The sequence below is a fragment of the Salmo trutta genome, unplaced genomic scaffold (assembly GCF_901001165.1).
Source record: "Salmo trutta unplaced genomic scaffold, fSalTru1.1, whole genome shotgun sequence".
Classification (NCBI taxonomy): Eukaryota; Metazoa; Chordata; class Actinopteri; order Salmoniformes; family Salmonidae; genus Salmo; species Salmo trutta.
The window spans coordinates 130,001-200,000 of record NW_021822742.1 but is presented as its reverse complement, the minus strand read 5'-3'; the positions used below and the strand labels follow the sequence as shown (position 1 = coordinate 200,000).

General features: G+C 46.0%; 3 protein-coding genes and 1 long non-coding RNA gene across 5 annotated transcripts; 3 read left to right on the top strand and 1 right to left on the bottom strand.

Moving 5' to 3' along the window:
• Window positions 1–12,179: 12,179 nt before the first annotated feature.
• LOC115184128 (ubiquitin-associated domain-containing protein 2) lies at window positions 12,180–42,152 on the top strand. Its single transcript, XM_029745116.1, has 9 exons — window positions 12,180–12,350; window positions 12,643–12,767; window positions 14,053–14,172; window positions 15,574–15,680; window positions 31,764–31,887; window positions 35,357–35,404; window positions 35,528–35,782; window positions 40,519–40,860; window positions 40,958–42,152. The coding sequence occupies exons 1-9, from the start codon at window positions 12,320–12,322 to the stop codon at window positions 41,069–41,071; spliced, it is 1,266 nt and encodes a 421-aa protein (XP_029600976.1). The 5' UTR covers window positions 12,180–12,319; the 3' UTR covers window positions 41,072–42,152.
• Window positions 17,604–29,266, bottom strand: LOC115184129 (G-protein coupled receptor 183). 2 transcript variants are annotated; one of them, XM_029745117.1, is made up of 4 exons: window positions 29,005–29,266; window positions 26,036–26,350; window positions 19,120–19,709; window positions 17,604–17,937 (listed from the first exon to the last, which is right to left on the bottom strand). In XM_029745117.1, exons 2-4 carry the CDS (start codon window positions 26,322–26,324, stop codon window positions 17,647–17,649), a joined length of 1,170 nt encoding a protein of 389 aa, XP_029600977.1. In that variant the 5' UTR covers window positions 26,325–26,350; window positions 29,005–29,266; the 3' UTR covers window positions 17,604–17,646. The 2 variants fall into 2 exon arrangements, with proteins under 2 accessions (XP_029600977.1, XP_029600978.1); XM_029745118.1 differs by lacking the exon at window positions 29,005–29,266 and having other exon boundaries at window positions 26,036–26,638.
• A 395-nt stretch (window positions 42,153–42,547) lies between the features above and the next one.
• LOC115184127 (transmembrane 9 superfamily member 2) lies at window positions 42,548–62,833 on the top strand. The gene is made up of 17 exons (XM_029745115.1): window positions 42,548–42,886; window positions 43,648–43,715; window positions 46,478–46,571; window positions 47,032–47,159; window positions 52,671–52,800; window positions 52,970–53,094; window positions 53,391–53,502; window positions 53,718–53,797; window positions 53,874–53,982; window positions 56,184–56,316; window positions 56,671–56,790; window positions 57,161–57,218; window positions 57,760–57,919; window positions 58,048–58,199; window positions 59,757–59,868; window positions 61,012–61,183; window positions 61,503–62,833. The coding sequence occupies exons 1-17, from the start codon at window positions 42,737–42,739 to the stop codon at window positions 61,568–61,570; spliced, it is 1,971 nt and encodes a 656-aa protein (XP_029600975.1). The 5' UTR covers window positions 42,548–42,736; the 3' UTR covers window positions 61,571–62,833.
• LOC115184130 (uncharacterized) lies at window positions 60,458–60,850 on the top strand. The gene is made up of 2 exons (XR_003874198.1): window positions 60,458–60,658; window positions 60,713–60,850. It is a non-coding gene; the product is annotated as an uncharacterized LOC115184130 (long non-coding RNA).
• Window positions 62,834–70,000: the final 7,167 nt, after the last annotated feature.

Genomic DNA, 70,000 nt, shown 5'->3' with positions numbered 1-70,000 from the left:
TCTCTCTCTCTCTCTCTCTCCTCTCTCATCTCTCTCTCTCTCCTCTCTCTCCTCTCTCTCCTCTCTCTCCTCTCTCTCTCCTCTCTCCTCTCTCCTGACAGTGATGTAAAACTATAGGGTTTTCTGTAACATCTGTTCTAGATTATTATCACTACAGATGAACAAGATCCATACATACAGGAAGAGATGAATAACTAACATCTATATGGCAAAGATAAACTATCTTTAAACTGGAGACATATCGTTCTATGAGTGGGAAACAGGATTTGACCTGGACTTGTTTTGATGTGCTTGCTGTAACTAAATGGAACCTTGTCTTTGTGTGAGAGACAAGAAGATCAGATTGCCTCGTTAAACAAAGCTTCTCTTTCGGGAACTAGTACTATTCTAAGTTACTGGCATGAACATAAACCTGTGATCTCAACCGCAACTCATTGGTGTGTAACTGTGGATTATGACTGAGGTCTGAGTGAAGCCAAAACTAAAGGCTTTGACTCAGAGTGGCGTCATCGGTGAGTCACACATAGTTGCTGGAGAGGCTATTGTGGAACAAACCCTGCCAAAGACATGGAAGACTGGATGGTTCATATGAGTAAATTAATAAATGTCAAAAGTAGCCTTTTACAAGAAATACATCTTTAACCTGTAAAAAGCTGGAGAGGACAGAGGCTAAACCAACTCTTTCACAACAACATGTTCACTTCAAATCGCACTGAACAACTGATTAAGGGATTAATCAGATAAATAAATCACACCCTTTATGTTATTAACTTTTTAATTTCCTGGGTCAAGAATGTGTTCAGGGTTATTCCAAATAGCACCCTATTCCCTATGTAGTGCACTACTTTTGACGATGGTCCATAGGGCTTTGGTCAAAAGTAGTGCACTACATAAGGAATAGGGTGCCATTTGAGACGCTGACTCTGTCATCTCAGTGCTAATGAGTCAAACAGCAGGTCACACAGAGAGTTACAGAGAACAGCCTATTTACATAATTAAATCATAAATATAGAGAAATAGACATGTCAAAGTGTATCTCTCCAGTGATGAGCTCCTCCTCAGGGCTACAACTGATTGATATGAGAAGGCAGTTACACTACACGCAGAAAACGACGACAGAGAAACATAGTATGTCAGCAGCTCCTGATTTAAACTGCCGCTTTGGGCCAAATGAAAATTAATTAATTTCTGTGAAGAATCAATTTCTCAGAGTAACTAACAGTGTTAAATGCAAAGAGACGGGAGAGAGAGAGATAGTGTGTGTGTGTGTGTGTGTGCCGCAACAACAACAAAAACATTACGCACACCTACACATATTTGCAGAGACTCAGTTTGTGCAACTGAAACACTTTTAAAAGATTGGAAAAGGTGTCATTATTTCAACAATGTTGCATTGTTGGGTCGCTTCAACTCCTTCTAAAGACACCAGAGATAGACGAGGGCACCATGGAAACCAACTCACCTGGCGTTAGTACAGTCATTGTACAGCGTCTCGAAGTCTCTCCTGGAGATGAGTTTACACCGGTTCACTCCCGGTTGGATAGCTCCGAGGCCCCGGAGGATGCGGACCTGTTCCACGTTACAGACCACCGGTGTGATCTGGAGCCGCTTCAGCTTGGTATAGACCGTGTGCAGTCCGCCGACCAAGTGTTTCAGAAACAGGTCGAACGCCTGCGGGAGGCAGATTAGCTCGTTGTCTTTTACAGTGAAAGAGGCGAGCTTGGCGCCTCTGACCTCAACCATTTTAACCTCGTTGTTTTGCGGAGTGTTCTCAACCGGCGACGGGGTAGAATACACCGGTTTACCGGGCAGGACGTCGACCGGTGCGCCCGGGCTACCGACAGGTACTGGTAAGAGGTCCGCGCTGAAAGGGTTCAGTCCGGTGGGCGCGATAGACGGTGAAGGGGATGAGGACGTGGTTGCTGGTGGCGGAGAGTTGGTCGCCGGTGAAGTCTGTATCGGAGGCGGTTGGAAGAGAGGAGCCGAGGGCATGAGAGCAGCCGGAGAGGCCATGATCCAAATCTGGATTTTAAAAAGAAACAAGCTGAAAGTCCCGAAAGTCAAGTGTAGTCTAAAAAAAGTGTCGCGTGAGAAACAGAAATCGAAGAGTTGAGAGCTCGTCGGTAGTTTTTATTTTGTTAAGCTGAGAAATGTCTTTGGCGATGCAGTGAGCGGGATAACGGGTCCGTGCGTCAGGATACCGATGACAGAATTGAGCTGGAGTGAGGAGCTCGGGATGATACTGTCACATCATGAAGAAGAGGAGGAGCCTCTAAATATTCTTAAAACAACATCACACGCATCTGTTGACGGTGTTCAGAACATGCGGTCCATTAGGCTAGAATAAAACTGGAATACAAACTGAATACGTTGATGAATCATTGGTATAAGCAGCACAAGCTCTGGAGATAATGCTATACCTCGCCACTGGATTTGAACTGTAGGCTATTGACTATTCAGAATGTGGAAGGTGCCCACTGCTTAGAAATAATAACCCCTCCAAAAGGGCCCTCTAAAGGGGGGAGAAGAGGGACAGACAAGAGGACCCTGACTTTAACCTCTGACCCTCCTCAAGCCCCCACATTAGGGACTGCGCCTCCACAACCCCTCAAATGCATGCGTTTGACAGTTCCCTGCTAATGCTGGGGAGACTGAGGTTTGGAGACTCTCTGCACAAAAAAAGCATACAGGCTAATTGACTCCGCTCAAAAAGATAAATAATGACACTAGCACTGACTTCGCTGATTATCGAGGAAGAAATGTGCTGACAACAGCTAGTTTCCATCCACTTGGCCACATTTTCCAACCAGAGATGTTTCCATCAAAATGACTTTTTGCGGATAGAAAACTGTGCGTGATGACGTACACTACCGTTCAAAAGTTTGGGTCACTTAGAAATGTCCTTGTTTTTCAAAGAAAAGCAAAAAATTTTGTTCATTAAAATAACTTCAAATTGATCAGAAATACAGTGTAGACACATTGTTTATGTTGTAAATGACTATTGTAGCTGGAACAGCAGATTTCTTATGGAATATCTACATGGAAGGCCAGCATCACGGAGTCCTCTCTTCACTGTTGAGAGGTCTGTTTCTCAAACTAGACACTCTAATGTACATGTCCTCTAGCTCAGTTGTGCACCGGAGCCTCTTTCAAACTAGACACTCTAATGTACATGTCCTCTAGCTCAGTTGTGCACCGGAGCCTCTTTCCATTCTGGTTAGGGCCAGTTTGCGCTGTTCTGTGAAGGGAGTAGTACACAGCGTTGTACGAGATCTTCAGTTTCTTGGCAATTTCTCGCATGGAATAGCCTTCATTTCTCAGAACAAGAATAGACTGAAGAGTTTCAGAAGAAAGTTCTTTGTTTCTGGCCATTTTGAGCCTGTAATCGAACCCACAAATGGCCAGTTTTAGTGCTTCTTTAATCAGGACAACAGTTTTCAGCTGTGCTAACATAATTGCAAAAGGGTTTTCTAATGATCAATTAGCCTTTTAAAATGATAAACATGGATTAGCTAACACAACGTGCCATTGGAACACAGGAGTGATGGTTGCTGATAATGGGCCTCTGTACGCCTATGTAGATATTCCATAAAGAATCAGCCGTTTACAGCTACAATAGTCATTTACAACATTAACAATGTCTACACTGTATTTCTGATCAACTTGATGTTATTTTAATGGGCAAAATGGACAAAAACAAGGACATTTCTAAGTGACCCCAAACTTTTGAACGGTAGTGTACGTGCAATTCAAAATGTATTTTGCTGTTAAATTCCTATATGCCGAATGCAAAATAGTTAATTGGGATTCCGTCGCCTTTTCATCCCTACTGATGGCGTTGTTACTAAAACGGTTGCGTTAGCCTATAGGCCTATAGAAAATGTTCCCACGTTGGTATTGGCGCATGCGCTCTAGCCAACAGCTACCTACATTATGACATTATTATGTTTAAGAGCGATAGTATTATTATTAAATATTATTATTTGTCAAACGGCAACCAAGCATCGATCATGGTGTCACCAGAATAAGACCCTCGATATTTATTGGAAAGGAGCATCAAGCTCATCACCTTGTACTTTCACCATCCTGTGAAGTTCATCATCATTTATTTCATCTGTAGCCTAATAAACTGCGTGCTGTCCTGAGTCGTAGTGGAGGACAACAGAACATATCATCTGTAGCCTAATAAACTGCGTGCTGTCCCGAGTCGTAGTGGGAGGACAACAGAACATATCATCTGTAGCCTAATAAACTGCGTGCTGTCCCGAGTCGTAGTGGAGGACAACAGAACATATCATCTGTAGCCTAATAAACTGCGTTCTGTCCCGAGTCGTAGTGGAGGACAACAGAACATATCATCTGTAGCCTAATAAACTGCGTGCTGTCCCGAGTCGTAGTGGAGGACAACAGAACATATCATCTGTAGCCTAATAAACTGCGTTCTGTCCCGAGTCGTAGTGGGAGGACAACAGAACATATCATCTGTAGCCTAATAAACTGCGTGCTGTCCCGAGTCGTAGTGGAGGACAACAGAACATATCATCTGTAGCCTAATAAACTGCGTGCTGTCCCGAGTCGTAGTGGAGGACAACAGAACATATCATCTGTAGCCTAATAAACTGCGTGCTGTCCCGAGTCGTACTGGGAGGACAACAGAACATATCATCGCGTGACACCAAGTTTACTTCGATATGATGGTTATTATATCAATATTTGCGCATAAAGGCGTTCGAACTGCTATTTCTCACATAATGAATTTTAGCGACACAAAAAGATCCCACCATGTCGAACGAACAAATTGTCTGTCGTCATTTATGAAATTATACCAGCATTTCATGTGTCCATCAGCCAGGTCGTGACTTTTTTCCCAGGTAATTCATTCGCATGAAATGAATGGCCGTGGTTAGTGATATGGGGTTGTCTCACTTAGTTACCTGAAGATGAATGCACAACGCTCTAACTGTAAGTCGCATCTGCCAAATTACACAAATGTAAAAAAAAACCACAAAAAAACACTAAAGAAAACACGGAATATACACATTATCTGTAAATTAAAGGCATCAAGTGAACAATGTGTATATTGGAGCTTTTCGATGCACCGTTGTTTTATCCGATATATAGCCTCGTTTCCATAGGAATGTACAGTGCTTTAACGGAACATCACGTTGATAATGATCTAAGTCACAGAGGGAGAGGAGAAAACCTCAAGAGAGCGTGTTATGAAGAGGAGGTGGAGAGAAAAGTCTCTTTATTCAGCTTAAAGGTCTTTTCACTCTTTTTTTCTGCTTCCCCATCCCTCTTTTGAATAAGCCTCTTGTGTTTTTTAATTGGCTGGAATTAATCTTAGGGATGTAGATGCCTGATTTGCATTCATTAAAAGTCAACTGAAGAAGTCAAGCTTGATTCTAATCAAATGTGCTTAATTATGCTTAGCTTTCAGCATCTCCCAGGAGAGAAGAGAGAGAACTGAACTTGACTTTTGTCTTTGGAAACTCCTGCTTTATCTCCTGCTGAGATGGCTTTTTACCAGCAAATAGACATTTTAAATGTCAGGACTCACTAAAAGACATGGGGAGGGGGAATGGCCACCTATTGGAGGAAAAAGTCTATGCCACGGGTCTGAAACCTGCGGCCCACGGGCCAGATGCGATCTAATCGCCGGTTTATAGCGGCAAATTGATTTACACACATAATATCAGAAGTGTACTTCAATGTCAAATGAGCACCATCCAGCCAGTAATAAATCTCAAATAGGGCGCCAAATTCCACCCAAAACATATTTGAAAAGCTGAAGGCCACTGTGTGAGGGCTCTCTGTCGCTGCTGAAGAATGGTGTAAGGACCATAGAAATATAATGACTAGAACTGACATTCCCATTCTATTTCTGTAATAGATAATTCTATATCTATGGTAGTGACATCCTGTGTCTGTTAGTCAGTGTGCTGTCAGTACCACTCTACCCTGCAGGGGTAGATACTCAGGACAACCACATCAGACTGATGAGGCATAAATACCACTCTATCCATTCTCATTAAGTAAATAACAACATCTTTAACGCTTCATCTCTATCAAGAGGCCTCGGGTCAGTGGGTGAGGAAGAGCAAGAGAAAGAGAGAGAGGTAATAAAGAGAGAGACAGAGACCAAGATAAAGAGAGAGAGAGGGAGTAAAGAGAGAGACAGAGATAAAGATAAAGAGAGAGAGAGCTAGTGAAGAGAGACAGAGATAAAGAGAGAGAGAGGTAGTAAAGAGAGAGACAGAGATAAAGAGAGAGAGAGAGATTTTGAAATCTGTCCCAACCACTCTCAGCCATAATCCTAACAGACAAGTCTTTCCGTCAGGAGCTGAATCAGCCATTAGGACCCAAATCAACACAGAGTTCCAGAATGCTCCCGTGTCATCGATGATAATGGAAATTGATTATGCGTATGGAAATGAGCTGTAGTCCGCGGCAACGTGACCTTCAGCGGTGCTAATTGAAACAAGTGTGGAGCCTCAGCGTCAGTTATCAGGCCTAACAGCACACCATAAATCATCATGAAGACCCCTGTCACAACACGACCCATTAGAACGGATGTGTTGTTTTTCTCTCCCTGTATCAGACCAGTCTGAACATGTCCGTTGGTTAGATCCCTAGGTTAATAGGACCAGATTAAGCTTTAGAAACGGATGGACAGTCACAGTTCAGACTCATGTAGGTGTGGAGATGGAGAGAGAGAGGGAGAGAGAGAGAGGGAGAGAGAGAGAGAGAGAGGGAGAAAGAGGGAGAGAGAGAAAGAGAGAGAGGGGGAGGGAGAGAGCGAAAGAGAGAGAGAGGGAGTGAGAGAGAGAGATTTAAAGAAAAAGAGAGCGAGGGAGTGAGAGAGAAAGAGAAAGAATGAAAGAAAGAAAGAAAGAAAGAGAGGGAATGAGGGAGTGTGAGAGAGAGAGAAGGAGAGAGAGCTGATGTGGTGATGATGGGGATTGATTTAGTTAGAGTTTGAGGTGAGGAGGTAACGAACGGTGCCAGTGGCACAGAACAGGTTGAAGGAAAAGAAGAGATTAATGAGCCAAATACACTTGATCTTGCTAGCCTCATTTTTGTGTCGAAAGTAGCATACTTGTTTTACTTAGTTGAGTTGACTCAATTTGACCTTGTGCATCCAACTGAAAAAAAACTGTGTTGAGTGAGTGAGAAAAATAGCCAACACCCTGAGGAAAAAAGGTGCTGTCTAGAAGCTAAAAGGATTCTTCAGCTGTCCCCATAGCAGAACCCTTTGAAGAACCCGTTTTGGTTTCAGGTAGAACCCTTTCCACAGCTACATGAAACCCAAAAGGGTTCTACCTGAAACCAAAAAAGGGTTCTACCTGGAACCAAAAAAGGGTTCTACCTGGAACCAAAAAAGGGTTCTACCTGGAACCAAAAAGGGTTCTCCTATAGGGACAGCCTAAGAACCCTTTTGGAACCCTTTTTTCTAAGAGTGTACATATCAAGTAAACTGACAGAGAGGCAAAGTTAGGTGTAGTTAGTAGACTGAAGATGTTCCTAGTGAAGAAGCAGCTCATTGGTCAGTGCCAGACAGCAGTCAACTGACAGAGAGGCAAAGTTAGGTGTAGTTAGTAGACTGTAGATGTTCCTAGTGAAGAAGCAGCTCATTGGTCAGTGCCAGACAGCAGTCAACTGACAGAGAGGCAAAGTTAGGTGTAGTTAGTAGACTGTAGATGTTCCTAGTGAAGAAGCAGCTCCCTGGTCAGTGCCAGACAGCAGTCAACTGACAGAGAGGCAAAGTTAGGTGTAGTTAGTAGACTGTAGATGTTCCTAGTGAAGAAGCAGCTCATTGGTCAGTGCCAGACAGCAGTCAACTGACAGAGAGGCAAAGTTAGGTGTAGTTAGTAGACTGTAGATGTTCCTAGTGAAGAAGCAGCTCCCTGGTCAGTGCCAGACAGCAGTCAACTGACAGAGAGGCAAAGTTAGGTGTAGTTAGTAGACTGTAGATGTTCCTAGTGAAGAAGCAGCTCCCTGGTCAGTGCCAGACAGCAGTCAACTGACAGAGAGGCAAAGTTAGGTGTAGTTAGTAGACTGTAGATGTTCCTAGTGAAGAAGCAGCTCCCTGGTCAGTGCCAGACAGCAGTCAACTGACAGAGAGGCAAAGTTAGGTGTAGTTAGTAGACTGTAGATGTTCCTAGTGAAGAAGCAGCTCATTGGTCAGTGCCAGACAGCAGTCAACTGACAGAGAGGCAAAGTTAGGTGTAGTTAGTAGACTGTAGATGTTCCTAGTGAAGAAGCAGCTCATTGGTCAGTGCCAGACAGCAGTCAACTGGTAATAAAGTTGTAATGAAGTATGAGGTCAACAGAATCGCCACATAAAGACATGAAGAGTCATTGAAAAAGTATAAAGTCAATCTCATTGTGGAAGATTGAATTAACATAAATTGTTGACGACTAGAGGTTATTATTGAGAATACATTTATGAACCAAACAATATGCAATAGCCACTGATTAAGAGCAGATGTTGTCCACCTGTTAAACACAAGATCCTAGTGCAATTCACTGCGTCAATGAGTCGTTCCAATAATCTAATCAAGGGGAATATAATATATATAATCATATCCATCATTACATAGTTGAACACACAAAATTCTAATTTGATAAAGGATATTTCATTATAAGTGTAAAAACACAAGGGAGTTTACCCATCGAGGCCTCTGTGAAGGTTGCTGCCTCTGTGAAGGTTGCTGCTATCACTGATCACTGGCCTCATGGATCCTTATTCAATTAACAACACTCTAATGAACGCAATTCATTAATGAATGAATGCAGGAATAATAGAGGTGCTATATGTTAAGCATCTAGGTAGATAGAGAAATAGCTCATTATAGATCAAACCTAATCATATTGGAACCTGTCCAAAAAACAACAAAGTCACTAAAAGACGTTGGGAAGTTGTTAAACATATTCTAATCGCAATTAATCCATTCTCTTCTCTAATGAGCTTTAACAATGCTCTTAATTGTTTATTATCCAATATCCTAGTTATGAATTTTAAAGGAATTAAACAAGCAGAAGAGTTTACACTGTTATTAATGGGTATTTGTATTGGCAAGGTCAACATTAAACAAAAACAGTTCCTGGAAAGAACGCTGGATGTTTAGCTTGATCTAGACGAGGCTCCTCAGATAACCACTAGACTAGACACGTGATATGGATCAACCTACTGGGTATTGAAAGTACAAAAGGCACAAACATAAACTCAGCAAAAAAAGAAACGTCCTCTCACTGTCAACTGCGTTTATTTTCAGCAAACTTAACATGTGTAAATATTTGTATGAACATAACAAGATTCAACACCTGAGACATAAACTGAACAAGTTCCACAGACATGTGATTAACAGAAATGGAATAATGTGTCCCTGAACAAAGGGGGGTCAAAATCAAAAGTAACAGTCAGTATCTGGTGTGGCCACCAGCTGCATTAAGTACTGCAGAGCATCTCCTCCTCATGGACTGGACGAGATTTGTCAGTTTTTGCTGTGAGATGTTACCCCACTCTTCCACCAAGGCACCTGCAAGTTCTCGTACATTTCTGGGGGGAATGGCCCTAGCCCTCACCCTCCAATCCAACAGGTCCCAGACGTGCTCAATGGGATTGAGATCCGGGCTCTTCGCTGGCCATGGCAGAACACTGACATTGCAGAAATCACGCACAGAACGAGCAGAATGGCTGGTGGCATTGTCATGCTGGAGGGTCATGTCAGGATGAGCCTGCAGGAAGGGTACCACATGAGGGAGGAGGATGTCTTCCCTGTTACGCACAGCGTTGAGATTGCCTGCAATGACAACAAGCTCAGTCCGATGATGCTGTGACACACCGCCCCAGACCATGACGGACCCTTCACCTCCAATCCCGCTCCAGAGTACAGGCCTCGGTGTAACGCTCATTCCTTCGACGATAAACGAAAACCCGACCATCACCTCCAGTGAGACAAAGCCGCGACTCGTCAGTGAAGAGCACTTTTTGCCAGTCCTGTCTGGTCCAGCGACAGTGGGGTTGTGCCTATAGGCGGCGTTGTTGCCGGTGATGTCTGGTGAGGACCTGCCTTACAACAGGCCTACAAGCCCTCAGTCCAGCCTCTCTCAGCCAATTGCGGACAGTCTGAGTACTGATGGAGGGATTGTGCGTTCCTGGTGTAACTCGGGCAGTTGTTGTTGCCATCCTGTACCTGTCCCGCAGGTGTGATGTTCAGATGTACCAATCCTGTGAAGGTGTTGTTACACATGGTCTGCCACTGCGAGGATGATCAGCTGTCCGTCGTGTCTCCTTGTAGCGCTGTCTTAGGCGTCTCACAGTACGGACATTGCAATTTATTGCCCTGGCCACATCTGCAGTCCTCATGCCTCCTTGCAGCATGCCTAAGGCACGTTCACACAGATGAGCAGGGACCCTGGGCACCTTTCTTTTGGTGTTTTTCAGAGTCAGTAGAAAGCCCTCTTTAGTGTCCTTTAGTGTCCACAGTTTTCATAACTGTGACCTTAATTGCCTCCCGTCTGTAAGCTGTTAGTGTCTTAACGACCGTTCCACAGGTGCATGTTCATTAATTGTTTATGGTTCATTGAACAAAGATGGGAAACCCTTTACAATGAAGATCTGTGAAGTTATTTAGATTTTTATGAATTATCTTTGAAAGACAGGGTCCTGAAAAGGGGACATTTCGTTTTTTGCTGAGTTTATGTCTTAATGCTGTAAAAACATTTTATATTATAGAAAGGTAAAGGAATAGCTGGTTAGATATTTTCACGTATGGTGACGATGTTGAAAGTCCTATAGTTTTTCTTCAAGGGGGTAGCCTAATGTACAGTACAATTCACAGCCACAGGAGTACTATAGCAACGAGTGTAAGTACATCTTTGTTGCCATGGCGAAACACTAATGAAATCTTTCCAGCAGTCATATTAAAGGCAACAGATGCATTAAGGCAGAAATAATCATTCATCTGCAGAGCAATTAGTGGGACTGTCAGAGCTAGTGCTGCCTGTTGAAAATACCCACCACAATGTCATTAATTAAAGCATTTAATGTTCCACACGATCGGTCATGTCATAAGAGTATAACCACACCAAATGCACTGAATGTCATTGATGTAAGTATACATTCAATTTACAGTGAAATGAATGACATGAAATAGCCTAAACACAGATATTCCATTCAATACCCACAAAGAGAAGAGGTGTGGATTTGCAAGGATAAGCATTTTGAGGTTGTGCTGATCTTTGACGCCCCCTGATCTCAGTAGCTGTGATTTGTAGAAGTAAGATGAATCATTTCACAGAAGAAGACAACAGGATAAGACATGTGGTGCTTACAAAGGGCCAGAGAAGAAGATGAACAGAGTATCCAGATGAAACAGGGAGATCAAACACTCTGGGGCCAGAGGACACTGAACACAAAGCCTGCTATTCAAAGCCCCTGTCTGTGCTGCCTCGCTATCTGCTGAGGGGCTCAGATGTTAGGAGGGGAAGACATAAATGCTGACACAGAAACCTCCCGCTCTGCGTCTGAGGAGGGTCTTAAGCTGTCAGAGGATGCTTAGGAGAGCGCTCGTCTGGATGAAGAAACATGATCACTTCAGCCTTCTGGAGGGAACCAGCCAATGATAGTGTGTGTGTGTAGAAGTTGTCTTGTCTGATGAGGTTTATCTCAGTATGAATGAGTAATGTGTCTACGCTGCATGTTTCTCTTCTTCACAGGAACAACTGTCACGGAGATGGCAGCGGTTTGATCTTTACGCGGATAGTGGAGAAGAAATGCTAGCTTCTGTTCAATACCCTCTGACATGTCTTTGGGGGGGGGGGGGGGGGGGGGGTACAGTGAGGTGATCAAAGAACAAGTCAACTGTCAGGAGGGTTTTTGTTGACGATGTTCATTAATAGAGGCCACTCAAAACGTCTCTTTGATCACTTGCTGCTGACGAGGACAGCATCCATCAAATGGATTAAATGAAATGAGGGCCAGTGAAGAAATACAATTACTTAAGTTATGCAATTGAGTGCATGTTTTGTTATTGTGGCAATGACCTGTATAACCAGCTATAATAACGAGAACCTTTACTGACCATTGATAGTGACATAGCGACCTCATGTGGCAATTTATATTCAGTGCATCTCGAGATTTGCGTGTCAAAAACAACAATCTCGAGCAATTTTGGACGATCTCGACCACCGTACTCGATACCCCTTCCCCTCTGTCTCCCTATGATGTTTTTCTTTCTTTGTAACTTTTAGCTACTATAGCTAAGTTTGTACCTTCACACAGACAGTCATTCTATTTTTTTCGTTTTCCATCATGTTCACGACCACCGGTTCCCGAGGGCTCGGTAAGTACCAGACTAGTTGATTCGTGTACGAGTGATTTCTCTCGGTCCTGTCTCGCAGCTTTGCGCTGTCATTCATTCTAGATGAATCTCAGTATTTGGACGATTCGAGCCTATACCATGTTTCATTGAATAAACGACGCTTAATGCTGGCTCAGGACTGTAGACAGAACCCACATTTCCAAACAGTATTTAACGTTACCAGGAACAAGTACTCTGTGCTGTAAACTCTGATAGAGTATCAAATTGATTGTGCCCTACAGGTAGGTGATTGATTGGTTGCCTCCCCCCACAGATAAGGCCCCCCTGTCTAAAGGTCTCCTCCTGGTCCTCAGTGGTCTGACTGTCGTGCTAACCCTCCTGCCGCAGTACCATCACCTGTTCACCTACAGCCTGCAGGCCATCACGCAGCAGCACCAGGTAGTGGAAGAGAGAGTGTCGTAAACCTCTCCTATCTCCTGTGTGTCATATTGCCAAAGACAGTACAGTATGAAGATAGGCAGAAACTGCTTCTCCAATAGAAATCCCTGATCACGCTTGTAGCCGACCTTTGGCTAAACTCATACCCAGAAACACGTAGTCGCGCCGAACTGCGCATGTGCAGGCCGTCAACTCAAGGCACTCCTTCGATATAAAGTTGTTTTTGATAAAAATGATTACATGTCAGTTTGTCACTTTCACGTGGTTGTAGTAATGACAGTTTCAGCTACTTAAGACATTGGCTCAAATCTCGGTTTTGCATTTAGATGTTGAGAAAATGAATAACTAAGGACACATTTTTCGATCTGGTCTGCCAAGTGTGTTTCTGTAGTGTTCCCAGAAGTGTTGTGATGTTGCACCTCTGGGTTTAGAAACTCTGTGATGTGTGTACTGTGTAATAACCCTCCTCCTCTATAAGGTGTGTTTCTGTAGTGTTCCCGGAAGTGTTGTGATGTTGCACCTCTGGGTTTAGAAACTCTGTGATGTGTGTACTGTGTAATAACCCTCCTCCTCTATAAGGTGTGTTTCTGTAGTGTTCCCAGAAGTGTTGTGATGTTGCACCTCTGGGTTTAGAAACTCTGTGATGTGTGTACTGTGTAATAACCCTCCTCCTCTATAAGGTGTGTTTCTGTAGTGTTCCCGGAAGTGTTGTGATGTTGCACCTCTGGGTTTAGAAACTCTGTGATGTGTGTACTGTGTAATAACCCTCCTCCTCTATAAGGTGTGTTTCTGTAGTGTTCCCGTAGTGTTGTGATGTTGCACCTCTGGGTTTAGAAACTCTGTGATGTGTGTACTGTGTAATAACCCTCCTCCTCTATAAGGTGTGTTTCTGTAGTGTTCCCAGAAGTGTTGTGATGTTGCACCTCTGGGTTTAGAAACTCTGTGATGTGTGTACTGTGTAATAACCCTCCTCCTCTATAAGGTGTGTTTCTGTAGTGTTCCCGGAAGTGTTGTGATGTTGCACCTCTGGGTTTAGAAACTCTGTGATGTGTGTACTGTGTAATAACCCTCCTCCTCTATAAGGTGTGTTTCTGTAGTGTTCCCAGAAGTGTTGTGATGTTGCACCTCTGGGTTTAGAAACTCTGTGATGTGTGTACTGTGTAATAACCCTCCTCCTCTATAAGGTGTGTTTCTGTAGTGTTCCCAGAAGTGTTGTGATGTTGCACCTCTGGGTTTAGAAACTCTGTGATGTGTGTACTGTGTAATAACCCTCCTCCTCTATAAGGTGTGGCGGTTAGTGTGTGGCAGACTGATCTGTCTGGACCTAAAGGACACCTTCTGCAACAGTCTGCTCATCTACAACTTCCGCATCTTGGAGAGACGCTTCGGCAGCACAAAGTTTGCTGTAAGTTCATTTCAGCCTAGTTTGTAAATCTATGTTAGACTCACTGGGCACATTCCAGCTGGTGGTTATTGCAGTCGTGCTGCACAGATGATCAGTTGTTTAATCAAATTATCATGACGATGTGGTGATGATGATTTTATGTTATGTCATTGTTTCATACTATAACATCCAGGTTCTTCCTGTAGTCTTAACTGCAACATCCTGGCACTTCCTGTAGTCCTAACTGTAACATCCTGGCACTTCCTGTAGTCTTAACTGCAACATCCTGGTTCTTCCTGTAGTCTTAACTGCAACATCCTGGCACTTCCTGTAGTCCTAACTGTAACATCCTGGCACTTCCTGTAGTCTTAACTGCAACATCCTGGTTCTTCCTGTAGTCCTAACTGCAACATCCCGGTTCTTCCTGTAGGCCTAACTGTAACATCTTGGCTCTTCCTGTAGTCCTAACTGTAACATCTTGGTTCTTTCTGTAGTCCTAACTGTAACATCCTGGCACTTTCTGTAGGCCTAACTGTAACATCTTGGTTCTTCCTGTAGTCCTAACTGTAACATCTTGGCTCTTCCTGTAGTCCTAACTGTAACATATTGGTTCTTCCTGTAGTCCAAACTGTAACATCTTGGTTCTTTCTGTAGTCCTAACTGTAACATCCTGGCACTTTCTGTAGGCCTAACTGTAACATCTTGGTTCTTCCTGTAGTCCTAACTGTAACATCCTGGCACTTCCTGTAGTCCTAACTGCAACATCCCGGTTCTTCCTGTAGTCCTAACTGTAACATCTTGGTTCTTCCTGTAGTCCTAACTGTAACATCTTGGTTCTTCCTGTAGGCCTAACTGTAACATCTTGGTTCTTCCTGTAGTCCTAACTGTAACATCTTGGTTCTTCTTGTAGTCCTAACTGCAACATCTTGGTTCTTCCTGTAGTCCTAACTGTAACATCCTGGCACTTCCTGTAGGCCTAACTGTAACATCTTGGTTCTTCTTGTAGTCCTAACTGTAACATCTTGGTTCTTTCTGTAGTCCTAACTGTAACATCCTGGCACTTCCTGTAGGCCTAACTGTAACATCTTGGTTCTTCCTGTAGTCCTAACTGTAACATCCTGGCTCTTCCTGTAGTCCTAACTGTAACATATTGGTTCTTCCTGTAGTCCTAACTGTAACATCTTGGTTCTTCCTGTAGTCCTAACTGTAACATCCTGGCACTTCCTGTAGGCCTAACTGTAACATCCTGGCACTTCCTGTAGTCCTAACTGTAATATCCTGGCTCTTCCTGTAGTCCTAACTGTAACTTATTGGTTCTTCCTGTAGTCCTAACTGTAACATCCTGGCTCTTCCTGTAGTCCTAACTGTAACATATTGGTTCTTCCTGTAGTCCTAACTGTAACATCTTGGTTCTTCCTGTAGTCCTTCCTGTTTGGGACGTGGGTGCTCACTGCACTGGTGGACTTCCTGCTGGCCGAAGCGTTTCACTACCTGTTTGACTACCAGGTGGCTGAGCTGCCTGCCGGACTGTGAGTACCTCTACCTTTACACCTGTCCTTCACAGCTGGACCTCTAACTTGGCTTCACACATGTCCTTGACACCTGAGCTCAATCCCTAAATCAATCCCTTGCTCCTATGGACTCCTTTCCTTGAAGTGTGCACTTGTTCACTGAAGGTGTAACGTTGTATTAACACCACTAGAGAGCAGTGAGATCAATGAGGGGCTCAATGTGCTGCAGCTACTTCCAAACCAGCTGCAGGCCAACTAGGAAGTACTGGTACTCCTTGACCTTTTACCTAATAGAGAGAAGTGTTGTGTCGCTCTTTTAGGGAAGTGAGTTGTCTGTGTTAAGTTTACCAGGTATGAAACTAAAGACATTAAGTTTAGGCCAGACCTTGTGAAATAGAATGGTTTTAATTCCACTTCAAACAGCAGTTAAAAAGGAAGTATTGGAAGTGAAAGCATTTAATTAGGAAAAGCATAAATATCTGTACAAAGTTCAATGTGCCGGAAATGTTGAAGATGAATCAGTAAAGGTAGGATTGTATCTCTGCATACGGCATCCTGTTGTGTAGGTGGCCCTTTTAGTTATGGAACCTTGTAAAGGCTGTTTTCTTGTGTTTATGGGACCTTCCATCTTTTTCACATTAGTTTTGAAATAGCAGAGTGAGCAAGGATGTCAAATTAAAACAAGCATTTGTTATTGCACAAGTTCAGGTAGTCTCTCTCTGTTTCAGTTCCTTTTTCTTCCGTTTGGTGTGAATATAACCCAGGACAAATAAATGTGTCTAGACTAGTGGTTCTGTGTCTCTATGGCCTAGTGGTGGTCATCTCCAGGACCAGGACAGACTAGTGGGTCTGTGTCTCTATGGCCTAGTGGTGGTCATCTCAAGGACCAGGACCAGGACAGGCTCTGGGGCTACTCAGCCGGATATGGCTCCTGTCTCAGGGGTAGTTAGTTAGATATGGCTCCTGTCTCAGGGGTAGTTGGTTGGATATGGCTCCTGTCTCAGGGGTAGTTAGTTGGATGTGGCTCCTGTCTCAGGGGTAGTTAGTTGGATATGGCTCCTGTCTCAGGGGTAGTTAGTTAGATATGGCTCCTGTCTCTGGGGTAGTTGGTTGGATATGGCTCCTGTCTCAGGGGTAGTTGGTTGGATATGGCTCCTGTCTCTGGGGTAGTTGGTTGGATATGGCTCCTGTCTCAGGGGTAGTTAGTTGGATATGGCTCCTGTCTCAGGGGTAGTTGGTTGGATATGGCTCCTGTCTCTGGGGTAGTTAGTTGGATATGGCTCCTGTCTCAGGGGTAGTTAGTTGGATATGGCTCCTGTCTCAGGGGTAGTTAGTTGGATGTGGCTCCTGTCTCAGGGGTAGTTAGTTGGATATGGCTCCTGTCTCAGGGGTAGTTGTTTGGATATGGCTCCTGTCTCTGGGGTAGTTGGTTGGATATGGCTCCTGTCTCTGGGGTAGTTGGTTGGATATGGCTCCTGTCTCTGGGGTAGTTAGTTGGATATGGCTCCTGTCTCTGGGGTAGTTAGTTGGATATGGCTCCTGTCTCTGGGGTAGTTGGTTGGATATGGCTCCTGTCTCAGGGGTAGTTGGTTGGATATGGCTCCTGTCTCAGGGGTAGTTGGTTGGATATGGCTCCTGTCTCAGGGGTAGTTGGTTGGATATGGCTCCTGTCTCTGGGGTAGTTGGCTGGATATGGCTCCTGTCTCAGGGGTAGTTAGTTGGATATGGCTCCTGTCTCAGGGGTAGTTAGTTGGATGTGGCTCCTGTCTCTGGGGTAGTTAGTTGGATATGGCTCCTGTCTCTGGGGTAGTTAGTTGGATATGGCTCCTGTCTCTGGGGTAGTTAGTTGGATATGGCTCCTGTCTCGGTCTCCGGCTCTCCTGTCTCAGTCTCCGGCTCCTGTCTCAGTCTCCGGCTCTCCTGTCTCAGTCTCCGGCTCCTGTCTCAGTCTCCGGCTCTCCTGTCTCAGTCTCCGGCTCCTGTCTCAGTCTCCGGCTCCTGTCTCAGTCTCTGGCCCAGGAATGGTATTGGTAACATCATCTAAAGCAACAGGACAAGCTGCGCGGCTACCCAGCCTGCTCCTCCCGTCCCGGGTCCCTCCCCGTTTGAAGGGGGTGTCCTCCCCGGTTCGGACCACGCTGGAGAAAGAGGCGCTGACCTGAACCCTCAACATCTTCATCACCCTCCTCTTGTAACCCTTACAGGCAAAGAAGTAGACAAAGGGGTCCAGGCAGCAGTTGAGGTTCATGAGACACACTGTGAAGTGTAGAGACATCTGAAGGGATGGGAGAGAGGGGTTAGTGGAGGAGTCGCTCACACGTGGATTGGAGATGGACATTGCACACACGCTTAAATACACAATCTCATGGTCAACACAAAAATCCAATGAGTTTAACAGATAGGCCTATGTTTGTGTGTCAGTGGAGGCTGGTAGAAGGCGCTGTCGGAGGAAGGGCTCGTTGTAATGAATGGAATTCATGGAACACATCAAAAAGATGGAAACCACGTTTGACTCGTTCCATTTATTCCATTCCAGCCATTACAATAAGCCCATCCTCCTATAGCTGCTCCCACCAGCCTCCACTGGTGTGGAGATAACTACCTGAAAGGCCTGTAGCTCGGTACAGCCTGGTGTGGAGATAACTACCTGAAAGGCCTGTAGCTCGGTACAGCCTGGTGTGGAGATAACTACCTGAAAGGCCTGTAGCTCGGTACAGTCTGGTGTGGAGATAACTACCTGAAAGGCCTGTAGCTCGGTACAGTCTGGTGTGGAGATAACTACCTGAAAGGCCTGTAGCTCGGTACAGTCTGGTGTGGAGATAACTACCTGAAAGGCCTGGAGCTCGGTACAGTCTGGTGTGGAGATAACTACCTGAAAGGCCTGGAGCTCGGTACAGCCTGGTGTGGAGATAACTACCTGAAAGGCCTGGAGCTCGGTACAGTCTGGTGTGGAGATAACTACCTGAAAGGCCTGGAGCTCGGTACAGCCTGGTGTGGAGATAACTACCTGAAAGGCCTGTAGCTCGGTACAGCCTGGTGTGGAGATAAATACCTGAAAGGCCTGGAGCTCGGTACAGCCTGGTGTGGAGATAACTACCTGAAAGGCCTGGAGCTCGGTACAGCCTGGTGTGGAGATAACTACCTGAAAGGCCTGGAGCTCGGTACAGCCTGGTGTGGAGATAACTACCTGAAAAGCCTGTAGCTCGGTACAGCCTGGTGTGGAGATAACTACCTGAAAGGCCTGGAGCTCGGTACAGCCTGGTGTGGAGATAACTACCTGAAAAGCCTGTAGCTCGGTACAGCCTGGTGTGGAGATAACTACCTGAAAGGCCTGTAGCTCGGTACAGCCTGGTGTGGAGATAACTACCCGAAAGGCCTGTAGCTCGGTACAGCCTGGTGTGGAGATAACTACCCGAAAGGCCTGTAGCTCGGTACAGTCTGGTGTGGAGATAACTACCTGAAAGGCCTGGAGCTCGGTACAGCCTGGTGTGTATCTCAGCTTTCGGATCATATACTGCAGGATGTTGATGTGATAGGGACTGAAACACACTACAAACACCAACACTACCCCTGCTATCACCCCCGTCGCCTTCTGGCTCCTCAATGACCTGTGACCTCGCCCACCGACCCCACTTCTCGTCACCAGCCGCAGCTTCCAAAGCAACACCAAGTAGCAACACAGGATGGTAGCAACGGGAACGCCGTATCCCATGACGACGGCTCCAATGAGGACGTAGGGGAGGCCCTCCACGGCCCCGTTCTCAAAGTTGGGGTACTCCATGCAGGTGGTGGTCCCGTCCGGCTCGGCCCGGGTCATGGTCACGGAGAGGAGGGGTAACGTCTGGACCAGGACTAGAACCCACACCCCTACGCAGACGTAGCGGACGGTCCGGGCCCGGCAGAACCTGGTGTAACGTAGAGGGAGAACCACGGCTACGAAGCGGTCTACGGCCAGGCAGGTCATGAAGTTGACCCCTGCGTAGGTGTTGACGTAGAACAGAAGGGCGGTGAGCCGACACAGGGTCTCCCCCAGGGGCCAGTGGAAACCTAGAGGCAGAGGCAGGGAGACTGAAAGATTACCAAGAGAGGTTAGTCCACTTCTGGAACATAACAAGAGGCCAGGGCTACAGGGATCTGTCTCTCAGGAAAAAGTGTCTGTATGGATATTATCAACCTACATTTAAAAACTTACAGTGCCTTCAGAAAGTATTCACACCGAGTGGTGGAAAAAGTACCCAATTGTCATACTTGTGTAAAAGTAAAGATACATTAATAGAAAATTACTCAAATTAAAGGCACCTAGTAAAATAGTACTTGAGTAAAAGTCTGACAGTATTTGGTTTTAAATGTACTTAAATATCAAAAGTATAAATGACTTCAAATTCCTTATATTAAGCAAACCAGATGACATCATTTTCTTGTTTTTATTTATTTACAGAAAGCCAGGAGCACACTCCAACACTCAGACACCATTTACAGATAACCAGGAGCACACTCCAACACTCAGACACCATTTACAGATAACCAGGAGGACACTCCAATATCAGACACCATTTACAGATAACCAGGAGCACACTCCAACACTCAGACACCATTTACAGATAACCAGGAGCACACTCCAATATCAGACACCATTTACAGATAACCAGGAGCACACTCCAACACTCAGACACCATTTACAGATAACCAGGAGCACACTCCAACACTCAGACACGATTTACAGATAACCAGGAGCACACTCCAACACTCAGACACCATTTACAGATAACCAGGAGCACACTCCAACAGTCAGACACCATTTACAAACAGAGCATTTGTGTTTAGTGAGTCCACCAGATCAGAGGCAGTAGGGAGGACAAGGGATGTTATCTTGATAAATGTGTGAATTGGACACATGTCATATCCTGCTAAGAATTCAAAATGTAACGAGTACTTTCAGGTGTCAGGGAAAATGTATGGAATAAAAACAACATTATTTTCTTTAGGAATCTGGTGAAGTAAAAGTAGTAAAAAAAAAAAATGAATAAGTAAAGTACAGATACAAAAAAAACAGACTTAAGTAGTACCTGAAAGTATTTTTACTTACAGCAAGTACTGTTCACACCCCTTTACTTTTCCCACATTTTATTGTGTTACAGCCTGAATGCAATATGGATTACATTTTGTGTCACTGTGGAATTTAGTTTAGACATTTTTGGAGAAATTCTTTTAAAGCTGAAATGTCTTGAGTCAATAAGTATTCAACCCCTTTGTTAAGGCAAGCCTAAATAAGTTCAGGAGTAACAATGTGCTTAACAAATCACATAATAAGTTGCATGGACTCATTCCATGTTCAATAATAGTGGTTAAGATAATTTTTGAATGACTACCCCACGTCTGTACCCCACATACAATTATTTGTAAGGTCCCTCAATCGAGTAATACATTTCAAGCACAGATTCAACCACAAAGACCGGGGAAGTTTTTTCAATGAAATTGAATATTCCTTTGAGCATGGTGAAGTTATTAATTACACTTTGCATGATGAATCGATACACCCAGTCACTACAAAGATTCAGGCATCCTTCCTAACTCAGTTGCCGGAGAGGAAGGAAACCGCTCAGGGATTTCATCATGATGCCAATGGTGACTTTGAAATAGTTACAGAGTATAATGGTTGTGATATGAGAACTAAGGATGGATCAACAACATTGTAGTTACTCCACAATACTAACGTAAATGACAGAGTGAAAAGGAAGCCTGTATTCCAAAACATGCATCCTGTTTGCAACAAGGCACTTAAGTAATACTGAAAAACAAAGTCCTGAATACAAAGTGTTAAGTTTAGGGCAAATCCAACACAACCCATCACGGAGTACCACTCTTCATATTTTCAAGCATGGTGGTGGCTGCATCATGTTATGGGTATGCTTGTCATTGACAATGACAAGGGATTTTTTTTAGGATAAAAAGAAACAGAATACAGCTATAAACACAGGCAAAATCCTAGAGGAAAACCTGGTTCAGTCTGCTTTCCAACAGACAATGGGAGACAAATTCACCTTTCAGCAGGACAATAACCTAAAACACAAGTCCAAATATACACTGGAGTTGCTTACCAAGAAGACATTGACTGTTCCTGAGTGGCATAGTTACCATTTTAACTTAAATCGGCTTGAAAATCTAGGGCAAGACTTGAAAATGGCTGTCTATCAATGGTCAGTCAATTTGACAGTTTAAATTTTTTTTTTTTTTTTTAAGAATAATGTGCAAAGCTCTTAGAGATTTACCCAGAAAGACTCACAGCTGTAATCACTGCCAAAGGTGCTTCTACAAAGTATTGACTCAGGGGTTTGAATACTTATGCAAATTAGATATTTCTAAGAGTTCATTTTCAATACATTTGCAAAAATGTCAAAACATGTTTTCACTTTCATTATGGAGTATTGTGTGTATTTTAATTCAGGCTGTAAAAACAAAATGTGGAAGAAGTCAAGGGGCATGAACACTTTCTGAAGGCACTGTATAATTTCTACATACCTACTATCTGCTTTTAGTTGTTTGTTTTAAACTACTTCAAAACTATTTTTAAACGGATGTGGCCCACGAGCCACCATTTGAGTATCACTGACCTAGGGCGCCGTAGTGGAGTATCACTGACCTAGGGCGCCGTAGTGGAGTATCACTGACCTAGGGCGTCGTAGTGGGAGTATCACTGACCTAGGGCGCCGTAGTGGAGTATCACTGACCTAGGGCGCCGTAGTGGAGTATCACTGACCTAGGGCGTAAGTAGTGGAGTATCACTGACCTAGGGCGTCGTAGTGGAGTATCACTGACCTAGGGCGTCGTAGTGGAGTATCACTGACCTAGGGCATCGTAGTGGAGTATCACTGACCTAGGGCGTCGTAGTGGAAGTATCACTGACCTAGGGCGTCGTAGTGGAGTATCACTGACCTAGGGCGTAAGTAGTGGAGTATCACTGACCTAGGGCGTAAGTGGTGTGGTATCACTGACCTAGGGCGTCGTAGTGGAGTATCACTGACCTAGGGCGTAAGTGGTGTGGTATCACTGACCTAGGGCGTCGTAGTGGAGTATCACTGACCTAGGGCGTAAGTAGTGGGGTTTCACTGACCTAGGGCGTAAGTAGTGTGGTATCACTGACCTAGGGCGTCGTAGTGGAGTATCACTGACCTAGGGCGTAAGTAGTGGAGTATCACTGACCTAGGGCGCCGTAGTGGAGTATCACTGACCTAGGGCGCCGTAGTGGAGTATCACTGACCTAGGGCGTCGTAGTGGGAGTATCACTGACCTAGGGCGCCGTAGTGGAGTATCACTGACCTAGGGCGTAAGTAGTGGAGTATCACTGACCTAGGGCGTCGTAGTGGAGTATCACTGACCTAGGGCATCGTAGTGGAGTATCACTGACCTAGGGCGTCGTAGTGGAAGTATCACTGACCTAGGGCGTCGTAGTGGAGTATCACTGACCTAGGGCGTAAGTAGTGGAGTATCACTGACCTAGGGCGTAAGTGGTGTGGTATCACTGACCTAGGGCGTCGTAGTGGAGTATCACTGACCTAGGGCGTAAGTGGTGTGGTATCACTGACCTAGGGCGTCGTAGTGGAGTATCACTGACCTAGGGCGTAAGTAGTGGAGTATCACTGACCTAGGGCGTCGTAGTGGAGTATCACTGACCTAGGGCGTCGTAGTGGAGTATCACTGACCTAGGGCGTCGTAGTGGAGTATCACTGACCTGGGGCGTCGTAGTGGAGTATCACTGACCTAGGGCGTCGTAGTGGAGTATCACTGACCTAGGGCGTCGTAGTGGAGTATCACTGACCTAGGGCGTCGTAGTGGAGTATCACTGACCTAGGGCGTCGTAGTGGAGTATCACTGACCTAGGGCGTCGTAGTGGAGTATCACTGACCTAGGGCGTCGTAGTGGAGCATCACTGACCTAGGGCGTCGTAGTGGAGTATCACTGACCTAGGGCGTAAGTGGTGGGGTATCACTGACCTAGGGCGTAAGTAGTGGGAGTACCACTGACCTAGGGCGTAAGTGGTGGGGTATCACTGACCTAGGGCGTAAGTAGTGGGAGTACCACTGACCTAGGGCGTAAGTAGTGGGAGTATCATCGACCTAGGGCGTAAGTGGTGTGGTATCACTGACCTAGGGCGTAAGTAGTGGGGTTTCACTGACCTAGGGCGTAAGTAGTGTGGTATCACTGACCTAGGGCGTCGTAGTGGGAGTATCACTGACCTAGGGCATCGTAGTGGAGTATCACTGACCTAGGGCGTAAGTGGTGTGGTATCACTGACCTAGGGCGTCGTAGTGGAGTATCACTGACCTAGGGCGTAAGTGGTGTGGTATCACTGACCTAGGGCGTCGTAGTGGAGTATCACTGACCTAGGGCGTAAGTAGTGGGGTTTCACTGACCTAGGGCGTAAGTAGTGTGGTATCACTGACCTAGGGCGTCGTAGTGGAGTATCACTGACCTAGGGCGTAAGTAGTGGAGTATCACTGACCTAGGGCGTCGTAGTGGAGTATCACTGACCTAGGGCGTCGTAGTGGAGTATCACTGACCTAGGGCGTCGTAGTGGAGTATCACTGACCTAGGGCGTCGTAGTGGAGTATCACTGACCTAGGGCGTCGTAGTGGAGTATCACTGACCTAGGGCGTCGTAGTGGAGTATCACTGACCTAGGGCGTCGTAGTGGAGTATCACTGACCTAGGGCGTCGTAGTGGAGTATCACTGACCTAGGGCGTCGTAGTGGAGTATCACTGACCTAGGGCGTCGTAGTGGAGCATCACTGACCTAGGGCGTCGTAGTGGAGTATCACTGACCTAGGGCGTAAGTGGTGGGGTATCACTGACCTAGGGCGTAAGTAGTGGGAGTACCACTGACCTAGGGCGTAAGTGGTGGGGTATCACTGACCTAGGGCGTAAGTAGTGGGAGTACCACTGACCTAGGGCGTAAGTAGTGGGAGTATCATCGACCTAGGGCGTAAGTGGTGTGGTATCACTGACCTAGGGCGTAAGTAGTGGGGTTTCACTGACCTAGGGCGTAAGTAGTGTGGTATCACTGACCTAGGGCGTCGTAGTGGAGTATCACTGACCTAGGGCGTAAGTAGTGGAGTATCACTGACCTAGGGCGTCGTAGTGGAGTATCACTGACCTAGGGCGTCGTAGTGGAGTATCACTGACCTAGGGCGTAAGTGGTGTGGTATCACTGACCTAGGGCGTAAGTAGTGTGGTATCACTGACCTAGGGCGTAAGTAGTGGGAGTATCATCGACCTAGGGCGTAAGTGGTGTGGTATCACTGACCTAGGGCGGAAGTAGTGTGGTATCACTGACCTAGGGCGGAAGTAGTGGGGTATCACTGACCTAGGGCGTCGTAGTGGAGTATCACTGACCTAGGGCGTAAGTAGTGGGGTATCACTGACCTAGGGCGTCGTAGTGGAGTATCACTGACCTAGGGCGTAAGTGGTGTGGTATCACTGACCTAGGGCGTAAGTAGTGTGGTATCACTGACCTAGGGCGGAAGTAGTGTGGTATCACTGACCTAGGGCGTAAGTGGTGTGGTATCACTGACCTAGGGCGGAAGTAGTGTGGTATCACTGACCTAGGGCGTCGTAGTGGAGTATCACTGACCTAGGGCGTCGTAGTGGAGTATCACTGACCTAGGGCGTAAGTGGTGTGGTATCACTGACCTAGGGCGTAAGTGGTGTGGTATCACTGACCTAGGGCGTAAGTAGTGGGAGTATCATCGACCTAGGGCGTAAGTGGTGTGGTATCACTGACCTAGGGCGGAAGTAGTGTGGTATCACTGACCTAGGGCGTAAGTAGTGGGGTATCACTGACCTAGGGCGTCGTAGTGGAGTATCACTGACCTAGGGCGTAAGTAGTGGGGTATCACTGACCTAGGGCGTCGTAGTGGAGTATCACTGACCTAGGGCGTAAGTGGTGTGGTATCACTGACCTAGGGCGTAAGTAGTGTGGTATCACTGACCTAGGGCGGAAGTAGTGTGGTATCACTGACCTAGGGCGTAAGTGGTGTGGTATCACTGACCTAGGGCGGAAGTAGTGTGGTATCACTGACCTAGGGCGGAAGTAGTGTGGTATCACTGACCTAGGGCGTCGTAGTGGAGTATCACTGACCTAGGGCGTCGTAGTGGGAGTATCACTGACCTAGGGCGTAAGTGGTGTGGTATCACTGACCTAGGGCGGAAGTAGTGTGGTATCACTGACCTAGGGCGTCGTAGTGGAGTATCACTGACCTAGGGCGTCGTAGTGGGAGTATCACTGACCTAGGGCGTAAGTGGTGTGGTATCACTGACCTAGGGCGGAAGTAGTGTGGTATCACTGACCTAGGGCGGAAGTAGTGTGGTATCACTGACCTAGGGCGTAGTAGGCTATCCTCAGAGGCAGGGCCAGGGTGAAGAGGACGTCGGAGGCGGCCAGGTTGGCAGAGTAGAGTGTGGTGGAGTTGATCTTGGCCAGGTTGGGTCTGATGACGTGCAGTGCCAGGGCGTTACCTAGGAGGCCGAGCATGAAGACCAGGCTGTAGTGGAGAGACATGAGGACGCGGGCGACGGGGCGGTGGTCGTACAGGTTGGTGCAGACCAGGGAGGAGGAGGTGTTGGAGTGAAGGTTCAGCGTGGAGTTCACACCCTCCAACCACGACATGATGGTTAGTAACAGGAAGTATAAATCTGAAGCACAGCAGATGAGGGTTTGGGTGAAGATGGGTATGCCTCATAAGATTGTGGACACTTGCAGTAGTTTAAAATCAACGGACAAAATAAGAGCAATGTTCCATTTGTCATGCATCATTTGCTCTATAACACTTATGAACGCATGAAATAATTGCAACCCAAAATATACCCACAATTTGTGGGGAAAATTCACTTTCCTGTGAAAAATATCTATGCTTAAACCTGTGTAAACAACATACTGTATTATACAGTGGTGGGAAAAGTACCCAATTGTCATACTTTAGTAAAAGTATAGATACCTTTTTAGTAGAAAGTTACTCAAGTAAAAGTGAAAGTCAGCCAGTAAAATTCTTCTTGAGTAAGAGTCTAAAAGTATTTGGTTGTAAATATTCTTAAGTGTCAAAAGTAAAAGTAAAAGTGAAAGTATATATCTCTTGTTTAGTGAGTCCTCCAGGCCAGAGGCAGGAGGGACGACCACGTGTGCTCTTGAAAGTGCGTGAATTTCACAATTTTCCTGTCCTGCTAAGCATTCAAAATGCAATGAGTACTTTGGGTGTCGGAAAATGTTTGGAGTAAAAAGTCCAATATTTTCTTTAGGAATGGAGTTAAGTAAAATTGTCAAAAATATAAAAATTAAAGTACAGAATCTACAAAAAACTAAAGTAGTACATTAATGTATTTTTATTTTACATCACTGGTATTATACACTCTCATATCTGTGTAAACGACATACTGTATTATACTGTACCATACCTGTGTAAACCACATACTGTATTATACTGTATCATACCTGTGTAAACCACATACTGTATTAGCCATACATACTGTATTATACTGTACCATACCTGTGTTAACCACATACTGTATGATACTGTATCATACCTGTGTAAACCACATACTGTATTAGCCATACATACTGTATGATACTGTACCATACCTGTGTTAACCACATACTGTATGATACTGTATCATACCTGTGTAAACCACATACTGTATTAGCCATACATACTGTATTATACTGTACCATACCTGTGTTAACCACATACTGTATGATACTGTATCATACCTGTGTAAACCACATACTGTATTAGCCATACATACTGTATGATACTGTACCATACCTGTGTTAACCACATACTGTATGATACTGTATCATACCTGTGTAAACCACATACTGTATTAGCCATACATACTGTATTATACTGTACCATACCTGTGTTAACCACATACTGTATGATACTGTATCATACCTGTGTAAACCACATACTGTATTAGCCATACATACTGTATGATACTGTACCATACCTGTGTAAACCACATACTGTATCATACCTATGTAAACAACATACTGTACCATACCTGTGTAAACAACATACTGTATCATACCTATGTAAACAACATACTGTACCATACCTGTGTTAACCACATACTGTATGATACTGTACCATACCTGTGTAAACCACATACTGTATTATACTGTATCATACCTGTGTAAACTACATACTGTATTAGACTGTACCATACCTGTGTAAACCACATACTGTATGATACTGTACCATACCTGTTAACCACATACTGTATGATACTGTACCATACCTGTGTAAACCACATACTGTATTAGCCATACATACTGTATTATACTGTACCATACCTGTGTTAACCACATACTGTATTAGCCTGTACCATACCTGTGTAAACCACATACTGTATTAGCCATACATACTGTATGATACTGTACCATACCTGTGTTAACCACATACTGTATGATACTGTATCATACCTGTGTAAACCACATACTGTATTAGCCATACATACTGTATTATACTGTACCATACCTGTGTTAACCACATACTGTATGATACTGTATCATACCTGTGTAAACCACATACTGTATTAGCCATACATACTGTATGATACTGTACCATACCTGTGTAAACCACATACTGTATCATACCTATGTAAACAACATACTGTATCATACCTATGTAAACAACATACTGTACCATACCTGTGTTAACCACATACTGTATGATACTGTACCATACCTGTGTAAACCACATACTGTATTATACTGTATCATACCTGTGTAAACCACATACTGTATTAGCCTGTACCATACCTGTGTAAACCACATACTGTATTAGCCATACATACTGTATTATACTGTACCATACCTGTGTTAACCACATACTGTATGATACTGTACCATACCTGTGTAAACCACATACTGTATTAGCCATACATACTGTATTATACTGTACCATACCTGTGTTAACCACATACTGTATTAGCCTGTACCATACCTGTGTAAACCACATACTGTATTAGCCATACATACTGTATGATACTGTACCATACCTGTGTAAACCACATACTGTATTAGCCATACATACTGTATTATACTGTACCATACCTGTGTTAACCACATACTGTATTAGCCATACATACTGTATGATACTGTACCATATCTGTGTAAACCACATACTGTATTATACTGTATCATACCTGTGTAAACTACATACTGTATTAGCCTGTACCATACCTGTGTAAACCACATACTGTATTAGCCATACATACTGTATGATACTGTACCATACCTGTGTAAACCACATACTGTATTAGCCATACATACTGTATGATACTGTACTCACCAGATGAAGTGCTCTTAATTCCCAGTCATCAGTGATGTTTCAGAAGAGACGTTGGTCTCCTGTGTGTGGAACAGACTCCAGAGCCATGTGTCAGGTCAGCCAGAGAATGAAACTCAACCAGTATAGATATATTTCTCTGTTGCATCAGCTACGGCCGACTATGCAGAAGTGTGCAGCTTCTGCCACAGCCTGTACCCAAACACACACTTCATTTCCTGCACTGCAAGCAACCCCTCCCTACATTTATTCTGTGTGTGTGTGTGTGCGTGCGTGCGTGCGTGCGTGTGCGCGTCTCTTTGAAATGTATAAAGATTAATTGATTTGATCAACAGGATGAATCATTTTCATCATGTGTATTCATGTTTAAGGTTATCAAGCACTCAAGATAATATCAAGGGCACAAATATGAGTGGAAACTTGTTCTTAAGGTGAACAGTGGAAATTAGAGTAAAGAGGAAGAAGGATATTGACCCAATCGTGACTAGGGCTGGGAATTACCGGGGGCCTCGTGGTGTGGTGTTACCGGGGGCCTCGTGGTGTGGTGTTACCGGGGGCCTCGTGGTGTGATGTTACCGGGGGCCTCGTGGTGTGATGTTACCGGGGGCCTCGTGGTGTGATGTTACCGGGGGCCACGTGGTGTGATGTTACCGGGGGCCTCGTGGTGTGATGTTACCGGGGGCCTCGTGGTGTGATGTTACCGGGGGCCTCGTGGTGTGACGTTACCGGGGGCCTCGTGGTGTGATGTTACCGGGGGCCTCGTGGTGTGATGTTACCGGGGGCCTCGTGGCTTGACGTTACCGGGGGCCTCGTGGTGTGACGTTACCGGGGGCCTCGTGGTGTGACGTGACCGGGGGCCTCGTGGTGTGACGTGACCGGGGGCCTCGTGGTGTGACGTGACCGGGGGCCTCGTGGTGTGATGTTATCATCATACTTAGGTGTCGATTTAAAATATGTATTGTGTTTCTTACAATTCTATATGTATTGCAATTCGTTACTGTGATTTTGAGAGAGAGAGAGAGAGAGACTCCCTATTTAAAAAGGAGAACAAGCTGTGAAGGAAACATACTGTTGTTTTGGTGCAGCTACAGCCAACTAGCAGAAAAATAACACTGTGAAATGGAACTGTATGGATTTGTTTCCTCCCATCACTACTAATGACCCTCTCATGACCTCTCTGGGCTGCTGTCATGTTCCTCATTCTGACCCTTCATGTGGAGTTCATTAAAAATGAATCTAATCTCTACTTTTAATAGGAACTGTATTCATACCCTCAGGCTCTCACTATTACTAGTAGTAGTGGTGTGTGTGTGTGTGTACTGAAATGTGTTTCCGTGTCTGCATCAAACATGGACATATCAGATATGATTCACCGTATCAGATATTGCTCATCCTGTGATGCTCATCTCCATTCTGTGTGTGTGTGACTGTGCGTGTCCTGGTGTGGGTGGGTGACTGTGCGTGTCCTGGTGGGTGTGTGGGTGACTGTGCGTGTCCTGGTGTGGGTGGGTGACTGTGCGTGTCCTGGTGTGTGTGTGGGTGACTGTGCGTGTCCTGGTGTGGGTGGGTGACTGTGCGTGTCCTGGTGTGGGTGGGTGACTGTGGGTGTCCTGGTTTGGGTGACTGTGGGTGTCCTGGTGTGGGTGACTGTGCGTGTCCTGGTGTGTGTGGGTGACTGTGGGTGTCCTGGTGTGGGTGACTGTGTGTGTCCTGGTGTGGGTGACTGTGTGTGTGTGTGGGTGACTGTGCGTGTCCTGGTGTGGGTGGGTGACTGTGGGTGTCCTGGTTTGGGTGACTGTGGGTGTCCTGGTGTGGGTGACTGTGCGTGTCCTGGTGTGTGTGGGTGTCCTGGTGTGGGTGACTGTGTGTGTCCTGGTGTGTGTGGGTGACTGTGCGTGTCCTGGTGTGTGTGTGGGTGTCCTGGTGTGGGTGACTGTGCGTGTCCTGGTGTGGGTGGGTGACTGTGCGTGTCCTGGTGTGGGTGGGTGACTGTGCGTGTCCTGGTGTGGGTGGGTGACTGTGCGTGTCCTGGTGTGTGTGGGTGACTGTGTGTGTCCTGGTGTGTGTGGGTGACTGCGTGTCCTGGTGTGGGTGGGTGACTGTGGGTGTCCTGGTGTGGGTGACTGTGCGTGTCCTGGTGTGTGTGGGTGACTGTGCGTGTCCTGGTGTGTGTGGGTGACTGTGCGTGTCCTGGTGTGTGTGGGTGACTGTAATGGCAGGGCTCTGAGGTTAGCTGCTGGTCTATCATGATTCACTCTTACTTCCTCTATTAGAAATAGAATTAGATCTGCTTAGCGTTTTGGTGTATGTGAACAGAACATTGTTTTAACCCGTGTAGCTCAGTTGGTAGAGCATGGTGTTTGCAACGCCAGGGTTGTGGGTCCGATTCCCACGGGGGACCAGTACGGAGAAAAATAAAAAAAATAATGTATGAAATGTATGCATTCACTACTGTAAGTCGCTCTGGATAAGAGCGTCTGCTAAATGACTAAAATGTCAATGTAACCATCTCCCCCTCCCCTCTCTCTCCTCTCCCCCCCTCTCATCTCTCCTCCCCCCTACCCCCTTCCCTCTCTCTCCTCTCCCCTCCCCTCTCTCCCCTCTCCCCCCCCTCCTCTCCCCCCTCCCCTCCTCTCCCCCCCTCCTCCTCCCCCCCTCTCTCCCCCCCTCTCCTCCCCCCCTCCCCCTCCCCCCCCCCTCTCCTCCCCTCCCCCCCCCCCCCCCTCTCCTCCCCTCCTCTCCCCCTCCCCTCTCTCCTCCAGACTAGGCCCAGTGTTCAGCCTGTTTGTACCTTTCTACTCCTCCATCCCCAAGGTTCCAGTCACTCAACTCCTTGGTCAGATCTCCATAACTAACAAGTCCCTGGTTTACATTGTAGGCCTGCAGGTATGTAGAGTTACATAGTGTTCAGCATGGTGGGGTCAGGGGTTAATATGTAGAGTTACATAGTGTTCAGCATGGTGGGGTCAGGGGTTAATATGTAGAGTTACATAGTGTTCAGCATGGTGGGGTCAGGGGTTAATATGTAGTTACATAGTGTTCAGCATGGTGGGGTCAGGGGTTAATATGTAGAGTTACATAGTGTTCAGCATGGTGGGGGTCAGTGGTTAATATGTAGTTACATAGTGTTCAGCATGGTGGGGTCAGGGGTTAATATGTAGTTACATAGTGTTCAGCGTGGTGGGGTCAGGGGTTAATATGTAGAGTTACATAGTGTTCAGCATGGTGGGGGTCAGGGGTTAATATGTAGAGTTACATAGTGTTCAGCATGGTGGGGTCAGGGGTTAATATGTAGAGTTACATAGTGTTCAGCATGGTGGGGTCAGGGGTTAATATGTAGTTACATAGTGTTCAGCGTGGTGGGGTCAGGGGTTAATATGTAGAGTTACATAGTGTTCAGCATGGTGGGGTCAGGGGTTAATATGTAGTTACATAGTGTTCAGCATGGTGGGGTCAGGGGTTAATATGTAGAGTTACATAGTGTTCAGCATGGTGGGGTTAATATGTAGAGTTACATAGTGTTCAGCATGGTGGGGTCAGGGGTTAATATGTAGTTACATAGTGTTCAGCATGGTGGGGTCAGGGGTTAATATGTAGAGTTACATAGTGTTCAGCATGGTGGGGTTAGGGGTTAATATGTAGAGTTACATAGTGTTCAGCATGGTGGGGGTCAGTGGTTAATATGTAGTTACATAGTGTTCAGCATGGTGGGGGTCAGTGGTTAATATGTAGTTACATAGTGTTCAGCATGGTGGGGTCAGTGGTTAATATGTAGTTACATAGTGTTCAGCATGGTGGGGGTCAGTGGTTAATATGTAGTTACATAGTGTTCAGCATGGTGGGGGTCAGTGGTTAATATGTAGTTACATAGTGTTCAGCATGGTGGGGTCAGGGGTTAATATGTAGAGTTACATAGTGTTCAGCATGGTGGGGGTCAGTGGTTAATATGTAGTTACATAGTGTTCAGCATGGTGGGGGTCAGTGGTTAATATGTAGTTACATAGTGTTCAGCATGGTGGGGTCAGGGGTTAATATGTAGTTACATAGTGTTCAGCATGGTGGGGTCAGGGGTTAATATGTAGAGTTACATAGTGTTCAGCATGGTGGGGTTAATATGTAGAGTTACATAGTGTTCAGCATGGTGGGGTCAGGGGTTAATATGTAGTTACATAGTGTTCAGCATGGTGGGGTCAGGGGTTAATATGTAGAGTTACATAGTGTTCAGCATGGTGGGGTTAGGGGTTAATATGTAGAGTTACATAGTGTTCAGCATGGTGGGGGTCAGTGGTTAATATGTAGTTACATAGTGTTCAGCATGGTGGGGGTCAGTGGTTAATATGTAGTTACATAGTGTTCAGCATGGTGGGGGTCAGTGGTTAATATGTAGTTACATAGTGTTCAGCATGGTGGGGGTCAGTGGTTAATATGTAGTTACATAGTGTTCAGCATGGTGGGGTCAGGGGTTAATATGTAGAGTTACATAGTGTTCAGCATGGTGGGGGTCAGTGGTTAATATGTAGTTACATAGTGTTCAGCATGGTGGGGGTCAGTGGTTAATATGTAGTTACATAGTGTTCAGCATGGTGGGGGTCAGTGGTTAATATGTAGTTACATAGTATTCAGCATGGTGGGGGTCAGGGGTTAATATGTAGAGTTACATAGTGTTCAGCATGGTGGGGTCAGTGGTTAATATGTAGAGTTACATAGTGTTCAGCATGGTGGGGGTCAGGGGTTAATATGTAGTTACATAGTGTTCAGCATGGTGGGGGTCAGTGGTTAATATGTAGAGTTACATAGTGTTCAGCATGGTGGGGTCAGTGGTTAATATGTAGTTACATAGTGTTCAGCATGGTGGGGGTCAGGGGTTAATATGTAGTTACATAGTGTTCAGCATGGTGGGGGTCAGTGGTTAATATGTAGTTACATAGTGTTCAGCATGGTGGGGGTCAGTGGTTAATATGTAGTTACATAGTGTTCAGCATGGTGGGGGTCAGTGGTTAATATGTAGTTACATAGTGTTCAGCATGGTGGGGGTCAGTGGTTAATATGTAGTTACATAGTGTTCAGCATGGTGGAGTCAGGGGTTAATATGTAGTTACATAGTGTTCAGCATGGTGGGGGTCAGTGGTTAATATGTAGAGTTACATAGTGTTCAGCATGGTGGGGGTCAGTGGTTAATATGTAGTTACATAGTGTTCAGCATGGTGGGGGTCAGGGGTTAATATGTAGAGTTACATAGTGTTCAGCATGGTGGGGTCAGGGGTTAATATGTAGAGTTACATAGTGTTCAGCATGGTGGGGGTCAGGGGTTAATATGTAGAGTTACATAGTGTTCAGCATGGTGGGGGTCAGTGGTTAATATGTAGTTACATAGTGTTCAGCATGGTGGGGGTCAGGGGTTAATATGTAGAGTTACATAGTGTTCAGCATGGTGGGGGTCAGTGGTTAATATGTAGTTACATAGTGTTCAGCATGGTGGGGGTCAGTGGTTAATATGTAGAGTTACATAGTGTTCAGCATGGTGGGGTCAGGGGTTAATATGTAGTTACATAGTGTTCAGCATGGTGGGGGTCAGGGGTTAATATGTAGAGTTACATAGTGTTCAGCATGGTGGGGGTCAGGGGTTAATATGTAGAGTTACATAGTGTTCAGCATGGTGGGGTCAGTGGTTAATATGTAGTTACATAGTGTTCAGCATGGTGGGGTCAGGGGTTAATATGTAGTTACATAGTGTTCAGCATGGTGGGGGTCAGGGGTTAATATGTAGTTACATAGTGTTCAGCATGGTGGGGGTCAGTGGTTAATATGTAGTTACATAGTGTTCAGCATGGTGGGGGTCAGTGGTTAATATGTAGTTACATAGTGTTCAGCGTGGTGGGGGTCAGTGGTTAATATGTAGAGTTACATAGTGTTCAGCATGGTGGGGGTCAGTGGTTTATATGTAGAGTTACATAGTGTTCAGCGTGGTGGGGGTCAGTGGTTAATATGTAGTTACATAGTGTTCAGCATGGTGGGGTCAGTGGTTAATATGTAGTTACATAGTGTTCAGCATGGTGGGGGTCAGTGGTTAATATGTAGTTACATAGTGTTCAGCATGGTGGGGGTCAGGGGTTAATATGTAGAGTTACATAGTGTTCAGCATGGTGGGGGTCAGTGGTTAATATGTAGAGTTACATAGTGTTCAGCATGGTGGGGGTCAGTGGTTAATATGTAGAGTTACATAGTGTTCAGCATGATGGGGTCAGTGGTTAATATGTAGAGTTACATAGTGTTCAGCATGGTGGGGGTCAGTGGTTAATATGGTTAATTCAGCATGGTGGGGGTCAGGGGTTAATATGTCTCTGTGTTGTTTCAGCTCCTGACCTCCAGTCCGTTCATGTGGCTCGTTGCTCTCAGTGGACTGGTGAGTTCACACCACACTGACCCTGTTGCATAGCAACCAGTATTACCCAACCGCAGTGGCTTCTTCAGAAGTTCTAAATCCACACGCAACCCCACAGTCTGAACCACAGCGTGTTTCCCTCAGCTCTCTGGGAAGCTGTACCACGGAAATGCTCTGAGGGTGCAGCGGCTTCTCTTCGTACCCCGGTGGCTGTCCCGTGTAGGGGCCTTGGTCCTGGAGCCCCTGTTCTCCGGGCCTCTGCCCCCCAGTGAAACCCCCCTGGGGATGGGGGCTACGCTGGACATCCAGAGACAGCAGAGGATGGATCTCCATGATCAACAGATGCTGCTGGCCCAGTTCCAGCAGGCCACGAGGAATCACAGACCACCACAGCCACAGGTATGGACAGACATACACACACCACACACACACACAGTACTACACACACACACACACACAGTACTACACACCACACACACAGTACTACACACACACACAGTACTACACACACCACACACACAGTACTACACACACACAGTACTACACACACACCACACACACAGTACTACACACCACACACACAGTACTACACACACACAGTACTACACACACACACACACACACACACACACACACACACACACACACAGTACTACACACACCACACACACACAGTACTCCACACACACACACACACAGTACTCCACACACACACACACACACACACAGTACTACACACACACACACAGTACTACACACACACACACACACAGTACTACACACACACACACAGTACTACACACACCACACACACACACACAGTACCACACACAGTACTACACACACACAGACAGAGTAATGGACATTCCATTTGACATGACCCTCCTTCTGATCAGTTTTGGCCAATCTGAAGCATGCATGTCTTTGCAGAATATTTAATGCAATCTTCTCATTGGTAGAATGAATGTCCTTCACATGAGTAGGCTACTTGAGTTTATAGTCCTGCTGCCTTTCTAACACACAGCTCCCGGTGGTCACTGTCTTTTGAACTGATGTGCAGGCAGGGCTCTTCTAAAGTGTACATGACCGTTATTCTGTATAGAAACAATCATGTTTATATTGGCCATTTTTGCTTTGATCACATCCGAAGCCATATTTTGCCATTTGCCTTTTTTAAATAATTGGTAATACTATGTAATGCTTTTTATTTAATATCAGGAGTACAGCAATAATTCTGGCATTGTTGGAGAGCTCAGATTCTCCCCATTTCAATTGATTCAATGCTATTTAGCCCCTACGGCTGTTATGAGGGAGAGAACCAGAGCTGTAAATTGTTTAAAGGTGACTGGCAAAGGTTTCCACAAAAAACTGTAACACTTAATAATAATGTTATTTTAGGCTTCATTAAATAAGCCTGAACACCCCAAAACAATCAGACTACATTTAGCTGTCATTTCTAAATGTTGGTGAAGATGTATTTTTCTGGCCATAGAATGCAAGAATGCTATTATTTGAGGGCCTAATGAAAAGGCCAGTGGCATACTGCAAGGAACACAAGCTACAGACATGGCTTGTGTGAGTCATTGTCTCTGTTTCAGAAATGAAGCTGACATGATGCGATTAGACACTTGTATATCTGGAGAAATAAACAAGGAGGTCAATAATGATGACTCATATGCAGATAATGAGATAGTTAGCTAGCTATAGCCACGTAGTGCATTTCTGATCATTGTGATGAGTCTTTAAATCAAATCACATTTTATTGGTCACACACATATATAGCAGATGATATTGTGGGTGTAGTGAAATGCTTGTGTTTCTAGTTCCAACAGTGCAGTAATATCTAACAATTCACAACAATACACACACATCTAAAAGTAAAAGAATGGAATGAAGAAATATATAGATATTAGAGCAATGTCGGAGTGGCGTTGACTAAAGTAGAATACAGTAGGTACAGTGGGCTCCAATTACTGGTTACCCCTGACTGGCAATGCACAAACAATACTTATATAGAAACTATATCATTATAGAGAGAAACTCAATACCAACATGTGAGAAATACTGGACTTTATTCATGTTTCAATGGAACCAACCAAAATCATACAATTATTTAATACAAAATACATTTCACCAAAATCAAGGTTTCATAATTATTGGCACTCCTCATTTAGTACTTAGTGCAACCACCTCTGGCAAGGATAACAGCATGGAGTCTCTTCCTGTAATGTTTCACAAGGTTAAGGAACACATTTGGAGGGATTTTGGACCATTCCTCTATGCAGATCCTTTCAAGATCCTTCACATTCTTGAGTTTGTGCTTTGCCCTCTTCCACTCAGCCCACAGGTTTTTGATTGGATTGAGGTCCGGCGACTGAGACGGCCATGGCAGAACATTGATTTTGTTGTCACAGAACCATTTCTGAGTGGATCTTGAGGTATGTTTTTGGGTCTTTGTCTTGTTGGATAGTCCACCTATGACCAAGTCCCAGCCTTCTGGCAGAGGCAACCAGATTGTCAGATACTTGGTGGAATTCATTATGCCATCAATCTTAACCAGTTTCCCTGGACCTCTGGAATTAAAACAGGCCCAAAACATCACTGACCCACCACCATATTTCACCGTGCCTCTCCTTGTATGCATCTCTGTTTCGACGCCAATGCTGTATCTGACCAAAACGTTCAATTTTGGCCTCATCTGACCAGAGTACCCTCTTCCAGTCATAATTTGAGTTACGTTTGGCAAACTCCAAGCGTCTGTGTCTTGGGGTCAGAAAGGGCTTTCTTCTGGCAACCCTTCCAAAGAGCCTGTGGTTGTGGAGGTGGCGTCTGATGGTGCTTTTTGAAACCTGGTGACCTCAAGACAACACCAAGGCCTGCATTTCTTTGACAGTGATTCTTGGGGATTTTGTTGCTTCTCACCATCCTGGGGGGTAAAATGCATTTGTGTCCTCTCCCCGTGAGGTTTAACTGTTCCATATCTTTGGATGTTTTAATGTTTTATCACTGAGCCCTGACAGTGCTCAGTGATATATGAAGGTCTACGACCATCTGTCTCTTTTCAACTGCCAGTTATTTAGTTTCCTTCATGGTGCTGGATGACAGCGGGATATTTCATGCGTGTTACCTCATTTTTATATCCTAGTGAAACAGGAAGTGGTGTAATGGCTCAATATAGTTCTTTAAGACTTAGGTACACTTAAATAAGTGGAATTTAATTCCTGGTTGAATTTTGGTAGATGTTACAATCTTTACGGGTGCCATTAATTGTGGAACCTTGATTTGGAGGGCATTGATTTTTATTAAAATCAAATGATTTTGGTGGGTTCCATTGAAACATTAATAAAGTCCAGTATTTCTCACATGACTGGTATGAGTTTCTTTATAATTTTATTGGTTATATTTTTGTAAGTATTGGTTGTGCATTGCCAGTCAGGAGTACCAGTAATTTTGGAGCCCACTGTACATATGAGATGAGGTAAAGCAGTATGTAAACATTATTAAAGTGGTCAGTGATTCCAAGTCTATGTATATAGGGCAGCAGCCTCTAAGGAGCAGGGTTCAGTCACCGGGTGGAAGCCAGCTAGTGATGCTGTTTAACAGTCTGATGGCCTTGAGATAGATGTGTTTCTCTCGGTCCCAGCTTTGATGCACCTGTACTGACCTCTCCTTCTGGATGATAGTGGGGTGAACAGGCAGTGGCTCGGGTGGTTGATGTCCCTTATGATCTGTAACATCAGGTGCTGTAGGTAGAGGCAGGTAGTTTGACACTGGTGATGCGTTGGGCAGACCGCATCACACTCGAGAGCCCTGGGGTTGTGGGCGGTGCAGTTGCCGTACTAGGCGGTGATACAGCCCGACAGGATGCTCTCAATTGTGAATCTGTAAAAGTTTGTGAGGGTTTTAGGGGCCAAGCCAAATTTCTTCAGCATTCCAAAAGAGCATGTTGACAGGTAGCCATGCCTCTTTTACTGTTAGATCAAGGTACAAAATCTACCCTGACCAAAATATTATTGCAGATCACTTTGATGTATTTAGCTTTTCTATAAAAAAAGGTTTGGAAAAACAGGGAGACCTTCTGCCTGTCACCTTTAACCTGTAACCAAGGCTTTGTATTTGTAGCCTATGGTTAATGATGGCTTTGGTTACTGCCACAATAGCCATGTTGCCAGCTAAGTTATTTGTTGGTGCATGCACTCTTCAAGGTGTCGAGAGCGTTCCACAGGGACGCTGGACCATATTGACTCCAATGCTTTCCACAGTTCTCAAGTTGGCTGGATGTCTTTTGGGTGGTTTCTTGATACACACAGGAAACTGTTGAGTGTGAAAAACCCAGTAGCGTTGCAGTTCTTGGCACAAACCGGTGTGCCTGGCAACTACTACCATACCCATTCAAAGGAACTTAAATATTTTGTCTTGCACATTCACCCTCTGAATGGCACACACACAATCCATGTCTCAATTGTTTCAAGGCTTTAAAATCCTTCTTTAACCTGTCTCCTCCCCTTCATCTACACTGATTGAAGTGGATTTAACAAGTGACATCAATAAGGGATCATGGCTTTCAGCTGGATTCATCTGGTCAGTCTGTCATGGAAAGAGCAGGTGTTCTTAATGTTTTGTATACTCAGTGTATACTAGTAAGCCTATTTGGACAAGACTGAATATGCACATGATGGAAGTTAGAGGTAGCCTAAATATGAATGATTTCATGGAAAATGCATTGATTAAAATTACTGAATAAAACTAGAAAAAATTGTCCAGAGTTTTAGTCGACTGACAATAACTGAAACTAAGAAGGACAAAATCACTAAAATGTGACTGACTAAAAGCTATTTTAGTCAAAATACTAAATTTAAAATGGCTGCCAAAATGAACACAGTCTCCAACTTCAGTGCGTTCAAGACAACTGGGAACTCTGGGGGGAAAAAACTAATGCTGACTGGGAAAAATCACTTTAAACGGTCATCTCAGAATTACAAGTTGGAAACTCGGGCATCATCCTAGAGCTCCAACTTCTCTGACTTGAAGATCACTGACGTCGGGATTTTTTCAAGTCTGTGATCTTTTTTTCTTTTCCCAGAGTTCCCAGTTGTCTTGAACGCACCATGATTGTCCCTCTCTGTCCTTCCCAGAATGGCCTAATGAACTGGAACAGATTTTTCCCATCGCTGAGACACAGAGGACAGAACCTTCCCCCAGAGCCACAACCACACCCCTCTCCACCGCCGCAGCCACACCCCTCTTCACCGCCGCAGCCACACCCCTCTTCACCGCCGCAGCCACACCCCTCTTCACCGCCGCAGCCGCACCCCTCTTCACCGCCGCAGCCGCACCCCTCTTCACCGCTGCAGCCACACCCCTCGCCACCGCTGCAGCCACACCCCTCTTCACCGCTGCAGCTCCACCCCACAGCTCCACCGCTGCTGGAGCCCACAGCTCCTCCCTTGATCAACACTCCTGTAGCTGAAGAACAGGTGAGCACTGTGCGTGAGTGCGGACACGGAATTGCCTTTCTTTACCAGTTTCGTGTTAGCATTTCTGATGTTTGTGTGTTTATTTCTGTTTCCCTAGGTTGCCAGATTGATGGAGATGGGCTTCTCCAGAATAGATGCTCAGGATGCCCTCAGAGCATCCAACAACGACATCAACGTGGCAACCAACTTTCTGCTGCAGCATTTAGGGTAGGGAGGAGTTTGAAAGATGTAGAACCTGAGAGAGAAAAACAACAGAGGGAACAGAATGAAGTCTGGGTCTGATCCAGTGAGCAGGGTGGGGTTGGGGTTGAGGCCATGGGCCTGGGGTTTGAGGCCAGGGTGACTGGACTGCTCTGGAACTCCAGAGGACTACACAGAGAATAACTCAACACAGACTACACAATTACTAGGAGGAAAGGAGAGAGGAGGACAGTAATGCTGCTGCTGTCCACCGTGCTTCCTGAAGGGTGAAGAGGGCTGTCCACTGTGCTTCCTGAAGGGTGAAGAGGGCTGCTTCCTGGTAGTGGGTGCTCAGCCCTGTTCTAGATAGTTTGGATACTCTGTCCTGTCACCTTGCTGCCGAGGGACAGAAGATGGAGGATCAGAAGGCTGCTATTCTCAGGGCTTGTTGCATCTAGTGTCTTCTCTATACTCTAGCATTACCATGGTTCATTACGGCTTCCTCCACCTCACACACACCTTCGTCCAGAAAACATACACACTCGCCAGTCCCTCAAGGTTTTCTTTTGTCATTTGTCCATGGACAATGATTACAGGAGTTTGTTTGATGACTTCTGCAAACACTCAGAATGAATCTAACATCTTAAAGGGGTTTGAAATGAGGAGAATATACTAAATTATGGAAGCTGTCAATCTTGTATACTCAATGAAAACCGTCTGCATATGTAATACTTAGTGTATGGCTTGTATAGCTGCTCAGTGGCTACATTCTGGTTAACTACACTATGGAATAAAATCATGGTGTCAAGGTATTATGAAAATTACTGTAACTAGTTTTTCACAATCATTGAGGATTTAACACTTATTTATATAATTATTTACTTTGTTTTGTTTTATGTGACTGACTGTATAAACTGAGGGGTGCTTGTTGTTTGGTTAACCTATGCCTGTGTGTGGTGTTATTATGCTACAGATTACAAATGATTAACAATTTAACAAACTGCTTCCAACCACTGAAATATATGCAATGTGCTGTGCTGTGGTAACAGTGCTGTCCATACAGCGTTACAACAGTATAATGGCCTAATGAATAAACCTACCTCTCACCTTCAGATGCTTTTCTGATTTTCTGCTTTACTTCACAGCATTACTCCTATAACATGTTATTGTGCTTTGGGAGGACTGCACTGACAAACATGGAGAATACTAGTTCTTGTTTTGAGAGAAAGATTAGTTTTACACTGCCATCTCCAGGTTGTTGTTGGAATAGGCACTTCCTGCCAGAGCCTAAATTGTAAGGTGCTCTGAATTTAGCTGTTTGATTCTCAGCAGAATTAGAAATCATGACAATAAACCCGTTTTTATTCTAAATTTAGTCGGACAATGTCTTATATTTAACACAAAGTGCTATTCTTTCAACAACAGCCAAGCCAACTTGACCTCCAGAGTCCCATAATCCTCCACTGAAGAAAACATCCATGTCGACGCAGATGACGTGTCTGCTCGCTGCAGGAAAACTATCTAGGTTAGGTAGCTACGGAGGCAGACATACCAGCTAGTTAACGTTAGCTAGTTAACGTTAGCTACCTTATGTCAACTGTCCTATCTGGTGAATTCAAATGCCAGCTAACCTGTCACCCCCTGTGTAGACAGATATTAACGTTTAGCTAACCAGGTTCGTCGAGAGAAGAGGAAAATGTGCTCCCTGCACAGAGCGAGAGGCTCTGTTTTGGTCATCTTCCTTCTGCTACACAGCGCTACAAGTTTCTATCTTCCGGGTCTGGCCCCTGTTAGTTTTTGTGAACCAGGACAAGCTGGGAAAGAGAATGAAGTACCGGACTGTAAGGTAGTTGGATCTAAAAATGCGCAGGGCCTTGTGATAAGCTAGTAGCGCCGATGGTTTCATGCTATCATCCTTCTAATTATCAGCTGGCAAGTAAAGCTAACTACCGGTTAACTTGCTAACTAGCTGCTAAAGTTAGCATTCTGAAACTCCTTGGAAGGGATCAGAACAGCTTGCTGTCTTAGCTATCCAGCTTCAATGGTAACGTTTAGTAGAATCTAAATGTGGCTAGCTAGCTAGTTAGAACCAGTGTTGTTGGCCAACTAATCACAGCAGCTGTCTGTATTGCATATTGGTCGCTAGAAAGCTAGCTAGCTAATTAGCACCCTCTACGAGCTAGTTGGGCTACTACTTGTGAGACAACTGCTTAACTTGTGTTGTATTGAGCTAATTAGTTCATCCATACTTTTGATCAGAAGTGATCAGAAGTTACTTGTCATTAAATTGTATAATTATGTCCCAAATTCAGCATTATCCTAATCTAAAAGAGAGCTGTCAACTGCATGACAGTTGTTATTTGAAGAAGACATGCCCTACAGGGCCTGAATAAGAACTGATAAGAATCAATTTAACTGCGGAACAGGACATAAAGAAATCCTGTAAAGTTATGTAGCCCTCCTCCCTCCCATTTCAGATCTCTAGTCATTAGCCTAATTGTGCCTTTGAGGAAAAAAACAGCTGCAAGGTGCGCTGTATTCTAGATGTTGCCGATTTTTGTCATCTACCATTTTGAGAAAATAACCATGCTTTTGATTGTTTTTCAGTCTACCATCGAGGTATTTGTGAACAGACTGGATTCTGTGGAGTCTGTCTTGCCCTATGAATACACTGCGTAAGTACATCAGGAACAACAACGTCTTATTGGTCTAATACATTTCTCAGTCTCGCTGCAGAAGGCTGTGGGTTTGGTGCTTTTGGACAGTGTTCTTATTGTGTAGATGCAGACTTAGTGTACGGGGAAGATATAGGTTGCGTTCTAAATGGCTCCCTATACAGTGCACTACTTTTGACCAACGACCTATAGGCCCTGGTCAAAAGTAGTGCACCGTGTAAGGAAGAGAGTGACATTTGTGATACAGACATGTGTTAGGAGCATGGTGAAGTCGGACTAGGCGCAATTATACTGTCTGATAAACTAGAGCATCTCTCTGTCACACACGATCCTCTCCTACTCTTTCTCCCCTGTCTCTTTCTCCTGTCTCTTTCTCCTGTCTCTTTCTCCCCTCTCTTTCTCCTGTCTCTTTCTCCTGTCTGTCACACACGATCCTCTCCTACTCTTTCTCCCCTCTCTCTTTCTCCTGTCTCTTTCTCCCCTCTCTCTTTCTCCTGTCTCTTTCTCCTGTCTGTCACACACGATCCTCTCCTACTCTTTCTCCCCTCTCTCTTTCTCCTCTCTCTTTCTCCTGTCTCTTTCTCCTGTCTCTTTCTCCTGTCTCTTTCTCCCCTCTCTTTCTCCTGTCTCTTTCTCCCCTCTCTTTCTCCTGTCTCTTTCTCCTGTCTGTCACACACGATCCTCTCCTACTCTTTCTCCCCTCTCTCTTTCTCCTCTCTCTTTCTCCTGTCTCTTTCTCCTGTCTCTTTCTCCCGCTCTGTCACTTTATAGCAGCACCAGCCATATCCAGCTGTGACTGGAAAGCAATGGTCTAGGAATTCTGAGGCCCATAGACCATATTAATAATACTCTATTGCAGTGCTTGACTTGGACAGGAACTCACCAGAGCTGAGTACCGGCACCTCAACTTTATTTTACTGCTTGAATTCCTGCACATCTTATAGAATATTAGCTCAAAAGTATGGTGGAGCTCCTGCACCTAAATACAAACATTACTGGCACCTATATCAGTCCAAGTCAAGCACTGTTCTATTACACTAGTTCTGCTTCAACAAAATGGCTGCCTAATGTTTAAGATGAGCTGAATCATGTTTTAGAGAGAATTAGTCAATAGAAGATATAGATATTGGCTTACGTCATAGAAACAGGCCACTTAAAACCAGTTTCAGTCCTTACTCTGGATCTGAAAACTCCAATGGCATTAAATCAAAGATGAGATACATTGATAACAACAGCTACTTAGGGTTGTTATGTGAGGTCTGAATGACTTTATTTATTATTAACCTGAGTTAAATGTGATCCTAGAGGCCTCAACATGCTCAGCCACAGGAGCTGTTCTGTCACACCGTTAGAGAACTGCTAGGTAACGAGCACTAATGTGCCTTTTCCACTGAGGGGTTGTGGAGAGGAACAGGGGACTGGAACTGAAGTGACGTCTCTGTGTTAAGTGTGCGTGAGAAATGTGACCTTCTTTATGTTAGCTTGCTGTGTGACGGAGAGGTTGTTGTTGAAATAGAATTCTGGGTATATAGAGAAAGTACCAGCAGCAGATGGTTTAAAAAGGAAGACGATATGCTACAGTTTGAACTGAAGTAGAAATCATATGTTGTGTTAATGTTTCTGTCTTGTTGTTGCGGGAACTCTCAGGGCATGTTCATCTTGTTATGGGCTGGCTTGGTGTTGTGGGAACTCTCAGGGCATGTTCATCTTGTTATGGGCTGGCTTGGTGTTGTGGGAACTCTCAGGGCATGTTCATCTTGTTATGGGCTGGCTTGGTGTTGTGGGAACTCTCAGGGCATGTTCATCTTGTTATGGGCTGGCTTGGTGTTGTGGGAACTCTCAGGGCATGTTCATCTTGTTATGGGCTGGCTTGGTGTTGTGGGAACTCTCAGGGCGTGTTCATCTTGTTATGGGCTGGCTTGGTGTTGTGGGAACTCTCAGGGCGTGTTCATCTTGTTATGGGCTGGCTTGGTGTTGTGGGAACTCTCAGGGCGTGTTCATCTTGTTATGGGCTGGCTTGGTGTTGTGGGAACTCTCAGGGCGTGTTCATCTTGTTATGGGCTGGCTTGGTGTTGTGGGAACTCTCAGGGCATGTTCATCTTGTTATGGGCTGGCTTGGTGTTGTGGGAACTCTCAGGGCATGTTCATCTTGTTATGGGCTGGCTTGGTGTTGTGGGAACTCTCAGGGCATGTTCATCTTGTTATGGGCTGGCTTGGTGTTGTGGGAACTCTCAGGGCATGTTCATCTTGTTATGGGCTGGCTTGGTGTTGTGGGAACTCTCAGGGCATGTTCATCTTGTTATGGGCTGGCTTGGTGTTGTGGGAACTCTCAGGGCATGTTCATCTTGTTATGGGCTGGCTTGGTGTTGTGGGAACTCTCAGGGCATGTTCATCTTGTTATGGGCTGGCTTGGTGTTGTGGGAACTCTCAGGGCATGTTCATCTTGTTATGGGCTGGCTTGGTGTTGTGGGAACTCTCAGGGCATGTTCATCTTGTTATGGGCTGGCTTGGTGTTGGGGGAACTCTCAGGGCATGTTCATCTTGTTATGGGCTGGCTTGGTGTTGGGGGAACTCTCAGGGCATGTTCATCTTGTTATGGGCTGGCTTGGTGTTGGGGGAACTCTCAGGGCATGTTCATCTTGTTATGGGCTGGCTTGGTGTTGGGGGAACTCTCAGGGCATGTTCATCTTGTTATGGGCTGGCTTGGTGTTGCTGAAACAGAACATTTGTCAAATCTCTTTTCCTCTCCTTGTTTTCTTCAGGTTTGATTTCTGCGCTATCGACTCTGAGAAGCGCCCGTCTGAGAATTTGGGTCAGGTTTTGTTTGGCGAAAGAATTGAGCCCTCTCCCTACAAGGTGGGTGATGTACACACACTTTAATATCCTGTTGGTATTACATTTCTAATCTCATTACAATGTTCTGCACCTTCGTACCTCACCCTGAATGAACGACTCCCCCTTCACTCTGGTGTGTACTACCTGTACCTACATGCTAAATCAGGGATGGGCAACTCTGCTGGGGGTGGGGGTCACAAGTCATCTGAACTCATCATGAGGGGGCCGCAGTTGTTCGCGTGTCTGCGTAGCCACATCAATACCAACCCCACGTAACAAGTTTAGATAGCTTAGCGCAAAACAAATTTAGCAATCTGAAATATGTTAGTTGGCATGGGCTAATTGGCTGACCATCACTGACTGACATAACGAGAGAAAAACTGCTGATTCACAACAAAATGATAAATGTCACTCTGTGTATTCTACTATTCTAACTCTCAGCAGGAAGTTGAGTAAATCATTGTATGTCTGTGTGTTGAAGTTTGAGTTCAAGAAGAAGGTGGATTGTAAGCCGGTGTGTACTAAATCCTACAACACCAACAAGCCAGAGGACAAAGCCCACCTGGACTTTCTGAAGAAAGGCATGCTGCTCAACTACCAGCACCACTGGTAAGATATTCATACTGCTAACCACCAGCACTGCTGGTTAGATATTCATACTGCTAACTACCAGCACCGCTGGTTAGACATTCATACTGCTAACTACCAGCACCGCTGGTAAGATATTCATACTGCTAACTACCAGCACCGCTGGTTAGACATTCATACCGGTAACTACCAGCACCGCTGGTTAGACATTCATACCGCTAACTACCAGCACCGCTGGTTAGACATTCATACCGCTAACTACCAGCACCGCTGGTAAGATATTCATACTGCTAACTACCAGCACCGCTGGTTAGACATTCATACCGGTAACTACCAGCACCGCTGGTTAGACATTCATACCGCTAACTACCAGCACCGCTGGTTAGACATTCATACCGCTAACTACCAGCACCGCTGGTAAGATATTCATACTGCTAACTACCAGCACCGCTGGTAAGATATTCATACTGCTAACTACCAGCACCGCTGGTAAGATATTCATACTGCTAACTACCAGCACCGCTGGTAAGATATTCATACTGCTAACTACCAGCACCGCTGGTAAGATATTCATACTGCTAACTACCAGCACCGCTGGTAAGATATTCATACCGCTAACTACCAGCACCGCTGGTTAGACATTCATACCGCTAACTACCAGCACCGCTGGTTAGACATTCATACTGCTAACTACCAGCACCGCTGGTAAGATATTCATACTGCTAACTACCAGCACCGCTGGTAAGATATTCATACTGCTAACTACCAGCACCGCTGGTAAGATATTCATACCGCTAACTACCAGCACCGCTGGTAAGATATTCATACCGCTAACTACCAGCACCGCTGGTAAGATATTCATACCGCTAACTACCAGCACCGCTGGTTAGACATTCATACCGCTAACTACCAGCACCGCTGGTTAGACATTCATACCGCTAACTACCAGCACCGCTGGTTAGACAGTCATACCGCTAACTACCAGCACTGCTGGTTAGGCATTCATACCGCTAACTACCAGCACCGCTGGTTAGGCATTCATACCGCTAACTACCAGCACCGCTGGTTAGGCATTCATACCGCTAACTACCAGCACCGCTGGTTAGGCATTCATAACGCTAACTACCAGCACCGCTGGTTAGGCATTCATAACGCTAACTACCAGCACCGCTGGTTAGGCATTCATAACGCTAACTACCAGCACCGCTGGTTAGGCATTCACACCGCTAACTACCAGCACCGCTGGTTAGGCATTCACACCGCTAACTACCAGCACCGCTGGTTAGGCATTCACACCGCTAACTACCAGCACCGCTGGTTAGGCATTCACACCGCTAACTACCAGCACCGCTGGTTAGGCATTCACACCGCTAACTACCAGCACCGCTGGTAAGATATTCACACCGCTAACTACCAGCACCGCTGGTAAGATATTCACACCGCTAACTACCAGCACCGCTGGTTAGGCATTCATAACGCTAACTACCAGCACCGCTGGTTAGGCATTCACACCGCTAACTACCAGCACCGCTGGTTAGGCATTCACACCGCTAACTACCAGCACCGCTGGTTAGGCATTCACACCGCTAACTACCAGCACCGCTGGTTAGGCATTCACACCGCTAACTACCAGCACCGCTGGTTAGGCATTCACACCGCTAACTACCAGCACCGCTGGTTAGGCATTCACACCGCTAACTACCAGCACCGCTGGTTAGGCATTCACACCGCTAACTACCAGCACCGCTGGTAAGATATTCACACCGCTAACTACCAGCACCGCTGGTAAGATATTCACACCGCTAACTACCAGCACCGCTGGTAAGATATTCACACCGCTAACAACCAGCACCGCTGGTAAGATATTCACACCGCTAACTATCAGCATCGCTGGTAAGATATTCACACTGCTAACTACCAGCACCGCTGGTAAGATATTCACACCGCTAACTACCAGCACCGCTGGTAAGATATTCACACCGCTAACTATCAGCATCGCTGGTAAGATATTCACACTGCTAACTACCAGCACCGCTGGTTAGACATTCACACTGCTAACTACCAGCACCGCTGGTTAGACATTCATACTGCTAACTACCAGCACTGCTGGTAAGACATTCATACTGCTAACTACCAGCACCGCTGGTTAGAGATCCATTCTCTGTTTTGTGCAATAGACACATATCTAATTCTTCTGAATTGAGATGTGAACACACATTTCCCATACAGGAAGTCTAGAGTTCACAAGCTGGGATTCAAGCCAGACTTCAGACACCTGCACGGACTCATGTGGCCACTAGGTGGAGAGCTTGGCTTGTATTGTCCTCTGACCCCATAGAGAACTGCCCCAATCCCAAATAGATCCCTGAACATTAGGCAGTTGTGGAGATCTGAGAGGATGTGATTGGTGTTGACCAGGGGTAGGCGACTAGATTAAACCTCAGACTGATTGTTGTCGGAGCGGATGGGAGGGTGGGCCAGAAAATAACATTTTTATACCATGGTTACATTGACACGATTTAAATATATTTAAAAAAACAAATATTAACTTTCCACTCCTGTTGCCGAGCCCTGCTATCAGCAATATGATTAAACTTCCACCTAGCCTATCAGAGGACAAGCTGGAGTTATTACCATATAGCGTACACCTGTCATCCAATCAGATCTCCACAAGTGTCTAGCGGTTTAGGGATCGATTTGGGATTGGACCACTGTCTCAACCACACACTGTCCGTAACCCTGTGTCTACCTCCTGTAGGATAGTGGACAACATGCTGTAACCCTGTGTCTACCGCCTCTCCTGTAGGATAGTGGACAACATGCTGTAACCCTGTGTCTACCTCCTGTAGGATAGTGGACAACATGCTGTAACCCTGTGTCTACCTCCTGTAGGATAGTGGACAACATGCTGTAACCCTGTGTCAACCGCCTCTCCTGTAGGATAGGGGACAACATGCTGTAACCCTGTGTCTACCGCCTCTCCTGTAGGATAGTGGACAACATGCTGTAACCCTGTGTCTACCTCCTTTAGGATAGTGGACAACATGCTGTAACCCTGTGTCTGCCTCCTGTAGGATAGTGGACAACATGCTGTAACCCTGTGTCTGCCTCCTGTAAGATAGTGGACAACATGCTGTAACCCTGTGTCTACCTCCTGTAGGATAGTGGACAACATGCTGTAACCCTGTGTCTACCTCCTGTAGGATAGTGGACCACATGCCGTAACCCTGTGTCTACCTCCTGTAGGATAGTGGACAACATGCTGTAACCCTGTGTCTACCTCCTGTAGGATAGTGGACAACATGCTGTAACCCTGTGTCTACCTCCTGTAGGATAGTGGACCACATGCTGTAACCCTGTGTCTACCTACTGTAGGATAGTGGACAACATGCTGTAACCCTGTGTCTACCTCCTGTAGGATAGTGGACAACATGCTGTAACCCTGTGTCTACCTCCTGTAGGATAGTGGACCACATGCTGTAACCCTGCGTCTACCTCCTGTCGGATAGTGGACCACATGCTGTAACCCTGTGTCTACCTCCTGTAGGATAGTGGACCACATGCTGTAACCCTGTGTCTACCTCCTGTAGGATAGTGGACAACATGCTGTAACCCTGTGTCTGCCTCCTGTAAGATAGTGGACAACATGCTGTAACCCTGTGTCTACCTCCTGTAGGATAGTGGACAACATGCTGTAACCCTGTGTCTACCTCCTGTAGGATAGTGGACCACATGCCGTAACCCTGTGTCTACCTCCTGTAGGATAGTGGACAACATGCTGTAACCCTGTGTCTACCTCCTGTAGGATAGTGGACAACATGCTGTAACCCTGTGTCTACCTCCTGTAGGATAGTGGACCACATGCTGTAACCCTGTGTCTACCTACTGTAGGATAGTGGACAACATGCTGTAACCCTGTGTCTACCTCCTGTAGGATAGTGGACAACATGCTGTAACCCTGTGTCTACCTCCTGTAGGATAGTGGACAACATGCTGTAACCCTGCGTCTACCTCCTGTAGGATAGTGGACCACATGCTGTAACCCTGTGTCTACCTCCTGTAGGATAGTGGACAACATGCTGTAACCCTGTGTCTACCTCCTGTAGGATAGTGGACAACATGCTGTAACCCTGTGTCTACCTCCTGTAGGATAGTGGACAACATGCTGTAACCCTGTGTCTACCTCCTGTAGGATAGTGGACAACATGCTGTAACCCTGTGTCTACCTCCTGTAGGATAGTGGACAACATGCCGGTGACCTGGTGTCTACCTCCTGTAGGATAGTGGACAACATGCCGGTGACCTGGTGTCTACCTCCTGTAGGATAGTGGACAACATGCTGTAACCCTGTGTCTACCTCCTGTAGGATAGTGGACAACATGCTGTAACCCTGTGTCTACCTCCTGTAGGATAGTGGACAACATGCTGTAACCCTGTGTCTACCTACTGTAGGATAGTGGACCACATGCTGTAACCCTGTGTCTACCTCCTGTAGGATAGTGGACAACATGCTGTAACCCTGTGTCTACCTCCTGTAGGATAGTGGACCACATGCTGTAACCCTGTGTCTACCTCCTGTAGGATAGTGGACAACATGCTGTAACCCTGTGTCTACCTCCTGTAGGATAGTGGACCACATGCTGTAACCCTGTGTCTACCTCCTGTAGGATAGTGGACAACATGCTGTAACCCTGTGTCTACCTCCTGTAGGATAGTGGACAACATGCCGGTGACCTGGTGTCTACCTACTGTAGGATAGTGGACCACATGCTGTAACCCTGTGTCTACCTCCTGTAGGATAGTGGACAACATGCCGGTGACCTGGTGTCTACCTCCTGTAGGATAGTGGACAACATGCCGGTGACCTGGTGTCTACCTCCTGTAGGATAGTGGACAACATGCCGGTGACCTGGTGTCTACCTCCTGTAGGATAGTGGACCACATGCTGTAACCCTGTGTCTACCTCCTGTAGGATAGTGGACAACATGCCGGTGACCTGGTGTCTACCTCCTGTAGGATAGTGGACAACATGCTGTAACCCTGTGTCTACCTCCTGTAGGATAGTGGACAACATGCTGTAACCCTGTGTCTACCTCCTGTAGGATAGTGGACAACATGCCGGTGACCTGGTGTCTACCTCCTGTAGGATAGTGGACAACATGCTGTAACCCTGTGTCTACCTCCTGTAGGATAGTGGACAACATGCTGTAACCCTGTGTCTACCTCCTGTAGGATAGTGGACCACATGCCGTAACCCTGTGTCTACCTCCTGTAGGATAGTGGACAACATGCTGTAACCCTGTGTCTACCTCCTGTAGGATAGTGGACAACATGCTGTAACCCTGTGTCTACCTCCTGTAGGATAGTGGACAACATGCCGGTGACCTGGTGTCTACCTCCTGTAGGATAGTGGACAACATGCTGTAACCCTGTGTCTACCTCCTGTAGGATAGTGGACAACATGCTGTAACCCTGTGTCTACCTCCTGTAGGATAGTGGACAACATGCTGTAACCCTGTCTACCTCCTGTAGGATAGTGGACAACATGCCGGTGACCTGGTGTTATGATGTTGAGGATGGACAGAAGTTCTGTAACCCAGGGTTTCCCATCGGCTGCTACGTCACTGAGGCAGGACGACCCAAAGACGCTTGTGTTGTCAACGTGAGTCAATTCATATCCTGTGTGTGGAGGTTAGGCCTCTGAGTCGGGCCAATTTTAGTCAGACGTTTTGCTAGATAGACATAACACATAAGACTTGTAATAAGACATTATAAAGGCTTACACGTGCTTATAACACTTTATAAAGCGCATAACTGTTTCCTCGTTCCAGTCTGACTTTAAGGACAAAGACACATTCTATGTCTTCAACCATGTTGACATCACCATTCACTATCATGTGGTGGAGAACGAGGCAGCTGGGGCCAGACTGGTCGCTGCCAAGATGGAGCCCAAGAGGTACTGAGGGGACAATCCTCACTGGCACTTAGTCATTCATTGATGTGAAGTTAGAATTCACCCCTTAGGGTTATCTAGACGTTAACAATTCATTCTTTATTTCTCTCGTCTCCATCAAATGTTCATTCTTAGATAGTGTGTGTTTCTACTCATAGTAATGATGTCTCTCTTTAATTCACATCAAGTATTTATTTATTTTGACCTATTCTCTCCTCCTTCCCACCTCTCTTTTCTTCCTCTCTTCTCTCCCTCCTCTCTTCTTCCTCTCCCTCCTCTCTTCCTCCTCTCCTCCGAAGCTATAAACACACCAAAGTGGAGGCCCCTGACTGTACAGGAGGGCCCATGTACCTGAACAACAAGTTCAGTGGAGAGCTGAAGATCGGCTATACCTACTCTGTCCAGTTTGTGGTATGTTTCTAAACCCCATGACCATTTGAAATGGTAATGCCTCTGTCTGTGTGACTGACTAGGTTCAGTCTCTGGTTTCCTACGTGCTGTAACGCCGGCTAGCCCACTGAGCTAAAGCCTAGACATAAGCTTGAGGAGCTAATGCGAGTCGTCAGGTCTGAGGAGAGGTTAGTCGTGTTCAGTGGGTGTAATTTAAAGGCTGGTGTTGTATCTAGGAGGACAAGCACATCAGATGGGCATCACGTTGGGACTACATTCTGGAGTCCATGCCTCACACCAACATTCAGTGGTTCAGGTGAGTCTCTCTCTCTCACACACACACACACACACACACACCTTCTATCTGTAACTGTGTGTGACTTGTCCCCCAGCATCATGAACTCTCTGGTGATCGTTCTCTTCCTGTCTGGTATGGTGGCTATGATCATGCTGAGGACTCTACATAAAGACATTGCCAGATACAACCAGATGGACTCTGTGGTGAGTCTGGTAAATCCTCCACAATAATCCAGCTGATTGGTTTCCCTTCAGGTCCCACGGTCCCAGTCCGCCATGTTGGTTTCCCTTCAGGTCCCACGGTCCCAGTCCGCCATGTTGGTTTCCCTTCAGGTCCCACGGTCCCAGTCCACCATGTTGGTTTCCCTTTAGGTCCCACGGTCCCAGTCCACCATGTTGGTTTCCCTTCAGGTCCCACGGTCCCAGTCCACCATGTTGGTTTCCCTTTAGGTCCCACGGTCCCAGTCCACCATGTTGGTTTCCCTTTAGGTCCCACGGTCCCAGTCCGCCATGTTGGTTTCCCTTTAGGTCCCACGGTCCCAGTCCGCCATGTTGGTTTCCCTTCAGGTCCCACGGTCCCAGTCCGCCATGTTGGTTTCCCTTCAGGTCCCACGGTCCCAGTCCACCATGTTGGTTTCCCTTTAGGTCCCACGGTCCCAGTCCACCATGTTGGTTTCCCTTCAGGTCCCACGGTCCCAGTCCACCATGTTGGTTTCCCTTTAGGTCCCACGGTCCCAGTCCGCCATGTTGGTTTCCCTTCAGGTCCCACGGTCCCAGTCCGCCATGTTGGTTTCCCTTCAGGTCCCACGGTCCCAGTCCGCCATGTTGGTTTCCCTTCAGGTCCCAGTCCACCATGTTGGTTTCCCTTCAGGTCCCACGGTCCCAGGTCCCACTGGTCCGGTACAGACACACACACACACACACACACACACACACACACACACACACACACAGACATGTCCCTAATGAGGAGTGACAGGACAGTGGTCTGGTCTACTGGTCCGGTACAGACACACAGACATGTCCCTGATGAGGAGTGACAGGACAGTGGTCTGGTCTACTGGTCCGGTACAGACACACAGACATGTCCCTGATGAGGAGTGACAGGACAGTGGTCTGGTCTACTGGTCCGGTACAGACACACAGACATGTCCCTGATGAGTGACAGGACAGTGGTCTGGTCTACTGGTCCGGTACAGACACACAGACATGTCCCTGATGAGTGACAGGACAGTGGTCTGGTCTACTGGTCCGGTACAGACACACAGACATGTCCCTGATGAGTGACAGGACAGTGGTCTGGTCTACTGGTCCGGTACAGACACACAGACATGTCCCTGATGAGTGACAGGACAGTGGTCTGGTCTACTGGTCCGGTACAGACACACACACACACACACAGACCCCCAACAACTAGCTCCAAGCTCTGATTGGCTCCAGCCAGCTGGTGGAGGCTTTAGTTATGACCTCGGGGTGTGTGTGTCCTTGTGTACTCTCCATCTACCGTCTCTCCATCTCCCATCTCTCCATCTACCATCTCCTCTCCCATCTCTCCTCTCCCATCTCTCCATCTACAATCTCCTCTCTCCATCTCTCCATCTACCGTCTCTCCATCTCCCGTCTCTCCATCTCCCGTCTCTCCATCTCCCGTCTCTCCATCTCCCGTCTCTCCATCTCCCGTCTCTCCATCTCCCGTCTCTCCATCTCCCGTCTCTCCATCTCCCGTCTCTCCATCTCCGTCTCTCCATCTCCCGTCTCTCCATCTCCCGTCTCTCCATCTCCCGTCTCTCCATCTCCCATCTCTCCATCTCCAGGAAAACTGACAGCAGATGTTCTCTAGGAAGGCTTGTGGGGGTCAATAGGGGTGACATGTCTCTATATTACCCCCCCACCAGCACCCCTCACACCCCGACCCCCTCCCCTACATGTATTGTTGTCTCTGTCTGTCTCCGAGATCAGTCATTATTTCAGCAGCTTTGTCCCTTCAGCCCCTCCCCTAGCGATCAGACTCCCTTCAGCCCCTCCCCCGAGCGATCAGACTCCCTTCAGCCCCTCCCCCGAGCGATCAGACTCCCTTCAGCCCCTCCCCCGAGCGATCAGACTGACAGGTAGCGTCACCGCGGCGACCAGCCTGCTCGTGTTCCAGCCCTCTGAAGTCTATCACCGCTAATTGACAGGAGGGACCCCACTCCCTCATCTTCACCCTCTTATTTCCTGCTGGGTTACCCCCTCACACCCTCCCCTGTCCTCTCCTCATTTGGCCGGAACATTCTTGCTGTTTTGTGATGGTCTTTTTATAGTGAGAGATGTGGTGATAAAGATGTTGTTTTTACATACGATAAATACACTTGAAAGTGAAACTAAGTGAAGGTCTTTCCCTCCTCCCTCTCTGCTGGTCATGTCAGGAAGATGCCCAGGAGGAATTTGGCTGGAAGCTGGTCCATGGAGATGTCTTCCGGCCTCCCAGGAAAGGCATGCTCCTCTCTGTCTTCCTGGGATCAGGAACTCAGATATTCATCATGATTTTTGTCACTCTCTGTGAGTTCTACAGTCTACAACTCTGTGTTTCTGTCCACCTGTTGTTGACTTGTAGAAATGCAAAACAAACCTACACTTGTCCAGACCCTTTATTTGTCATTAGCCTAAAACAAATGAGCAAGGTAGAATATGGTAGAGAGGAAGTAGTTAGTTACTTCTCTCTGAGAGTAGGACTAGTGTTTCACTTATTTCATGTATTCACTGACAGTTATTTCATTTATTAACTGACAATAATCTTAGTTATTTAATCATTCAGTAGCAGAAAAGGACCAAGACAATAATAACACAGTTCAGTCAAAACCAATGGTGTGTTTTTATTTAGTAATCCATATACATTGTGTTCCCCTTGTCCAGTCTTTGCCTGCCTGGGCTTCCTGTCCCCGGCTAACCGCGGTGCCCTGATGACGTGTGCCGTGGTGCTCTGGGTCCTGCTGGGAACACCAGCCGGCTACGTGGCTGCCCGCTTCTACAAGTGTAAGTGAACATTTGGGTTTGAGGGGGAAAGGGTCACGACCTCAACTTGACCCTGAACAGTCGACCAGTCACGACCCAACTGTGCTGGAGGGTAGCTCGTTAGGCCCAATCAGTGTCAGCTGGGGGGGTGATAGTGGTCTGTGTTAATTACTGGTTCAGTGTTCTGTAGAGGCCTGTAGCAGTAGGGGTCCCCACCCTCCCTAGCAACACATGCTCTATGGCCTGAATCCTGCCTCCCTGCTGAAGTCTATATGCCTCAACACCTTGGAAGTAAAGAAAGAAGTTTGAATTTCCAAGAAACATCTGTTTGTCTTCCAAGAGTTGCTGACTGTTTCTCTTCCGTCTGCTCTCTCTCTCTGTGATGTCACAGCCTTTGGTGGGGAGAAATGGAAGACTAATGTCCTGCTGACTTGCTTCCTGTGTCCTGGGTGAGTCTGACTTTACATTGGTTGAGGAGATGCACGTTAGTTTGTGGTTACGGTCAGGGTTGATAGCTGACGTCTGTTGGTCTGTGTTCAGGGTTGATAGCTGACGTCTGTCTCTCTGTGTTCAGGGTTGATAGCTGACGTCTGTCTCTCTGTGTTCAGGGTTGATAGCTGACGTCTGTCTCTCTGTGTTCAGGGTTGATAGCTGACGTCTGTCGGTCTGTGTTCAGGGTTGATAGCTGACGTCTGTCTCTCTGTGTTCAGGGTTGATAGCTGACGTCTGTCTCTCTGTGTTCAGGGTTGATAGCTGACGTCTGTCGGTCTGTGTTCAGGGTTGATAGCTGACGTCTGTCTCTCTGTGTTCAGGGTTGATAGCTGACGTCTGTCGGTCTGTGTTCAGGGTTGATAGCTGACGTCTGTCGGTCTGTCTCTCTGTGTTCAGGGTTGATAGCTGACGTCTGTCTCTCTGTGTTCAGGGTTGATAGCTGACGTCTGTCTCTCTGTGTTCAGGGTTGATAGCTGACTTCTGTCTCTCTGTGTTCAGGGTTGTGTTTGCTGATTTCTTTGTGATGAATCTGATCCTGTGGGGAGAGGGCTCCTCTGCAGCCATGCCTTTTGGCACCCTGGTGGCCATCTTGGCTCTGTGGTTCTGCATCTCTGTCCCCCTCACCTTCATAGGGGCCTACTTCGGCTTCAAGAAGACCGTGAGTACAAACACACGTCAGTATGTGAATACATTCAAACATACATTCTGTCATACACACACACAAGTCTGTGTGCATATCATGCCTTTCATACTCCTCCCCTCTGTCGTGTGATTGGTGCATTTCAGGGGATTGAGCACCCTGTGCGGACCAATCAGATCCCTCGTCAGATCCCGGAGCAGTCGTTCTACACCAGATCTCTCCCAGGGATCGTCATGGGGGGGATCCTCCCGTTCGGCTGTATCTTCATCCAGCTCTTCTTCATCCTCAACAGCATCTGGTGCGTCTCTCAGCTCAGCTACCCTGCGGATGCTGCTGCTCTGTTTTGGGACTGCGACACTAGCAGCTTGTCATGAAGGCAGAACTGGTCAATGAGGTTAAAGGTGAACGGGGTTGAGTGAGTAACTGACTATGGCTCTGTAGGTTGACTAGTGGTTGGAGTGAAGCAGAGGACAGCATGTTTTAAAGGGTTATCTTTATGATGTATGGTTGTCTCACCAGATGGTAGAGCAGTGGGTTATCTTTATGATGTGTGGTTGTTTCACCAGATGGTAGAGCAGTGGGTTATCTTTATGATGTGTGGTTGTTTCACCAGATGGTAGAGCAGTGGGTTATCTTTATGATGTGTGGTTGTGCCTCACCAGATGGTAGAGCAGTGGGTTATCTTTATGATGTATGGTTGTTTCACCAGATGGTAGAGCAGTGGGTTATCTTTATGATGTATGGTTGTCTCACCAGATGGTAGAGCAGTGGGTTATCTTTATGATGTGTGGTTGTGTCTCACCAGATGGTAGAGCAGTGGGTCATCTTTATGATGTATGGTTGTGTCTCACCAGATGGTAGAGCAGTGGGTTATCTTTATGATGTATGGTTGTCTCACCAGATGGTAGAGCAGTGGGTTATCTTTATGATGTATGGTTGTGTCTCACCAGATGGTAGAGCAGTGGGTCATCTTTATGATGTATGGTTGTTTCACCAGATGGTAGAGCAGTGGGTTATCTTCATGATGTATGGTTGTTTCACCAGATGGTAGAGCAGTGGGTTATCTTTATGATGTATGGTTGTGTCACCAGATGGTAGAGCAGTGGGTTATCTTTATGATGTATGGTTGTCTCACCAGATGGTAGAGCAGTGGGTTATCTTTATGATGTATGGTTGTCTGACCAGATGGTAGAGCAGTGGGTTATCTTTATGATGTATGGTTGTGTCTCACCAGATGGTAGAGCAGTGGGTTATCTTTATGATGTATGGTTGTCTCACCAGATGGTAGAGCAGTGGGTTATCTTTATGATGTATGGTTGTGTCTCACCAGATGGTAGAGCAGTGGGTTATCTTTATGATGTATGGTTGTCTCACCAGATGGTAGAGCAGTGGGTTATCTTTATGATGTATGGTTGTCTCACCAGATGGTAGAGCAGTGGGTTATCTTTATGATGTATGGTTGTCTCACCAGATGGTAGAGCAGTGGGTTATCTTCATGATGTATGGTTGTCTCACCAGATGGTAGAGCAGTGGGTTATCTTTATGATGTATGGTTGTCTCACCAGATGGTAGAGCAGTGGGTTATCTTTATGATGTATGGTTGTCTCACCAGATGGTAGAGCAGTGGGTTATCTTTATGATGTATGGTTGTCTCACCAGATGGTAGAGCAGTGGGTTATCTTCATGATGTATGGTTGTCTCACCAGATGGTAGAGCAGTGGGTTATCTTTATGATGTATGGTTGTGTCTCACCAGATGGTAGAGCAGTGGGTTATCTTTATGATGTATGGTTGTGTCTCACCAGATGGTAGAGCAGTGGGTTATCTTTATGATGTATGGTTGTGTCTCACACCAGGTCTCACCAGATGTACTACATGTTTGGTTTCCTGTTTCTGGTGTTCATCATCCTGGTAATCACCTGCTCTGAGGCCACCATCCTACTCTGCTACTTCCACCTCTGTGCTGAGGTAAGACACCACACACACACCATCATATTCTGCTACTTCCACCTCTGTGCTGAGGTAAGACACCACACACACCATCATATTCTGCTACTTCCTCCTCTGTGCTGAGGTAAGACACCACACACACCATCATATTCTGCTACTTCCTCCTCTGTGCTGAGGTAAGACACCACACACACACCATCATATTCTGCTACTTCCTCCTCTGTGCTGAGGTAAGACACCACACACACCATCATATTCTGCTACTTCCTCCTCTGTGCTGAGGTAAGACACCACACACACACCATCATATTCTGCTACTTCCTCCTCTGTGCTGAGGTAAGACACCACACACACACCATCATATTCTGCTACTTCCTCCTCTGTGCTGAGGTAAGACACCACACACACCATCATATTCTGCTACTTCCTCCTCTGTGCTGAGGTAAGACACCACACACACCATCATATTCTGCTACTTCCACCTCTGTGCTGAGGTAAGACACCACACACACCATCATATTCTGCTACTTCCTCCTCTGTGCTGAGGTAAGACACCACACACACCATCATATTCTGCTACTTCCACCTCTGTGCTGAGGTAAGACACCACACACACCATCATATTCTGCTACTTCCTCCTCTGTGCTGAGGTAAGACACCACACACACCACCATATTCTGCTACTTCCTCCTCTGTGCTGAGGTAAGACACCACACACACACCATCATATTCTGCTACTTCCTCCTCTGTGCTGAGGTAAGACACCACACACACCATCATATTCTGCTACTTCCTCCTCTGTGCTGAGGTAAGACACCACACACACACCATCATATTCTGCTACTTCCTCCTCTGTGCTGAGTTAATGACGAGGATGAAGGGACTGTTTCTCAAATCCTCTTTCCTTGATTCCTAGCAGCTTCTCTTTAAAAGAGAAGGTCCCAAACAAGGGACCTGGAACCTCCTTATCCAATACGGTTGAGAAGGAGAGGAGACAGGATGAAAGGAAAACAGGAAGTTTAATTAAGGGAGCACTACGTTCATTCTCTCCATTAGGACTACCACTGGCAGTGGTGTTCCTTCCTGACCAGTGGTCTTGTCTTAGTTATCTCTGTGTTTATAACATCTTTACTAACTGTTCTCTCTGTCTCTCTCCATCAGGACTACCACTGGCAGTGGCGTTCCTTCCTGACCAGTGGTTTCACGGCCGTCTACTTCCTGGTCTATGCCATCCACTACTTCTTCTCCAAGCTCCAGATCACAGGATTGGCTAGCACCATCCTCTACTTTGGTTACACCATGATCATGGCTCTCATCTTCTTCTTATTCACAGGTAGGTAGCTGGGGGGGCGGGGCGTCATACTGTAGCTGGCATGAAGAGGATGGACCAGGTCAAAGGGCAGAGGTTATCCTCGTTAGTCCAGTTCCTCCCACCCTGCCTGTTATGCTGCCTTTCTTGGGTTTAGGTTGAGGTGCAGCTCTACTTGTTCACACACACACACACAGTCGGATGGTTTGTGTGTGTGGTGTCTGTTGTCGTATCAGAGTTTCCTAGACAGCAGGATGTGGGATTGACAAATCGCCCTGGGAAAGTGTGATTTTCATGTTTTCTCTCTTTCTATCAATTAAATTTCTGTCTCTCTCTCCATCAGGAACGATTGGATTCTTTGCCTGTTTCTGGTTCGTCACCAAGATCTATAGCGTAGTGAAGGTGGACTGAGTAGTAAACCAAACCAATGGATTTTCCTGTTTATTCTCCCACGCCCCCTCCACCCTCAACCTCCCCCCTCACCCTCCCTGGGCTGGAGGGACACTATTGTTACATTACACCCTGACTGCGTACGGTGACCAGGGCCCACTGGTCTAAGTAGGGAATAGGGTGCCGTTTGGAACACAACCCTTATCTACTGTGTGGAAGACGCTTTTTTGTCAGAGCAGCAAGACACCAGAGTCTTCCGCACCCAATGCTTGTGTGTGTGTGTGTGTGTGTGTGTGTGTGTGTGTGTGTGTGTGTACACATCTATACATAATATGTAGTCTGGAGTGCAGGAAATGAATGACCTGTTGGGAGGTCCAGATCTGACTGCACATCAATGAAACATCTGTTATTTACCTCTGACAAATGCAATGGAAATAGGAAACCTACATGGTAGTGACTATTTCAATATCCTCTGCTATTTCAATCACCCCCCCGTTACAGTTAGGTTCTGTCCACGTTGGCACACTAAGGTGGTTTTACGGTGTCATTCAAACTCTAATAGTGTTGGACAATATGATTGTAAATAACTTTTTTTTTCTAATGCTGATGAATGATTTGGGGTCGTAATAAGCTTAAAATGTGAGATGGAATTCCTCCTCTAACCCATGTTATGGGCTGGTAGTGTAGTTGGATGAGTCCCAAATGGCACTCTAGTCTGCACTACAAAAGTAGTCTGCACTATGTAGGGAGTAGGGTGCAATTTGGGATTAAAGAATTTTCTCTGGGGTTTGTTTGTTTTATTTTGTATTATAAATGCTTGAGTATTAACCAACTGGTCTGTTATTTAACTTTATATTCCAATTACATTTTTTCTGTCTTTCATTTATTTTATTTTTGCCTCAAAGACACGTGCCTCATTAGTAGATCATTTTATTTGCAAAAACCAACACTTTGGGATTTTGTGAAAGGCATCATCGACTTCTATGTCCCAAATGGCACCCTACTCCCTATGTAGTGCACTACCCTTGATCAGCGGCTCGGGTCTGAAGTAGTGCACTACATAGGGAATATTGTGCCATTTGGGACATCATCCATCAGTTATGTGGGGATCTGATACTTATATCCTTTCAGTGTAAATATACTCTCTTCATAATTGATACTAGTTTCATTAGTCTGACCGAGCATCTGGGTTCCTTCTCTCCTTCACTGGTTTGAAATGATGTAATTATGATCTGAAAAATAAGAAATGGTAGAAAATGTCAAATAAAACATTTTCCTGTTGGAGTGTTGTTTTTTTCCTGTGTCTTAATAGCAGAGTCAGTGTTAAAGTATTGAACAACACAGTCAGGTGAGGTCGATACACTGACCCGGGGCTGAGGAGACCTCCTGCTGTGGTGCCCACTAAGCTCAGGATGACCTAAAGGTCACATAAAGGCAAGACCTTCTGTTCAATTCGCTGACATTTGTGAGATGGGATCGACGGGGAAGTTCCCCCATAGAGCCAGAGCACCTCATTGCCGACGGAGGCTTGGTCTAAAATGGTCACAGTAGTTAGGCTGGTTATAATGAACGCAGCGGTCAGGCTGGTTACAATGATCACAGCGGTCAGGCTGGTTACAATGATCACAGCGGTCAGGCTGGTTATGATGATCGCAGCGGTCAGGCTGGTTATAATGATCGCAGCGGTCAGGCTGGTTATAATGAACGCAGCGGTCAGGCTGGTTATAATGATCGCAGCGGTCAGGCTGGTTATAATGACCGCAGCGGTCAGGCTGGTTATAATGACCACAGCGGTCAGGCTGGTTATAATGACCACAGCGGTCAGGCTGGTTATAATGATCACAGCGGTCAGGCTGGTTATGATGATCACAGCGGTCAGGCTGGTTATAATGATCACAGCGGTCAGGCTGGTTATAATGATCACAGCGGTCAGGCTGGTTATAATGATCACAGCGGTCAGGCTGGTTATAATGATCGCAGCGGTCAGGCTGGTTATAATGATCGCAGCGGTCAGGCTGGTTATAATGATCACAGCGGTCAGGCTGGTTATAATGAACGCAGCGGTCAGGCTGGTTATAATGATCACAGCGGTCAGGCTGGTTATAATGATCACAGCGGTCAGGCTGGTTATAATGATCACAGCGGTCAGGCTGGTTATAATGATCACAGTAGTTAGGCTGGTTATAATTGCAGTAGTTAGGCTGGTTATAATGAACGCAGCGGTCAGGCTGGTTATAATGATCGCAGTAGTTAGGCTGGTTATAATGATCGCAGTAGTTAGGCTGGTTATAATCGCAGTAGTTAGGCTGGTTATAATGATCGCAGTAGTTAGGCTGGTTATAATCGCAGTAGTTAGGCTGGTTATAATGATCGCAGTAGTTAGGCTGGTTATAATCGCAGTAGTCAGGCTGGTTATAATGATCGCAGTAGTTAGGCTGGTTATAATCGCAGTAGTTAGGCTGGTTACAATGATCACAGTGGTCAGGCTGGTTACAATGATCACAGCGGTCAGGCTGGTTATGATGATCACAGCGGTCAGACTGGTTATGATGATCACAGCGGTCAGGCTGGTTATAATGAACGCAGCGGTCAGGCTGGTTATAATGATCACAGCGGTCAGGCTGGTTATGATGATCACAGCGGTCAGGCTGGTTATAATGATCACAGCGGTCAGGCTGGTTATAATGATCACAGCGGTCAGGCTGGTTATAATGATCACAGCGGTCAGGCTGGTTATGATGATCACAGCGGTCAGACTGGTTATGATGATCACAGCGGTCAGGCTGGTTATAATGAACGCAGCGGTCAGGCTGGTTATAATGATCACAGCGGTCAGGCTGGTTATGATGATCACAGCGGTCAGGCTGGTTATAATGATCACAGCGGTCAGGCTGGTTATAATGATCACAGGGGTCAGGCTGGTTATAATGAACGCAGCGGTCAGGCTGGTTATAATGATCACAGCGGTCAGGCTGGTTATAATGAACGCAGCGGTCAGGCTGGTTATAATGAACGCAGCAGTCAGGCTGGTTATAATGATCGCAGCGGTCAGGCTGGTTATAATGATCACAGCGGTCAGGCTGGTTATAATGATCGCAGCGGTCAGGCTGGTTATAATGAACGCAGCGGTCAGGCTGGTTATAATGAACGCAGCGGTCAGGCTGGTTATAATGAACGCAGGGGTCAGGCTGGTTATAATGATCACAGCGGTCAGGCTGGTTATAATGATCACAGCGGTCAGGCTGGTTATAATGATCGCAGCGGTCAGGCTGGTTATAATAATCACAGCGGTCAGGCTGGTTATAATGATCACAGCGGTCAGGCTGGTTATAATGATCGCAGCGGTCAGGCTGGTTATAATGATCACAGCGGTCAGGCTGGTTATAATGATCACAGCGGTCAGGCTGGTTATAATGATCACAGCGGTCAGGCTGGTTATAATGATCACAGCGGTCAGGCTGGTTATAATGATCTCAGCGGTCAGGCTGGTTATAATGAACGCAGCGGTCAGGCTGGTTATAATGATCACAGCGGTCAGGCTGGTTATAATGAACGCAGCGGTCAGGCTGGTTATAATGAACGCAGCGGTCAGGCTGGTTATAATGATCGCAGCGGTCAGGCTGGTTATAATGATCACAGCGGTCAGGCTGGTTATACTGATCGCAGCGGTCAGGCTGGTTATAATGAACGCAGCGGTCAGGCTGGTTATAATGAACGCAGGGGTCAGGCTGGTTATAATGATCACAGCGGTCAGGCTGGTTATAATGATCACAGCGGTCAGGCTGGTTATAATGATCGCAGCGGTCAGGCTGGTTATAATAATCACAGCGGTCAGGCTGGTTATAATGATCGCAGCGGTCAGGCTGGTTATAATGATCACAGCGGTCAGGCTGGTTATAATGATCACAGCGGTCAGGCTGGTTATAATGATCACAGCGGTCAGGCTGGTTAGGTGTGCTTTAGGTAGTTTTTTAGGGAGGGGGGTTAGGAGTACAAAGATGTTTGGGAGGTAGACACCCACACTGCTTCAGTTTCTATCTCACAGACAGACACCCACACTGCTTCAGTTTCTATCTCACAGACAGACACCCACACTGCTTCAGTTTCTACAGTGCATTCGGAAAGTATTCAGACCCCTTGACTTTTTTCAATTTTTTTTACTTTACAGCTTTATTCTAAAATTGATTAAATCATTTTTTTCCTTCGTCAATCTACACACAATACCCCATAATGACAAAGCGAAAACTGATTTTTTGAAATGTTTGCAAATGTATTAAAAATAAAAAAACGGAAATATCACATTTCCATAAGTATTCAGACCCTTTACTCAGTACTTTATTGAAGCACCTTTGGCAGTGATTACAGTCTTCTTGGGTATGATGCTACAAGCTTGGCACACCTGTATTTGGGGAGTTTCTCCCATTCTTCTCTGCAGATCCTCTCAAGCTCTGTCGGGTTGGATGGGGAGCATCGCAGCACAGCTATTTTCAGGTCTCTCCAGAGATGTTCGATCGGGTTCAAGTCCAGTCTCTGGCTGGGCCACTCAAGGACATTCAGAGACTTGTCCCGAAGCCACTCCTGTGTTGTTTTGGCTGTGTGCTTAGGAGGTATCCCATTGATCTTGAAACATTATATAGAACAACTTCCTTTGAATGTGCAGGAAATCCCTGCAGGTCATCCCCACCTACCCTCAGTCTACAAGGTCAAACAGAATTGTAGTATCAGTGAAAACTGACTGAAGATCAGTTTGGTTACATAACACACACACTGCCAAAGAGAGTTCCCTTATGGCCGATTCCCCTATAGGTTATCATAAACATGTCACAGTGTGTATTCACATGCTCCACGGTGTTTCTACACACACAGCTAATGAAAGGGGTGGACAGCCTTTAGTCTGTTTCACTCATCCATCCAAAGGCTTTAAGGATGCAGGTCTCTTCAAAGCCTCCGCCATGTTAACCCCTCCTCCTCTCCTGTCACCCATTGTCCCTGCAGAGACACTGGCTGACCGATGTCATTGTGATGGCACTCTGTTCCGGGTTCTCTTTAGAATGGTGGATTGTCCAGAACATTCTGGTTGTAAGAGTCACATATGGAGGATCAGCTGGGGCTCTCAGCAGTGAATCAGCTTCTGATTCAGCACCTCTCAATGTTATTGAGTTCCAGAGCTTTATAAGAGAGAGAGGAAGGAGGGAGAATCTAGGGTTTTACCGAATGGGATTTGAAGCCTTGTCTGTGTAACTAGGGCTGTATAGAACAGAGGGGCTTGAGTCACTGTTCTCTGAGTGAAGTGGAAAGGAAGTAACAGGTTGTAATTGTCCACTTGGTTGGTTCACCTCTTTCGACTGAGACAGAGGTGACTCATACTGCTGTAAGTTACAACACGAACACAAAAACACATTGCATTTCCATGGGGAAAAAACACATTGCATTTCCATGGGGAAAAAACACATTGCATTTCCATGGGGAAAAAACACATTGCATTTCCATGGGGGAAAAAACACATTGCATTTCCATGGGGAAAAAACACATTGCATTTCCATGGGGGAAAAAACACATTGCATTTCCATGGGGAAAAAACACATTGCATTTCCATGGGGAAAAAACACATTGCATTTCCATGGGGAAAAAACACATTGCATTTCCATGGGGGAAAAAACACATTGCATTTCCATGGGGAAAAAACACATTGCATTTCCATGGGGGAAAAAACACATTGCATTTCCATGGGGAAAAAACACATTGCATTTCCGTGGGGGAAAAAACACATTGCATTTCCATGGGGGAAAAAACACATTGCATTTCCATGGGGGAAAAACACATTGCATTTCCATGGGGGAAGAAACACATTGCATTTCCATGGGGAAAAAACACATTGCATTTCCATGGGGGAAAAACACATTGCATTTCCATGGGGGAAGAAACACATTGCATTTCCATGGGGGAAAAACACATTGCATTTTCATGGGAAAAAACACATTGCATTTCCATGGGAAAAAACAGCTTTGCCTCATAGAATGTCGGATATATGAAGACTTGGTTGGTTTTCCTCTTTATATGGAAACATGGAGGTGACTCATTCTGCTGTGAGCTTAGGTTCCACAACACACACACACACACACACACACACACACACACACACACACACACACACACACACACACACACACACACACACACACACACACACACACACACACATACACATTGTATTTCACTGACGGGAAAACACCTTTGATGACGATGATGTATGAAGAGGACGATGGTGATGATGATGAAGCTTTATTTGAACAACAGTCACCATTCATTGTTTTACGGGTCGTTTTTAACGAGGGTGGACAGACGGCAGCCATCTTCCCACAGAAGCTCCTGTCATGGCTGACTGACTGATGATTTCTAAAGAATGAAAAGGTCCTGGTGAGATGGTATTTTGAGAGAGTGAGAGACAGAGCGAGAGAGAGACTTCCTTTCCACTTCACTCAGAGAACACTGACTCAAGCCCCTCTGTTCTATACACAGCCCTTATCAGTTACTTATAGTTTCATTTTCCATCTTCACATTTCTATATCTATTACATTTCTACTATATTGTTATTTTTGTATTTCATTTTGTATTATTATTTACCACCATTTTATATTATTATTTGTTATTGTTTATCATTTTATTACAATGTATATTGTACACATTGTTGCTTTGGCAATATTGACAAATTTTTCATGCCAATAAAGCAGTTTGAATTTGAAATTTGAGAGCGAGAGAGAGAGAGACAGACAGAGACAGAGAGAGAGACAGACACAGAGAGAGAGAGACAGACAGAGACAGACAGAGAGAGAGAGAGAGACAGAGGGAGAGAGAGAGAGAGAGAGAGAGAGACAGACAGACAGACAGACAGACAGACAGACAGACAGACAGACAGACAGACAGACAGACAGACAGACAGACAGACAGACAGACAGACAGACAGAGAGAGAGACAGACACAGAGAGAGACAGAGGGAGAGAGAGAGCATTCATCTCTTTGTGTGTGACTGTCTCATCTTTGATGACTCCTGGAGCTCCAGGCCATTCCCTTCTTTTGTCCCCCTCCTCCTTTCTCCTGCTCTGTGTTTTATTCCAGGTCCTTTCTCCTGCTCTGTGTTTTATTCCAGGTCCTTTCTCCTGCTCTGTGTTTTATTCCAGGTCCTTTTCCCCCCTCCTCCTTTCTCCTGCTCTGTGTTTTATTCCAGGTCCTTTCTCCTGCTCTGTGTTTTATTCCAGGTCCTTTTCCCCCCTCCTCCTTTCTCCTGCTCTGTGTTTTATTCCAGGTCCTTTTCTCCCCCTCCTCCTTTCTCCTGCTCTGTGTTTTATTCCAGGTCCTTTCTCCTGCTCTGTGTTTTATTCCAGGTCCTTTTGTCTCAGCTCCTCATTACTTGTTCTGAGCTCAGTTCTAACTCCTCCTCTTTCTCCTCGCCTGCTAATCAGTCACACAGCTGACCCTCGTGTGTCACTTCTACACCCACATACATTCTTTGAAGATTGCTTAGAAACCTGCTGAAAGTTGCCTGCCATCCGTCTGATGAAATTAGGACAGAGGAATGTCTGCAAAGAAATTTTGCTAACGTTATACTGTGGCATATAGCCATTAGGAAGTGAGGAGAGGTCTCCATTCAAGAGAATCAGGTAGAAACCCACTGACTGACTGGTTGTTAAGACCAGAGAGATATGACCTGTGTGGAATGGCTTGAGTCTCAGTCTTAAACAGTGCTATCTGTATTGATCTGGAGCCCCTTGGTTCTACCCTCCATCACTCAGACAACAACAGACCAGTCTATTACCTCTCCGTCAGCCTATCCAGGGGACATCATTGTTTTAGGGTCACCCCAGTCCCCAAAGACGCCTGTCTGCCTCGCCCCCATGCTACCCTCTTACCCCCTCCTCCAAACCTCCCCCCAGGCCCCTTCTCCTCCCAGGCCCCCTCTCCAATCTCCCAGAAGGGGAACAGTTGGGCCCTCTGTTCTGGGGGTGTTCAGAGCAGATTCCAGAGTGTGGGGTGTCTCTTTGTCCCCACCAGGGGGGCTTCATGAAGCTCCGTGAAGCACCATGGGGGTTCTGGAACACCAGTGTGTTCCATAGCAGAATTCTCAATCTGGTTATTGGGTTTTCCTGAAGTCAATTTAAGCAGTTCACTTTGAAGAGCTGACCCCGATACCCTCGTTCCTCTGAATCCACTCCCAAACACTCTCAGGTCCTTTGATCACTTTCTTTCTCTTTACCTTCTCTGTTATTTCTGATGAATGTGTAACTAACAGGCTGTTTGATAGGAAATGTTTTGTATTAGGGAGTTAGAAAGGAGACTAGACAAATGTGCTTACAGCTGAGAGACAGACAGACAGACAGACAGACAGACAGACAGACAGACAGACAGACAGACAGACAGACAGACAGACAGACAGACAGACAGACACAGAGACAG

Excerpts from the sequence above, each read along its gene's own strand:
- LOC115184129 (XM_029745117.1), bottom strand. The coding sequence starts at position 26,324 with ATGTCGTGGTTGGAGGGTGTGAACTCCACGCTGAACCTTCACTCCAAC. Across the intron at positions 19,710-26,035 it reads GATAGCCTACTACGCCCTAG|GTTTCCACTGGCCCCTGGGG; the intron begins GTCAGTGATACC and ends CTCTGCCTCTAG. Across the intron at positions 17,938-19,119 it reads CCGAGCTCCAGGCCTTTCAG|ATGTCTCTACACTTCACAGT; the intron begins GTAGTTATCTCC and ends CCATCCCTTCAG.
- LOC115184127 (XM_029745115.1), top strand. The coding sequence starts at position 42,737 with ATGTGCTCCCTGCACAGAGCGAGAGGCTCTGTTTTGGTCATCTTCCTT. Across the intron at positions 53,798-53,873 it reads ACCAACATTCAGTGGTTCAG|CATCATGAACTCTCTGGTGA; the intron begins GTGAGTCTCTCT and ends CTTGTCCCCCAG. Across the intron at positions 56,791-57,160 it reads GGCTGCCCGCTTCTACAAGT|CCTTTGGTGGGGAGAAATGG; the intron begins GTAAGTGAACAT and ends GTGATGTCACAG.
- LOC115184128 (XM_029745116.1), top strand. The coding sequence starts at position 12,320 with ATGTTCACGACCACCGGTTCCCGAGGGCTCG. Across the intron at positions 12,768-14,052 it reads CCATCACGCAGCAGCACCAG|GTGTGGCGGTTAGTGTGTGG; the intron begins GTAGTGGAAGAG and ends CTCCTCTATAAG. Across the intron at positions 15,681-31,763 it reads GCTGAGCTGCCTGCCGGACT|ACTAGGCCCAGTGTTCAGCC; the intron begins GTGAGTACCTCT and ends TCTCTCCTCCAG.